We start from the raw sequence: 72,089 nt of genomic DNA on the forward strand, positions 1-72,089 counted from the left end.
ACCCCTAGAAACCATCGTGAAATGACCTATATAATCTTATAAAACAACTTTTGTTAATATGGGATATAAACTTGGATTTTCTCCTATATTCAATTAGGCTTTTCACTTCATTAACTATTGTAATTGATATAATACATAGAATGATTTTGTGTGGATTGTATGTGTTTTTATCGATTGAAGCTGATCTTTATTGTTCGAAATTGATTTTTATTGATTTGATATTTCCCATTGCCAGTGGGTTCCTGTTGCATGTCTCAAATCTGGATAAAGGACAAGGGTCATGAGCTAGTTTAAAAATTTGTCACATTCCATGAACAATGAGCCACATTGATTCAGAGTAGTCTTCGTGTTGGTTTATGTAGCCAACATCATTTGTGGGATTAAGACATTCATGGAGAAGAAGAGAGTGGTTACAACATGTAGGCTTCTATAAGTATTTGGTTGGTTTGGCGAAAATAAGGTAGTTATATATGATGAATTCTGGTTTATAGTGGTTATGCCACACATGCTTCTCTATGAGATCTGCAACGCTGCACACATCACTCAAGTAAATAACGTATAAATGTGATTTAATTTGCAAGTATGTATTAGTGTTAATATTTCAGAAGAGCGAAGGGCACATAAAAATGGATTAATTTGAGTTCAACTGAACCCACAGTTAGCCTAATTTAATTTGAGTCCACCTTAGTTAATTTTTATGATTGACATTTTGTTAATATTGAAGTAGCGGGTTTGCCTTTATTTACAATATTCACAGCAAACACAACTACTTCAAGTAGAGGTTCAAAGTCGCTACTTGAAGTATTGGTTTTATTGTGAACTGTGTAATAAAATCTGCACTTATATAGTTATCTACATCTTTGCGACTAGAGCAACAATTTTTGTCAATCATAAAGATTAAGTTGAATTTTCCAATTTAATTTGACACAATATAGGCAATCCTAACTTAATGAACAACACATTCTTTCTCATCGTAGAATGTTATATTCTCTCTTATCTTGCTTGTCATTATTAGTCATGGTGCCGTTGATTTATTGGGTTTTCTATGTTGTGTCCTTCTAAATCGAAACTTATACACGGTGTCCTTAAGTTTAATTAACTTTATTAGTTTTAACCCTAAGTTAACTTAACGTTAAACACTGTTAATTGATTGCTAACTCCAATAATCCTACATGGAAAAGATAACTGATTCAATTAATCAACTAGGAATATTACGTTCTCTGACCAATAAATATTGATAAGGATTTATATCTACTGGAAAATTGTAGGGTTTTATCATAAAGAGGGCTATGTACTAATTTCTAATTTTCTATGTTCTCTGCATCCAAAGTGAAATGTTTATTGGACAACACCTAGTTAGACCTTGTGTTCCTATATAATCCTTTGTTAGCATCTTCACTTGTTGATGAGTTGTTGATCTTTTACCCTCAGAAACACTACCCTCATTTAGAGACTAGTATATGATGTGTGCCTACAAACATCACAAGAAGTCAGGTGAAGAAAACCAGCTCAAATACTTAAGTATATATGTATTTTCTATGTATTTTGTCCCTTTTTTCCTCTGTTTTTTGTACAGCTTGTTCTTGCTGTCTTTTTGTTTTTTTTTGTTTTTTGTGCAGCCTAGTTGTTAGCTTTGTTAGTGGCTAGCTTGTTGTATATATTGTAACCTTTTAGGTTTGCTGATCCCTAAGGTGATTGAGCGCCGTTTTTACTGAAATATCAGAAAAACATTCTCCAAATATTCCTCGAGAGAAAGGCAAACTCAACCTAAAAATCGAAGCTTTACAAGAAAACTGAACAAAATATTCAGTTTTCCACATCGGGCAAGGCACAAAATACGAAAGTGTAATGTTCTTGGTACCACAAGTAATATGTAGTAATCACATTTACATTGGCAACATCACAAATTAAGTTGAGAGTAAACCTGACATGGGCGGATCTATCCACGGGCCATGCGGGTCACGTGACCCACATGAAAAAAATAAGTTTCATTATCTACTAGCGAATCCTATTGCGGCTGACAAATTGTTGTTGTTCATCTTCATCCTTTGCAACTTAATGCTACTAACGTTTGTTAGACTGGGATTGGTTTGTTTAAGGGCCTTTAATGGTTTCAAGTTGTAGGATTGTTCATTTGGTATTTTTGGTGTTAAAACTTGAGTTTATTTATTTGGTTTGAGACTTTAAAGTTGTCAGAGTCAAAATGGGTTTTCTAAAACCACATGTCTACAGGTTTACAGGTTAATAGGTTTTAAAAGAAAGTTTTCCTTAGCCCTTTTTACGGTGAAGGTAATAGCTTAGATATTCCTCACTCGTATTTTTTTTTAAAAGTAAAAAGACAGGTTTTATACGGAAGGGAAAATCTAGGGTGTTACAATAAAATAGGAAATTAGGAGAATTAAAATGAAATTTATTTAACATATTTAGAAAATCTAAAAATTAGGTTATTTAATAAAAATCTGATTTTATAATTTAGAAAATCCAAAAATTACCTCTAGTAATTTTGGTTTTTATATTTTAATTAAAATAACAATTATTCTAATCAAAATAAATAATTAAAATCTACTTTTGTTATTTAAGAGAAACCTAAAACATTTAATAAATAATTAAATTTTAAAATACCAAATTTACTTTAATTAAATAAATAAAATAATATACTTTATTAAATTTAATTAAGAAATCCGAAATTGTGTACAGTAGTACATAATTTCTGTTTTTGCAACATAATTAAATAGGTAAATCATTTCAACAAATTTTTAAAATAAATTTGCTGCCAAAATTCAAATATTCCATTGGCTCCAAAATTCAAATAATCATTTAAACTACCAAAATATTCTTTTTTATAAAATAATTAATAATTATTTAGTTAGAAAATACGAATAAAAATACGGGGTATTACAGTTTATCCCCCTTTAAAGAAGTTTCGACCGAAAAATCATTCAAAAATTAATTTCATATTTAGACTCATGTACATCCCAGACAGACTCTTAAAGGTCACAACTGACTCCAAAGAGACTCAAAAATACTAAAAAATGACTCAAAAAACAAACTCGCGAAACTCTATCGCACTCTACCCCTTTGGAAAGAGTTACGAGGACGTAACTCGACGCTACCCCTTCCCTTAGTCAGATGACTTAGAGCTTTAATAACATCATTAAGCATAATAAAAAGCAATTAAATCAAAATTAAGCAATTAATTAAAAAAAAAACTAAAAACTAAAAAAAAAATCCAGCCACCCTTGCTAGCCCCCCTGACAGGCTAAAGTCGTATCACCTAATCAATAGTAATTCCTAAATCCTTAAACTAATGTAAATAGAGAAGTAGGGTCAAATCCCCAAGGAAACAAGTCTTTTTATTCCTAATTAATCTAAGCAATTTAAATTATTAAGTAACAAATAAATAATATTATGGTGCTATTCAAAAAATAATAATAATAATAATAATATTATGGTGAAAGGAATCTAAACTACGGAAAGTAAAAGTAGGGAAGAATAAAAATAGAGAAAATCAATGAATAAAAGACCTAGGGCATAGGTTCACCAATGATCTAATACACATTTGATGAAAGTTGCATATTGCATCAATCAAATATTGACATGAAGTTTGTGTACATTGCAAATTGCAGGTTCAAGCAAAGATACAAATTCATCTATGAAGAAAAACTTCCCACTGAAAAGCAAGTATGTTTATTTAATTTGGTTATGGTGCTGTGTTGTGTATTCTTGTTTCAAACAATATTCCGCCTTTTGAGCCATTGTTATAATTTTTTACCTTCTCACAGGAGTTAAAGAAGTTGCTAGAGTCATCAAAAGACCCTGAAAAAATTACAGAATTACAAAATCGCGTTGCTTTGATTGTAAGTATATTTGCTCCAAAATTTTTGTTTTATGAGCAGCTTTTGTGATGTCTGTTTCATTATTCTTTTTTCTTGGAGCTAATACCTTTAGGATGCGTTTGGTTGGGGGTATTCAACAAAGGGAATGGGAATCAACTGCCCTGATTCCCTTTGTTGTTGTTTGTTTGGCACTTTCTTTCATTCCCTTTACCCTCTCCATTACCCCAAATCCCTCCAACTTCATTCCCCACCCCCCCCCCCAAGACTTTTTGTTAGGCAAGATAGACTAGTATCTTTTACCATATCTTTGTAATTTACTTTGATATATTTTCCTAGATATATTTCCTATCGTATCTTAGGAAATAATACTTAGTTTCCTAGTTTTGATAGAATTAGGAAAAGATATTCCTTGTGGCTCAAGGAGTACAGCAGCTTGTATAAATATGCAATATGGTGGAATAATAAAGGCGAGCAATTGAGTTATCATATTATCATGGTATCGGAGCTACGGTACTAACAAAATTAAATTATTTTTTTTTTTAAAACAACAACCACCATGGGTGATACACCACCGCCACCACCACCACCTCCTAAAATTGAGCCTAACTCTCCCTATTACCTTGGACCTCAAGATCGTCCGGGTGATTTTATAACTAATCAAAGACTTAAACTTGACAATTTCAATGAATGGTCTCACGCAATTTATATTGCATTGTCTTCGAGACGCAAATTTGGTTTTCTTGATGGCACAATCATGAGCTATGCTCCTCCTTGCACAAAAGATGATTGGGTTACGATACAATGTATGCTCGTATCGTGGCTTATGAACACCATTGACCCGGAAGTTCGTTCTATGCTCTCCAACTATGACAATGCAAAGAAACTTTGGGATGATTTACATGAAAGATTCGGCCTTGTTAACGGTCCTCGCATTCAACAAATAAAATCCGAAATTAATAGGTGTGAGCAAGCAAAGACAATGCCAGTTGCGGTTTATTTTAGCAAGCTATCGGTTCTATGGGATGAGCTTGACAAACACGAGCCCTTGATTAATTGCAAGTGCGGTAAGTGCACGTGTGATGTCGGCAAACAACATGTACTTAGGCGTGAAGGTGATCGACTCCAACAGTTTCTACTTGGCCTATATTCTGATCATTATGCCGCCTTGCGCTCCACTCTTCTCTCTCAAGACCCTCTTCCTACTTTGAATAGGGCCTTTCAAACCATTGCTCAAGAAGAAAGAGTTCGAGGCATTGCTCACATCAAAGAAGAACCCCCAGAAGTAGTTGGGTTTGCTGTACGGATGGAGAACAATTCTAAACCTCGCTTATCTCGTGCCGAGAGAGCTGCGTTAGTGTGTAGTTATTGTCACAAGAAAGGACATGATACTACTACCTGCTTTGACAAACATGGCGTTCCTGCTTGGTACATCGAAAAATACAGCTCAAAGGAGGACAATAAGGGGGCTGGTCGTGGGAAAAATACCCCTGTCAAGGCCAATGCCACCCCTGCAAATCAGCCCACTCCTTCAACCCCTGCTGCTGCAACCCATGCTCACCAACTTCCGCACCTTACTGCCGAGCAATGGCAAGCCGTAATGGCTGTGATGGGTAATGCTACGCCTCCTTCACACCGTGTCAATGGTAAGTGGATAATAGACACCGGTTGCTCGCATCACGTAACTGGCGATTTATCACACTTGTTAGAATTGCGTGATGTCCCTCCTTGCAATGTAGGCCTCCCGGATGGCCAAAATGTAGTCGCCATGAAAGAAGGGGTCGTTAAATTAACGGACAAAATTACTCTTTACAATGTTCTTTTTGTTCCAAAATTAAATTGTAACTTAATTTCGGTTTCGCAATTGTGTTCAACAAATAATTGTGAAGTCATAACTAACTCTACAATATGTACTATACAGGACCAACGCACGAGGGAGGTGATTGGCACGGGTGATCTCAAGGATGGACTATATTATCTCCGGGAAGAAGCTTCTCTTGCAACAATATCGGTTGAAGACACCTTGAGACTTTGGCATAGAAGATTGGGTCATCCATCCGAGAAAGTTGTAAAACTACTTCCTTTTCTTAATAATTCTAGTGGTCATTTAAAAAAAAGATTGTGAAGTGTGTCATCGTTCTAAACACACTAGAGACAAATTTCCTTTAAGTGAAAATAAAGCTTCCCGTATTTTTGAGATTGTGCATTGTGATTTGTGGGGTCCCTATGATAAACCATCATCTTGTGGTGCTCATTATTTTTTGACCTTGGTTGATGATTACTCCCGTGCAGTTTGGATATATTTATTACTTGATAAAACGGAAGTGTTTAAAATATTTATGTCCTTTATTGCCATGATTGATAGGCAATTTTCTCAGAAAATAAAAATTGTACGAAGTGATAATGGCACTGAATTTTTTTGTTTGAAGAATTATTTTCTTGCCCAAGGAATTTTGTTTCAAACCTCTTGTGTAGGAACCCCTCAACAAAATGGTAGGGTAGAGAGAAAACACCAACACATTCTTAATGTTGCTCGTGCCCTTCGATTTCAGGGGGGGTTACCAATTTATTTTTGGGGGGAATGTGCTTTAGCGGCAGCTCATATAATTAATCGTACCCCATCTGTTCTTTTGGGTAACAAAACTCCCTATGAGATGTTATTTGGCTCTCCTCCTTTATTTAGTGAATTACGTGTGTTTGGTTCCTTATGTTTTGCTCATAACCAAAAGGCCAAAGGTGATAAGTTTGCAAGTCGTAGTAGAAAATGTGTATTTGTTGGCTATCCTTTTGGGAAGAAAGGGTGGTATTTGTTTGATTTAGACAAAAAGGAATTTTTTGTGTCCCGTGATGTACGTTTTTTTGAGGATATATACCCATATTTAGATGTCGAAACCACCAACATTGACATTGATAATGATGATATACATGCCACAATTAATTTGGGGGACAATATGGATAATTATCCAATTTTTGAGGATCATGATGATGGGCAGTCTCCAACCCCGCCACCTGCTGCCACTAATCCCACAGCCACGGCAGCAGATCGGGAAGGAGAGGAGGGTGGGGTCACGGCACCTACTTTATTAGGGCGTGGTCACCGCACAAAAATACCTTCGACCAAATATAAAGATGACTATGTCACTCATACTCACGTTGCTCGTAATAGTCCATCCGAAGCATCACTCAATCCAATTTCTCCACCTCCCTCAGGTATGCCGTATCCTATAGCACATTATGTTAGTTGTGATAAATTTTCTGCGAAACATCGAAATTTTGTTGCAGCTATAACAGGAGGCAAGGAACCACGATCGTTCAAAGAGGCAATGCAAGATGATGGGTGGAAAATGGCTATGAAAGAAGAAATGCGTGCTCTAGAAAATAATGGCACATGGACAATGGAGAAACTCCCTCCCGGGAAAAAGGCCCTTGGAAGTCAGTGGTTGTACAAAATAAAATACAATGCTGATGGAAGTATTGAACGATTGAAGGCAAGATTAGTTGTCTTTGGTAATCACCAAACCGAAGGCATTGATTATGATGAGACATTTGCTCCAGTTGTCAAGATGACAACAGTTCGTGCTTTTCTTGCTATAGCCGCCTCAAAGAATTGGGAGCTACATCAAATGGATGTCCATAACGCGTTTCTTCATGGTGACTTAAATGAGGAGGTATACATGAAGCTACCCCCGGGCTTCACCACGGATGAACCAGATCTTGTTTGTCGCCTTCGAAAGTCATTATATGGCCTCAAACAAGCCCCTAGGTGTTGGTTTGCCAAACTTACAACGGCATTGAAACACTATGGTTTTGTTCAATCCTACTCGGATTACTCCCTTTTTACTTTTACAAAGGGGTCGGTTCAACTTAATGTTCTTGTTTATGTGGATGATTTAATTGTTGCAGGGAACAATTCGTCGGCTTTGAAATTGTTCAAAAATTATTTGAGCACTTGTTTTCATATGAAGGACTTGGGAGTACTAAAATACTTTCTTGGTATTGAGGTTGCAAGAAGTAGTACCGGTTTATTCCTATCTCAACGCAAATATGCGCTAGATATAATCTCAGAATCGGGCCTTTTGGGATCGAAACCGGCCTTGACTCCGATGGAACAAAACCACCGCTTGGCACGCAGCGATAGTCCCCTGCTGGCAGACCCGGAACAGTACCGCAGGCTGGTTGGCCGGCTGGTGTATTTGGCCGTCACTCGGCCTGATCTTACTTACTCGGTGCATGTACTTTCACAATTTATGAAAGCACCACAGCAAGCCCATTGGGAGGCAGCAACCCGAGTAGTACGCTACTTGAAGAGCACTCCGGGTCAGGGAATATTACTACGGTCTGACAGCGATCTAACTCTCAATGGATGGTGCGACTCCGATTGGGCAGCTTGCCCCCTTACGCGTCGCTCATTATCTGGGTGGTTGGTTTTTTTGGGCCACTCACCAATAGCTTGGAAGTCTAAGAAGCAACCCACGGTAGCAACTTCTTCCGGGGAAGCTGAGTATCGTTCAATGTCAGCTTTGACGATGGAAATGAAGTGGTTAAAGGGACTACTCTTGAGTTTGGGCGTGCAACATCCACGAGCCATTCCAATTTTCTGTGATAGTCAAGCCGCGATACACATAGCTCAAAATCCGGTTTTTCACGAGCGCACTAAACATATCGAGGTTGATTGTCATTTTGTAAGGGATGCCATTCAAGAAGGCCTAATTATTCCACATCATGTCCGTACAAATGAGCAGTTAGCTGATATTTTTACAAAGGCATTAGGAAAGCCACAGTTTGACTATCTTCTTAGCAAGTTGGGCATCTTTGATCCGAGTGCTCCAACTTGAGGGGGGGTGTTAGGCAAGATAGACTAGTATCTTTTACCATATCTTTGTAATTTACTTTGATATATTTTCCTAGATATATTTCCTATCGTATCTTAGGAAATAATACTTAGTTTCCTAGTTTTGATAGAATTAGGAAAAGATATTCCTTGTGGCTCAAGGAGTACAGCAGCTTGTATAAATATGCAATATGGTGGAATAATAAAGGCGAGCAATTGAGTTATCATATTATCACTTTTCCATTCCCTTTCCTTAGCCACCACAGCACCACCATATCCAAACCAACCACCACCATCCTACCCTATCCCACCACCAAGCCACCATCGCCGCACCTCCACCATCCCTCGCCGGATCTTCCCTGCCCATCGTCGGAGCTCCCCCGTGCCTCGCCGGAGCTCTCCTCCCCCGAAAAACTCCCCCACTCCCCGCGAAAACCCTAAAAACCACCGCCTAACCGTCAACACCACTACCATCAACCGACCCAACTTCACCAACATCACCGCCCACCCAAATCACCCTAAACCCACTCGAAAAAACCCACGCACCCTCCCTGAAAACCACCCACCAAAATCTCCCAAAACCACCTCCCCGAAAACACCAACCAAAATCTCCCAAATTTGACCTAAACCCACCTCACCCAATTCGTCACAAACACCACCCATATCTCCAAAACCTCCATATCCACCATGAAAACCAAGCAACTAGATCTAATAAAAAAAATTTAAAAAAAAAAAATTGAGAGTGAAGAGGGCATCAACGACGGTAGAAGAGCAGCGAAAAAGGTGGGAAACGGTGGTAGGTCATGAGGAGGGTGGTGGCTAATGTGGTGGTGGTGGTAAGTGAATGGCAGATTTAAGGGGTAGCGGTGGATTGGTGGTTGTAGAAGGAGGAGGGTAGTGGTGGTTGAAAATCTGATTCCCTTTGTTTATGTAAAACAAACAATAATACAAAAATGAGGGATTAGCTTTCCTTTCTCCTCATTTCCCTTTGTTGATTCCATTCCGTTTCCCTTGTGTGAACCAAACGGCCCCTTAATACTTATGGATTTTTGGTTGTCATTTCATTTACTTGCTGATATGTGGGTTTTCATAGGGCAAACAAATGAAGTCAGACTCTACAAAACTCAGGAGAGACCAAATTCTTTCTGAACACAAAAAGAAGGCAAGGAAGTCAGACTCTACAAAACTCAGGAGAGACCAAATTCTTTCTGAACACAAAAAGAAGGCAAGGGAGCAGTAAACCAAGGAAAGTGTCCATATTTTGTAAAGAAATGTAATCTTTTTAATCTCCTTTTCTATTTTCTCTTCTCAAATTTGGGCTTTCTTACAACAACAACAACAACAACAAAAAAAAAAAAAAAAAAAAAAAAAAAAAAAAAAAAAAAAAAAAAAAAAACTATTTTCTTTGTTCAATATGCATTACTCAACCTTTTAATCCGTTGTTACCATGAGCCAATTTGGAGAAATATGGATGCACATGCTCATTTGATTTTCTTGTTACAGCTGCAATCCAATATCAGATTCTCTTGGAGAAGTTCAAAGAGCTCAAGGTATGTTCTGAAGGGGTTTATAGGTACTACGCAGCGGGAAAACATGAATCATATTCATACAGTACCTAATCCCAAGATCTAATGCATAACACATAAAGAACATATAATCGTACCTTTGAAGCGTGATTCCACGTGCGATCGAGCAAGAACAATGGGAGATAAAGAACCCCAAGCGTGATTCCTCTACTTAGTCCATGAGCATGGATTAAACCTCCACTAATGCTAGTTAGTTGTGACTGAACACTTCAATCAACCTTCAACGGAGGTTTGAGCCACGAACACACCACAACACCACCCACGCGCCACCACACGCGCCACCTGGGGAGGAGGGCCGTACGGACAGGGAGGAGAGAGAGAGGGCCGAGTAGAGATAGAGAGAGTTAGGGTTTTTTTTGGAAAAACTGGTTGTTTGTGTGACAATTCACTGTATGTCAATTGTTGTGTCAAGCAACCCTAGGCATGGTTTATATTTGTAGATCATATCTAGAAATAAAATCATGTCAAGTCCAAAACCCATTAGACACTTCTAACTATCCAAGCCCAATTATCAACATGGTATGTCATGTACTCATGAGGCCCAATAATGGACCTCTAACTTGTTTAACCCAATACTCTTATGTGTGACCTTGTAGGATCCATTCTATAAGGATTTGGGCCATTAAGCTAGCCCAAAGATCAATTGTCATATCTAGCACCAAACATTGACGATCCTATAGAATGAACTTATTATCTCCATAATAGTGATCCTTGATATATCTAGTAATTGCACTTATCGAAGACATAACTCCTTCATGTTCTTACCTCTTTCTTGTGATCGATACATTGGTGGATGATTAATAAATTATGTGTATCTATTATTAATTGAGCAATTATCTATAATCAGGAAAATGGTAAGCTGGATTCTTTTATGGAAAAGTAAGAGGAGGAGAAACGCTGCAAAGGACCATAGGTTCATGCCTTACAGGAGGTCTAACAATAATGAGTAACAAAATAACAACACAGCTCTCTTCCGATCCTTGACGAGCAGCCTCTCCTTCATTAAATTTCCATCTAATGGGGTGCATATAAGTATATATAACCTAGTTCTATTTTATCCACTTACTTTGACTATGTCATACTTGTTACAAGTACCTGACACATACAAGGAAATCTAATGCTCAGTCATATTCTAACTTTCTAAGGATTACATCTGACTGAGGTGACTGGAGAGTTATTAATGACTTATCTGTAGTATTCTCAGCTCTATATTTTGGACTTTACTGTCAATCTAGCGGTACATGGATTGTGAGTTCATGCATGGTGCTAGCTTAGGTATACATTATTTTTATTTTTTATTTTTGAATAATTAGGTATACATTAATTAATTAGGGCATATTAATTGTTTTGTTATTTTATTAATATTGTCTTTTTGTTTGTGTGGATATTTTTGAGGAAAAATTCACAACAATAATCCTAACTATGACCCCTCTTTCCATATTAATCCCAACTATAATTTATTCAAGTATAATCCAAATTTTAGCAAGTATTTTCTCAAAATGATCTGATTACTGGTTAAAACCTCCTGATTAGTGCTTATTATTTATTTTTTAATTCATTGCTTCTCTGAGTTCTCTCTCTTCTTCACCTGCCAGCCATGCGCTCTCTTCTCGCCATCAATAATTTCAAACCATTACAGCACCACCATGGTTAATTCCCACCATCACCTCCTTTAGTCCTTTCCAACTTTGTCCAGGCTCTTAGCCTACTTTTCATCGTAACAATAACACATTCCCAATAATTTTCAAGTTTTCTTCAGAGTACTTTTCATATATTTTTGCAATTTCGGCTTTTTATTTTCCGCTTTAGGGTTCTTTTAATTCATTTACCCATTTAATTTCACAATTATTCTATTTAATTCCTTTATTTAATTTTGGATCAAATAAAATATATAAGCCATACAGTATGAGTGAGAATGTGATTGTTGAAAAAGAGTCCAATTAGTCGGAAATAGGGTGGGAATTTTGCAGAAGTTTGTGGAAGAAGTGCATGCCGGTGGTCAACATTGCTTCAGTATTTTTGATGACTTGATATGCTCTTGAGAAATTAAAGTTGAAATGTTGAAATTACAGAAGACATGGTGGATATGGTGATTTTGCTTGGTTGGGTACGTAGGGCTATTTTAGAAGGGTGATGGTGGGAAAGGTTATTAAACTTGTTATTGGTGGCTAGTACGGAGTAGGAATTAGGCAGAAAGTGAGAACGAAAAAAAAAAAAAAAAAACCAACTCAAAATAGAAATGTAACTAGCTTAACAAGTTGCAGGTCACCTGGATCAATTTGGGAAGATACATCATATAGTTTGTATTATACTAGAATAATACATAGTTGGGATTAATTTGGGAAGAGTGGCCATAATTGGGATTATTGTTGTGAATTTTTCCTATTTTTGAGGGAGTCCGCATTCATCTTCGTGATAAACAAAATTTGTTTATCTAATGGCATTTTCGTAAATATATCAACAATTCACTCCAGTCAGCATGACATTTTTGTAAATAGATTAACAACTTTTATTAATATGCGGGTCCCACAAATGTTAACTTATTTACGAGAATGCCATGCTGACTAGAATTTTTTGTTAATTTATTTACGAAAATGCCATTAGATAAACAAATTTTGTTTATCATCAAGATGAACTTATATTTTCTCATTTGTCAGCCATGTTGATGAACAATGTAGCAATTAGCAAATATTCTTTACTATTGTCCTGTTTAGAACTTTTAGTTGTCGTCTGGGCGGCTAAGACTCGAACATAAGAGACATCAAATGGAACTAACTCCCAAGTGTCATTAGCAATGAGTGCATACTGTGCAGTGCGCATAGAATGAGAAGGAACAACTTGGGAGGACAGGAGAATATAGAGGAAGTGTATTGATAGACAAGTGGACCGGTAATATGTGATGTTAATTGGGCGGTCAGCAAAAGAAGGGAATAGATGGGCTTCAAGACAACACATTTGTTGGCCAGGGCTTGCCTGAGCTTAGAGAAAAAGCCCACATGTGATGTTGCTGATTATTTGTGTGTTGGGCTCATTAGGAAATGGAGTTGGACTACAATAAATAGGGAAGAGATTAAGATTTTTTTTTTTTTGACGGGGAGATTAAGATATTGAGATAGTGTAAAGACTAAAGAGCAAAAACTAACTTTGGATTAGTTTGGTCTACGGTATGCTCGGGGTCTATAAAATATTTCACTGACTTAGGATCCAAATAACAATATCCCTTATAAAGAAGAGCGTAGCCAGAAAATTAGGAAAGCACTCACAACCAAGATAAACATAGCAAGATATTTCTATATGTTGGATTCAGCAGGAGATTTTGGAAGTTATTGGTGCTTTGGTTGTGTGTCATATTCAGAAGGTTCCAAGGTCTATGGTTGCTCAAGCTCACTGTTTGGCAGGGAAGGCGCGTCGGCGTGATTTACTTTGTTTTCGTTGTTGTTTGTTTGTAAGTTCTTTTGTCAAAAAAAAAAAAAAATGATCAATCTATTTACAATGTATGAGATATATACGGCATTCACCCAAAAATGGTGAGGTAGAAAAGATTGAATAAGTATGGTTCTATAGCTAGCTAGCTCGAGTAAGTGATCATGTTTTAAATTTATTGTTATCGAATTTTGTCTATCATCACTTTGAAAATATTTTATATTAGTATAATATAAAATAAATTTTCAACCATATTTTTAATAAATGATTAAATACCTCAGGTTTATTTTTTCATTGGATGAATCCAAGTAAATTAGAAATTATTTTCAATAAAACTCACATAATATATTTAAGATTAGATGGAAAGGGATATTGCCAAACACAAGAATGAATAAGATTGAAATGTTTATCAAAATTATGAATTACATCTTGAAATTAACAATAAAAGTTTAATCAAGGATTAAATTGTGAGCTATTTGAAATATTGTTGACATAAATGAGATATTATTATGAATTTAGGTTTTCAAATGTGTTTTAGTAGGGAAGAGGTCGTTAATCACATTTATGAACAACATTTATTTGTGTGTATGTTTGTCGGTACATTCTAAAAATCTTGCAAGCAGGAAAAAAAAGTTAGGTGACGACTCTTAAAAGTCTGGAGGCAATGGTTACAAACCCCTCTCTATTCGTGCTCTCTTCCCCTAATTATCATTCATACTCTACTTTTTTTTTTTAATGTTTGTGTTTAACTCTTGAAAATTGAAATGAATTATTATTGTGATTGAGTGCCACTAAATAATTTAAAACATAAGTTTTTAATAAATATAAAGGTGATATATGTAAACTTTCAATTATTGTATGAATTTATTTTTATGAGTGATATCGATAATGTGTTATGAAAGTATAACAAATCTCTTGCATTTATTCATCATTCTCTTAGGGTTTAGGGGAGGGAATAGAAAGAGGTGTGAAGTTTCATGGCTGTTTGAGAGCTTATTATCATCAAGGTTTAATCTATTCTCTATAGTGAATTGGTTAGTTTTCTCCCGATCGAGTTCCCGTGGTAATTTCCTTGTTTTGTTGCATGTTTTTTTTTTTCGTTCTTTGTTGTTCTTGATTGTTGTTTATTGCAAACTTGTTAGCACATACTCGCATATATTAAGGTCACGTTTTTTTTTTTTTTTTTTATTGTATTTTTCTGCTATGGTCACTTCTATTCTACTCTGATGATATCTGCTCTTTTTTGCACATCCCTGTACTAATAATATTTATAACATATACAACCTTTTTATTTAATTTTTATTATTTTCTCCGTTTGTGATCTTTACCATTTTCTTAAATAATTTACCACTCTTACATACAAACTTGCCCTTCCATCAAGCAAAGTACAAATTCTTTCCTCTAATCCATCTTGAATACCTAAATAATAGTGGTGTGAACTAATCTCCTTTTCATTGACAATTCTAGTTAAAACCCATATTAAACAACAAAAATTTAATAATAGGAATCTAGTGTAAAAAGATAGGTAGACCAATGAGTATAGTCACAAATTTAATGCATGGTTGTATGACTGTCCACAGCAGCTCTCTTTCTTTTTAGTAAAATAATTGGCATTTTCTTCAAATTTATTTTTAGTCCTCTAAAAAAAGATCCTAATTCTTTCTGTCCAAAATACTGGAATACTCTGTCTATTTTCCACTACCCTTTATATTCTCTGAATTCTCTCAACACTTAAAATTCATAACCATCTTTTCTTTCTCCACATCTTTCTCATAAAATCAGTAAAAATGATTAAATTTATGATTTTTCTGCTCTTTTTGGGAGTAATTAGAACAGGGGTTAACTCCCAGAATCTAATTAGTACCAACAAATTAAGGTTATTTGTTGATGAACTTCCTGATATGCCCAAGTTATTTGGGTATGAAGTTGTTCATGGTAAAGCTGTTCCTACTTCTTTGAAAATTGGCATGTTCCAGAAGAATTGGGTTAGTTCTTAATCTCCCTTGCTTTTATACTAATTATGGTTTTTAATCAAGTTTTTCTTTATTGTATCTGAAATTCTATTTTTGGACATTGATTATGGTGAAATGTAATGAGATTTATATTAGTTTAAGATAATTAGGTGTTTTCCTGTTGTTTTGCTATGCTCTGTTTCTAGTTTTTAGTGGTGTTTATTTTTAATGCAGTGAGCTAGAAATTAGATTAAGGTTAGTTGATAATTGATATGGATTAGGAGGGTCACATAATATATATGAGACTGCTGTAGTATTTTATTTTATTTAATTATTTATTATAATGTCTGAAATTAGATAAAGGATAAGTCACTAAAAATTTTAATTTCAAACTTCTGCTGAAGATTGGAAAAAATGTAAAATAAGATACAACATCTTAATTTTTGCATTATTGACCCATCTAACTTTAATCATTTTATTTTTTATTTTTTATTTTTTTATTGGTGTATAATATTCAGTGTAACTGGGTAAATATATACTAGTAAGTTATTTTCTAGTTCTCAAAAAAAAAAAATTATTTTCTTATTTAGTTCAAGGTATATTTTCAATATATCCCTTTTTTTTTTTAATTACTTTTGACTATTTATAGACATTGTATTGATGGCCATGATGGGTGTGCTAGTCAAACTGTTGTATTAAACTCCAAATAGACACATAATTGTTGTCAATCATTGCTTTCCAGTTAAATGATTTTTTTAGTTTAAATACTACCTCCGGTCCAAATTACTCGCAACTTTGGAATATTTTATATCTCACAAATAATACCCCAAAGTTGCGAGTAATTTGGACCGGAGGTAGTATAAATAATAAACTTACCTAACTAGCTAGAACTATGAACTCTATATTCTTAGATTAGAGGAGAAGGATTCGAAATGAAACAGAAGTTAAATTAGTATGTAGTTACAAGTTGAAATGTTATTGGTCCTTTGAGATATAATTCCTGTTTTTGCTGATAATCTTTAAGATAGATATAATTGAGTGTTCACGGGCTTTGGCCTTGATCAAGTAACGTCTTTATTTGAACCCTAGTAGTCAGTGATTTTGTTGTTTCTATCAATTTATGTCCGTTAGCTTACAACCTAAATTGTGATTGTACAAGTACTAGACAATATCACACAACCATATGATGCTAAAATTCTGTTTATATTGATTTGTCCGATATAACAATTTACCTTTGCCCTATATATTGGGTGTGTGTTATAATATTTAATCTTAGGAACATGTATAATTAAAAGGATTTCGACTTTGAAGTAACAATTTGTTGAAAAATTAAACGGAGAATAGCTTAGTATTATAATTAAGATACGAGTAAATTCTTGTATTCCATCCAATTAAAATTACTCCGTAAAATTTAGAGTACGTTTAACTACCTTAGTAAAAAAATTTGTGCCAAAGGTCAAAGCCACATAAATGTTAGCAAACTTATCTTACTTAAAATAAGCAATATGGTGAAAGTCGTGCAAGTAAATTATGAATTTAAAGTGCTTCGTTGTATGGACAAAGTATCAAGTTAATAACTACTCTACATCATTATGATTGTAAGCAAATTTATATAGCTAATTAAGCAGGTAAGCATTAAGCAGTAGATATAGATTTTTAAATGATACTTTAATTTGAGAGTTTTAAGTACAAAATCATCTCGAGGTGTTTTGTCTTTGAGATTAGAGGTGTCAATTCGAATATCTAGATTGACTTTGATCATGTTGAATCGGATTATAATTTTAAATTTGACTCCTGCTAACTTATTGTGTTCACATGAATCAAAATTTAAATCGGATATTTTTCAGATTAATTTTAAATCTAATCGAATTGGGTGTGATTTTGACACCTCTACTTGAGAGTGAGAAAGAAAAAGATATCATAGTTCATTTTATAGTAGTACAAACATATAAAACAAGATTGGGATCCACATGAAGCTGGACTTGATGATAATATCGTGGAAAATACAAGTCTAGTTTACAATAGTCCATGAGGGCCATGCAAAAGGCGACAATTTTACGCTATCCACATAAGATTAGAGTGTCGTACTACTTTCTACTATTTGTAACATGTTGCTAACTTTGCAAATTAATTAGTAACGAACTAAGATTGTTCGGTTTAACTTATTAATTAAATTTACATGTATGCGATGCATATTTCAAATTTCAAATAATATGTATGATTACCTTTTAAAAGAGCTTGTAAAAATTGGCTTATAGAAGAATAGTGATGAAACTGTGACATAGTTACATAATTATGCAGCGTTGCAAAAAAAAAAAAAAAAAAAAAAAAAAAAAAAAATTACAATATGTTATTGCTAATTGTAACATATAATTTCATGATTTTCAGAAATTTCATAGAGATCTTCCACCAACACCGGTTTTTGCCTATGGTACTTCCAAGAGAACGGCAACAATTCCGGGGCCAACAATTGAGGCCCTCCACGGCGTGGACACTTACATAACATGGGAAAATAATCTCCCTAAGAAGCACATCCTTCCATGGGACCCAACCATACCAACCGCGATGCCACAAGATCACCAAGGGGTTCCCACGGTGGTGCACCTCCATGGAGGGATCGACGAGCCAGAGAGTGATGGTCATGGACACGCGTGGTTTACCAAAGGGTTTAAAGACCGAGGACCTCGTTGGACTAAGAAAATGTACCATTATCATAACCAACAACAACCAGGAAATATGTGGTATCATGATCATGCAATGGGATTAACTAGGGCTAATCTTTTGGCTGGATTAATTGGGTCTTATATTATTCGACATCCACAAGTCGAGGATCCTCATAAATTGCCTTCTGGAAATGAATTTGATAGGGTTTTGGTTGTTTGTGATAGAGATTTCTATAGAAATGGATCCCTTTACATGAATACCACTGGTAAGTTGTTACATGCACCTTTATTTTCGTACGATTACTTCCTCCATCCATTTTAATTTTTAAATTGCAACCTGTGTTTTTTTTTTTATTGTCACATAATAAGTTTTTGCAAATTATAATTATTGCGAGTCATTTTTTGATTATTTGTGCTAATGCACGAGTTTTGAGTTATCCTCGAACATGGTTTGTCTATTTTATTATTTTCAAATTACCTTTATTTAGTTGTAACTTATTCCAAATGTCACATGAAAGAAAAAATGTTACAACGTTTTTTCTAGAAAAGTTTTCTTGCTCAAAATAAATAAATTTCTTAGGTCATGTTTACATACAAATAAAAGGTAAGAAAATGATTTACTAAACAATATAGAAGCAATTCATACATTATTCTCATTGATTTATTTATTTTTAAATAATAATGACTGTTACAGTACAATTTTCTCTCTCAATCAAAATGATCTTATGTATTTCAATAATTTAATTGTTCTATTTTAATTAATGCATTGTAATAAAATTGCAACTAAATTATTTGGATAGCACAACGTATTATTAATTTCACCAAGTTAAATAAATATCACTTACTATAACATACTACGTAATTATATATGGTACACAAAAAGTGGGATATAAGATTTATTTTCGATTATTCTAATGCTAAGCTTGGATGATTTGTTAAACAGGTAACAACCCAAACATACACCCACAATGGCAGCCAGAATATTTCGGAAACGTAATAGTAGTAAACGGAAAAGCATGGCCGTACATGGTGGTTCAACGTCGGAAATATCGATTTCGAATCATCAACACGAGCAACGCTCGTTTTTTCCGATTCTACCTAAGCAATGATCTTCCATTCATTCATATAGGATCTGATTCAGCTTATCTAGATCGACCCACTACGAGTAAGACTAAGCTTGTGGCTCCCTCAGAGATTTCTGATGTTGTTATCGACTTTTCGAAATCGAAATCAAGCGTTGCTGTGCTTGCTAATGATGCTGCTTATCCTTTTCCATCAGGTAATTATTGTGCATGTTTTTCTTTGGTGTTTTCCAGCATCTTCTTCATTAGTGTTCTTGAAAGTGGACATTGGATGTTCTACTACTAACATACTTTTGTTGAAAGTTTCATGTGGTTTCCATGGTAAAGTATTGATTAATTTTGTTAATGGGCGACTAAGTTAAGTGCTTAGTGGCCTAATTGGTTTTGTTAATCATGATTAACCTAACATTGGTTATGAAAAGACACAAGTGCTTAAGAATGATTATGGTATATATTACCATAAATTTTCTTAAGCACTTGGTACTTCTATCAATTATTTTATGTATGTCATGTTCAAATCTCATTCATCTCTCTTACGAAAATTATATGTTATATTAATATAACGTGATGTTTGACTTGTATGAAGTTACTTTGTATTTTTTGAATGATCGAGTTGATAATTTAGCGTGATGTCTAAGCATGTATGAAGTTTTCAAATCTCATTCACAGCTCTCATAAAAATTGAATGCTCTATTAATTTAACACAATTATAATAGAGAATTCTTGTAAAGTTATTTATTATTTGTTACAATATTAGATTGAATTGAAATAACATGACAACTAATTCTAAATAGAATAATATAAAAAGTGATAGTATAATTTGACAACTGGGATTAGTTTTTTCCACAACTTTAGTCTTTTACTAAGCAGCTTAGTCAGCTTCACAACTTTACATGATTACACCTTACAAAGTTACAATAATAACTATTTGACCAAACAAAAAAGCCATCACCCTGAAAATGGATTAATATTTGGTCATAGATATACTTAGTGCCTAGTGGCATGCACGCAACAAACAACAAGTAATGGGTCGATTAGCATGGCTTAATGGGGCCATTTTGGAATTAAGCTAACTGCTGGAAAACCATTAGATTTGAATGTATTTTGGTACATTAGTTGATAGACACGTCATATTTGTTTAGTGGGTACGACCTGAAATCATTTTATATTTTCTTGATGTTTTTAATATTTACTAAGTAGTTTAATTGGTTAAAATTGGTATTTAAGATTTGAAATTGAATTCTGTCTATATAATTGTCTTCACAGTTTTCTAATTTTTTCTAAGGTAAAAGAAGATGTTTTTTTTTTGGGAAATTCTCAATGGTAGCCTCCCACTATTGCTTATTCTCAATAGTAGCCAATTTTATTTTTTGGATTCTCAATGGTAGCACTCTACTTTTTAAAATTGCAACTGTAACCTTATTACCTCTAAACCGTTAAAATCCGTTAACTTTAACTATTATCAAACATTTTATCTCTCTTAACCCTTAACTATTTTCTCTCTCCTCCCTTTCATTCCATGGCAGCCATCTCAAACCCCAAACCCTCCACCACAATACCCTCCACAGTCCACATACACCCACCCCTTCTATGTCCTACTTCCACCGCAATGCCACCCCTTCAGGTCAACTAAACCAGCTACACATAAACAACCACCAAACAACCACCATGTACAACTACAGCAGCCTACAATAACCACCATTTGCCACCTCTCTTGACTCCAATCCACAACAACGGCCACACAAATTGCGGCTTTCACACCAACACCACTATCATAGCCCCAACGCCGCACCTCAACTGCTTGAAATTCAACAAAAATGGAGGTCGATAAATCCACAATTTCTTTCAATCACAATCATAAAAATTAACCCCAATTAAAACCCTAGAATTTGATGAAAATCATCTTCATTTTTTCTCGCACAGATTCAACGTTGGATTCAAATCAAGTTCCTGTATAATTCTCTCTCCAATCCCCTATTTCGGCCACATTGACGCATATAATTCAAATTTAACGGCGACGACAATTGAGATGAAGAGGAAGATAAAATTAAAGCATGCAAAGAGGGGATAGGGGAAAGAGGACGGCCGAGTGGGGTGTCGAACGACAGGGAGAAACACCGGTGGATTATTGGTGGAACCGTGGAGGGGGAATGAGAAAGTGGTTGGGAGGGAGGGGGAGGGTGGCTGGGCAGTGAAGGGGAAGGGGTGGGTATTAGTATTTATTTACTTACTTTTTATATATATAAAAAATAACTTTAGTTTAAATTAAGTTAGATTCTTAAAATAAAAAAATAAAAAATAAAAAATTAGATTTAACAGAAATTTAACGGAAAAATATCATTAAGGTTACGATTGCAACTTTTAAAAAGTAGAGTGCTACCATTGAGAATTCAAAAAAAAATTGGCTACCATTGAGAATAAGCAATAGTAGGAGGCTACCATTGAGAATTTCCCATTTTTTTTTACTATCTCACTATTTAGAGAAACTATACATTTTGCATAAACAGTTCAAAGCCGGTTGTACATTGGCATAGCAAAAGATTATGAGCAAAACATTAGATAAGCTAAGGGTAGACATATATATGGCTTGTTTTGTTTTGTATGTATAAGACTAGTTAAATTGGTCACATTGCCTCAATTTTATAAGGTAAAATTATCTTTGATTTACTAGAATTGTGTTTTCATTACATAGGGGATCCTGTAAACGATGTAAACAGCAAGGTGATGAAATTCATCATCAAAGATCACCATGTAAATGACCCGAGCCACGTACCGAAAAGGCTAGTCAAGTACTCGTCACCAAATCTATCCACTGCTTTGAAAACGCGCTACATTGCTATGTATGAGTACACAAGTCCATCCGATGAACCCACCCATCTCTTCATCAATGGTCTATCATTCGACGCTCCAGTGACTGAATTCCCTAAGGTCGGGTCTAGTGAGGTGTGGTACGTTATCAATCTAACAGAGGACAATCACCCGTTACACGTCCATTTCGGGTTATTTAAGGCATTGGAGCAAACAAAATTGTTGGATTTTGACAAGTTTCAAGATTGTATGGCAAAAAAGAACAATGCAGAGAAGTGTAACGTACACAAACATGCACGAGGTAAGAAAAAAGCTGTGCCAAGGCATGAAAGAGGTTGGAAGAATGTGTACAAAATGAAGCCAGGGTATATGACCAAGATATATGTGAGATTTTCTCACGTCCATTCTAACGTATCCTACCCCTTTGATGCTACCAAGGAGCCTGGTTACGTCTATCATTGTCATGTACGTATTCTTATCCCTATTCTCTTACATAATACTTAAAACATACAACGTAAATTTAATTAGCTTAGCTATGTTAGGCAAGTTAACATGTGTGATGTGTCTCTAGTTTACAGTTTGTGCTTCTAGCTCATGTTGACTTCGTAAAATTGCACGTATCTTTTCATTTATGCATAGAATCATGCTTACAAAGTTCTATCCACATTTCTAAATGGTTATTTGATTTTTACCAAAATAAATAAAGAATAATTATAAAAAAATAAAAAATAAAAAAAAAAAAACAAAATTGACTTTGATAACCTCCTCTTTATTTTCTTTTACTTTACCACCAAAAAAAAAAAAAAAAAAAAAAATCTAAAAATTGGTTTCCACCACCAGCTATCAAAAAAACCCGTTAAATGTAATGGTTAACTTTTTGTTATTCAATTGTCTCTAAAGGTTTTGGAGTCATTTTGCCTTATATGATCCGATTTGTGGTTGAAATTGACAAAAAAAGTAACAAAAATGCTTCGTTTTTCTTACTCAAAGAACCTCGTTTTGCGTGAAACACACAAAACGAGGCACTTTCGATAATTTTTTTGTTAATTTCAACCTTAAATTAGGTCTCTTAGGGTCTTAATGACCTCTAAAACATCAAGATACCATGTTTTTGGTACGATAATCAAAGATTTGTTTTTATTCCATTAGACTTAAGACGACAAGTGGTAAAAAAATAATTTTTGGTTTTTTTTGCGGTAGTAAAATAATAAAGAAAAAAAAATGTAGACGATAAAATTCAATATCGGGCTATTTTTTTGTGGTAAAAATCAAAATTTACTTTCAATATTACAACAAATTGATATTTACCGCACACTATTCATACATTAACTTGATTACAGCAACAAAGAAGTATTATTTGTGAGACATAAAATATTCCTTTGTTGCGAGTAATTTATAACGGAGGGAGTATATAAATCAAACTTATTGTGTAATACTCTGTTGTATTAGTTCAATTTAGAAGTTTCATTTTTATAGAGTATACTTTAATTTACGTATATCAATTATCGGTTTACAAATATAAAGTGCATATAATTGTCAAATGTGTCAATCAGCCTGATATTCAGGAACCGGGATAATATTTTGCATAACGAAATGCTCTTCATATGAAATTACAATTAACTCAAATTAAATGGCTTTACAACTTGCAGATACTAGATCACGAAGACAACGTCATGATGAGGCCGTTTAAGTTGGTAAATTAGAATTTGGAGGACGACCTGAGATCTCATTTTATTACAGATTAACAGAGGTACAAGCTAAAATTTTCAAAATTTTCAAACATTTTATTATTTGTTTTCTTTAATTTGTATTATGTTCAATGAATGCTGACCCTAAATATCTGGGATTTGCAGGAAAATTACTTGGTCATAAATCAAAATGGCCCCCAAATCATCAACTATGCATGTCTTCTTTGAACCAAGTCAAAGTTGTATGTACAAGTATGATGTGGAATGGCAAACTTCCATACAAGGGTTTGTGTACAATTGCAACATGCTAAGTTAAGTTAGTGTAAATCAAATAAAGAATGGTCAAATTCTTCAAGGGATGACTTTAATGTGAGTGAGACAAATAAAATACAAGTATAATGCAAAATATACTTAACTAGTTGTTAATTTGTTATACTAGCTAGATCTATTAGTGTGAAACAATAGTTCAAAGAGTTTTCTTATGCTTGTCATAGTGAGTAAACTATTTTTATTCTATTAGTGAGTAAACAATATGTTTATCTTCGTTGCTAATGAATGACCCTCTTTTACCATGACGATTTTCTCATTATTTTTTGGGGGTAATATTGTGAAAAATCCTAAACTTGATTGTTTATTACAATTGATTGTCTTCCTTATCAAGTCAAACAATCCCTTACACCTAAGCAAGTCAAATAATCCCCCACGTTAATTTAGGGTTTTAAATATTCAAAACGAAATTTTATGAATCACATTCACATGCACCTAATCAGGATCTCATAGATATAAAAATATCTTTGGAAAGCCTTAGAAGTCTACTTTGTAACTGTAGGGAATATTTCAATCATCCCATACTTGAGCTCCACTATGATCATACACTTAAGTATGGTGGCGTCCAAAGGGAAGGAAGCTAGAGCAAAAGAGTCACCAACAAGTTTTAGGAACTTGTAAACCGTTCACATGGTGAAGGTTATACCCCTCTACTTTATTCTTCTCGTATTTATGTGCGCTTTCTGACTAACATACAATCAATAGGTTAACCCTAAACCTGTTTAATCTATGTTGGTTGAATATTAATGCACAAATAAATCTATTATTTGGCGATTACTTGAATTATAATCATATTAGCCTAAATAAGATTATTAATTATCTTATTAAGCGTGATTACAAGTACAAATTCCCTTTAAAGATTCATAAAAGGCGTGATCAAGAAATAACAATAATAATATATGATATCAAGCAACATAACAATAAATCATCATCATAATCTCAATCTCAATAAAGCATAATATCATTAGCAAGATCCTTGGCATGATACTAACATGATTAATAACAAATCCTAGTATGTCACTAAACATTAAAGATCAAAGCTCTAGCCCTAACATGATACTAACATGATATTAGAAAAGAAATAGGAAGCATCATAATAATATCAGAAATATTAGTTAACCCTAAACATGATACTAGGAAGCAATAAAACATCCTAATATGATACTAGAAATTAATAAAATAATCTAAGCATGATTTTTATATCAAAATAATAACAATTAAATTACTTACTTGGATGCTACGTATCTCTTTCTAATAACAAAATACACACATTAGTAAGTTCAAGGAAAATAATAAATAAAAACAATTAAATAATTGAAATAAGATTTGAGACCAAAACCTCATAAATTATCAACCTTTGACGTCTAGGGCGAAAGCAACTTCAAACTTGGCTATGTGTGTCTTGAACTAATGAATGTGGAATTTTGAAAAGGAAAAATTTATGGGAATAATCCCACCTTTTGAGCATTGGAGATTAATAATCCCACCTTTGGGATATTTTTAAATAATCCCACCTTTGGGATATTTTTAAATAATCCCACCTTTGTACCTAATTCACTCCTAATAGTCCCAACCGGTCATGGAACTTGTTATAACAAGTTACCAGACACATGTTGGCTAATGATTGGTAAAAAAAAAAAAATTAAGTTTAATTTTTTTTAAGAAAAAATAAAAAAGGAAATTAATTGATTAATTAAAAAAATCACCCACCAGCCCCAACCACCTTCCCCGCCGCCTGTTCCGGCCGACCTCGCTGCCGGACTCCCCTGCCCCATAGCGCTGACCGCCTAGACCGCCTCCCAGCGTCGACGCCACCCTCCCCCTCCCCTGAACCAACAACCTCCCTCCACCATCACAAAAACCCTCAAAACTAACCATCCCGCAACCCTCAAAGACCCTTTATCCGCCTCGTTCCCCCGTTCCGATTCCGGCAGCCCTTCCCCCGTCCTGATTCCGCCTCCTTGCCCCCTTTAATTTCTCAATTTGATGGTTGATGGGATCTATGTTGCGGCCTCCCTCTCCTTTCCTCGATCTGATGGTTGCAGCCCCAGCCAGCCACGGTTGATCGCCGAATTGCAGCAACCAGATTGGAGCTCGCGCCGTCGTCGTCTGGACTGGGTAGGAGGAGTAGCGGCGACTGGCTGGTGTTCTAGGCTCGACGTCCCGGCGATGCGTCTCGGCTGATGGTCTGGGCTCGGCGACGTGTCTGGTTTGGTTTGATGGTGGCGGTGGGGAGGTGGCTGGGGATGGTGGTGGTTGTTTTAACATATTTAATTAAATTAATTAAAATTCAAATTAAAACTTATTTTTTGACCAATCACGTGGTGACACGTGTAAATTAAACTTAATTTAAAAAAAATTACCCACCCAACCGGCTCCAGGTCACTTGGGATCATTAGGAGTGGATTAGGTACAAAGGTGGGATTATTTAAAAATATCCCAAAGGTGGGATTATTAATGTCCGATGCTCAAAAGGTGGAATTATTCCCATCAATTTTTCCTTTTGAAAAAGGGGAGGTTTAGAAAGAGGGAGAAAGAATAAGCTTCTAGCTTTTAGAGAGAGAAAGAATAGAGATGATGGTTGTGAATAATGATTGTGAATGAATAAAAACGGGGAGATACGACCCCTATTTATAGCAAAATAGTTCGGAAACGATAGAAAAGAGTTTGAGTCCCATTCGGAATAAAAGACCTCCTGTCGCGAATGGCAGGAGTTAGCACCAGGCGACATGCCTGTCGTTTGGCGCTGGGATAGTTTTTTACGAATTTTGTTTTTATAATATCTTTTGATCCATAAGTCCAAATAAGTCATATAATATGTCGTTGGAAAGCTCTTGAAGTCTACTATTTAAACCAATTAAAATCAGATTAAAGTCTTTTGTATATAAAAATATATGACCGAAATAGTGGAATGGTGTCAGTTTTGGATAGAGTTTCGTATTTCTTTCATATCTTTTTTGTTATAGCTCGGAATTAATATTATAATGTATCATTGGAAATATAATTTCAAGGTATATCCAACCATATAAGATTTGGATAAAAATTATGAGGTACAAAAATAATATCTGACTGTCTTTGAACATCTTTAAATTCGAATAGAATTAGGACTTAAAAAGGAAAGTTTTTATTCAATTTCAAATTCTTTAATTTATCTTTTCAAAAAGGATAATTAAGATATTTTAGAAACTCATAGAAGCTTCTAATTAATCCCAATTAGTTTAGGAATGGGATTAAACCTTTGGACCCTCCACATGATCATTGGGTCGTAGGTTAAATCCGGTTTGGGTCCAGTTTAGTAATTTGGCCATAACTTCCTCATTATTCATCGGAATTGGGCTTCTAATATATCGTTGGAAAGGTCTGTTCAAGCCCCATCAAACTACACCATTATTGGACCCTTATCATGGACCAAAATAAATTGGACTGGCTATTTTCATAAATAGAGTATAAATAGAAATATTTTCAAAAACAGAAAGAGAGAGATTTTAATAAAAACAACCACATCACTAGACTTTTCACACCTTCACCTCGTTCGATAATCAAATGACGTGAAAGGTATTCATCACTGGGTTTGGTTTTGGGGAGACACATTTGGGTGTCTACAGTAACCCAATTGAAATCAGGTCAATATCTTTTCTAGATTAAAAGATACGGTCAAAATAGTGCAAGAGTGTCGTTTTGGACCGAGTTTGGTATTTTTTTTCCATTCATATCTTTTACGTTATAACTCAAAATTAGAATTTTGATATATAATTGTAAATTTTATTTCAAGGTCATCCAACCATGTAAGATTTGGATAATTATGAAGCACAAAAGTCATATTTGCTTGGTTTTGGAACTGTATTTATGAAAAGATGAAAATGGTAAGGTATGTGGATTTTGGACTAGAAAAAGTGCTTAGGACTATTAATATAACTAGAACGACTTATGAAATGATAGAATAATATGAAAATGGCATGGAGTTCTAAGCTAGACTAAAGTATTCTCTTTTTTTTTTCTATGTTCTACTCGAACTAAATGACGATGAAATGTTTTACTCATTATTGAGTTTCAATCGTGGAGACATGTTTAAATGTCTACAATTGAAAATCAATGGCTAAGATTAAGGTTCTCACCGTAACACAAGCTCTCACAATAAGCGTTGATTCATACAAAATCCAAATCTATATTGGAAATGAGTGACTTTGTTTTCAAGATTATTCTAACATAGATTTTCACACATTCAATGTCAAATTTGATGCAAAACATAGAACTTACAATATGGGAATATAAAATTTGGGTGATATCAAATGCAGGTAACAATTTGCCTAAATGCATAATAGCTTTAAATAACTCATAACTTATATTTCCAATTTTACCCAATTTTAATCCAAATCATTTTTTGTCCTGTTACTGTATAAGTTATGTAATCACCCTTAACGTTTAAAAAAGAAGAATATATATATATATATATATATATATATATATATATATATATATATATATATATATATATATATATATATATATATATATATATATATATATATATAAGGTCAAATGGAACAACTGTCGAATCTTATGGTCAAATGCTGGAGTAATTTACTGGAAATGAGGACTGCCGACTACATAGTGTCAAATTTATGTTTTTGGGGGATGAAGGGTACCTGAATATATTTCCAGGGTTGATTAGAGGTACCGGAATATATTTCCGGGGGTTGATTTGGGGTATCAGAATATATTTTCCGGGGGTTGATCAAGGGTACCAAAATATATTTTTGGGGGTGATAAAAGGTGCCAAAATAGATTTGCAGAGGTTGATTAGAGGTATTGGAATGAATTTGGGGGGTTGATAAATGGAATTGGAAATTAGAAATTCTCTCCGGAGGTAACGGGTGATGAATTTGTTTGGGCTGAAGAGTTGGATTAATGGGGAATAGGAGGTGCAGATGAAAAATGGCACCGTCAGCAAGTATATTTCTTTAATACAGTGATATACTGTGCATAGAAAATGGAGAAAATGGGCTTTATAAATTTAAAACGAAATTTGGGTGGGATACTAGGAATTATAAAAAGGGTACTATTGTGTTTTAAATATTTAAGTAAATTCTGCGTTTAGGTTATTTTGTACTGCATTTAGAACTTGTGTAAAATTTAGGATATTAAACTCTTGACTCACTTGTGGTTATGAGTTATGACTGGAGAATGTGTAATGTGTTAGTTTTGAAACTTTTGTCTTAGATTTATGTTTATCAATTTACAAAAACTTGATTTATATATCTAAGACAAGGTGTATTTGCTAATATATGTAATTGCAAAATTGTACAGAAGTATGTTATACTTAGAATTTATATAGTGAACTTCATTGCAAAATAATAGTATTAACCAATAAAGAGAAAATATTGTAAATGGCCTACTGTAGACACCCATTTGTGTCTCCCCAAAACCAAACCCAGTGATGAGTACCTTTCACGTCGAATCATAATCGAATGAAACAAAAGTGTGGAAAGGTCTAGTGTTGCGGATAGTTTTTATTTCTTTTTTCTTCTCCTTGTTTTTGAAAACTTATTTTAAGAAAACAGTCAATCCAGTTTGGTTGGTCCATGATATGGGTCCAATAGTAGTGTAGTTGGATGGGGCTTGCAAAGACCTTTCCAACGATATATTATAAGCCCAATTCCGATGAATATTGAGGAAATTATGGTCAATTTACTAAACTGGGCCCGGTTTGAGCTTTCTGTACGGCCCAATGATCTAGGGGAGGGCCTAATATGATTTATCATTCCTAATGCAATTAGGAATGGTTTTAGTCTTCTAGAATCTTCTAGAAGGTTCTTTTCATTCCTAATTCAATTAGCATTGATAAATTGACTTTTGTTGACTTTTCAGAGTTTTAATCAAAATCAAATAGCATTTTCGAGGAAATTATATTATTTTATCCTCCAGTACGGTAAACTTATCGGATTTTCGAAAACGCGTTGGAATCAGGCTTGGCGCCTAACCCCAGGCCTTGGCCCCTGGAACCAGGCCTGGCGCCAGCTAGCCAGGGTTGGCGCCAGCCCTGTTTTCTGAGCGTCAGACTCTGTTTTGTTTAATTTATCTTTTTGGCTGATTTTCTCTATAAATATCGTATTAAAAACTCCGTTTTCATTCACCAATTCTCCTCATTCGCAAGTTTTCATCAACAATCATTAATTCTTTAGCATTCTCTAAATCATTCATCTATCTTAAACATTCAATTCTTTCTTACTTTGCTTTTTACATACAAAATTCCGCATTCGCAAGATCTAGTAACACCTAGCCATATTCGAAGTTGCCTTCGCCCTAGACGTGAAAGGTTTTAATTTCTGAGGGTTTGGTCCCAAATCTCTCTTTCAATTATTTAATTTAATTGTTTTGATTTATTATTTTCCTTGAAGTTACTAACGTGTGTATTTTGTTATTAGAAAGAGGTACGAGGCATCAAAGTAAGTGCTTTAATGGTTTTAATTGATATTATGATGTAGAAATCATGTTTATATTGTTATTATGATATTCCTAGTATCATGTCTAGGGTAATTTTAATATTAAATATGATTGTTGTGATGCTTCCTATGTTCTTCCTAATATTTATGATTGTTAGTATCATGTTAGGGTTAAAGATTTGATTTTTATTGCTTAGTGACATGCTAGGATTTGTTATTAATCTTGTTAGTATCATGCCTAGGATCTTGCTATTTTTATTATGCTTTAATATTAACATGAACATGATTATGATTATAATTGTTAATTTATGATGATATTATTATTATTATTATGATTATTGATTGTTATTATCATGATATTGATTATTATTATGTTGCTTGATATATTTTATTTTTATTGCTTTATCACACCTTTTATTGCATGTTTAAAGGGAATTTGGTACTTGTAATCATGCTTAATAAGATATTAATAATCTTGTTAGGGTTAATGTGATTATAATTCAACTGATTGCCAATAATAGATTTATTTGTGCATTAAATTCAACCACCATAGATTAAACAGGTTTAGGGTTAAACCTATTGATTGCATGTTAATCAGAAAGCGCACATGAATACGAGCAGAATAAAGTGGAGGCCTATTATTAGGGCAGGTTCAATCTCTTTTAGGTTGTATTTGTACCTTCATCCCCGAACCCTTATTTGGTTCATGAACTTATGGAGTTGATGATCTCTTGGATCGTTAAGGGGTGTAACCTTCACCTCGTGAACGGTTTACAAGTTCCTAAAAAACTTGTTGGCGACTCCTTTGTTCTATCTTCTTCCCTTTTGGACGCCACCGTACTTTAGTGTATGATCACAGTGGGGTTCAAGCTAGTGGGATTAAAGGCTTGAAATTATTCCCTACAGTTTTTGGCGACTCCACTGGGGAGGATTTCTATTTTAATTCCTGAATTTGTTTCGGCAATGATTTAGAATGAGTGGATGAGACTCGAAACGTTTTAAGTATTTCATGTGCGTAATTTTGATTAACATTATTGTCATATGCATAATAAAGATCTCATTGGAAAGACCATCCGTAATGAGTTAAAAGCATAGGATTTTACACGTAGGAAATTTGGGAAATATCTTTCACAACTAGGACCGAAATAACACCATGCGAAACTGGAAAATTTTATCGAGTACAGAAAGCTGCTGACGCATGTGGGAAGTAGCGTCAGGGGCCAGAGCTTGGCGCCAGACTTTTAGCCGTAGCGCCAGATGCCAGCATTGGCGCCAGGCGCTACAGTTAAAAGCTGGCGCCAGTCTCTGTTTGCTGGCGCCAATTTTCCCCAATACCGAGCCAGAAATATGCGTTCTAATTTCGACCGGTTTTTCGTATTGTTTGCTCGATCCTACTTCCTGATTGAATTTTTTCTCACTTTTCTGAAACCCATATGTGTTCTACATATGGACATAACCCTCTGGGAATTCATGCTCCATCTACCCGATTGAACGCTCCGTGCAACAAAGGGTACATCCGAGATGTTGAATTCACCAAACCATGGAAGCGAGTTTGTTCTAAAACTCGCGGTGTCCCATCCACTCGCGCCAACCCTTCACGGTTAGGCTTCCGCGCGATGCATTCGGACAATTAACCATGGAACCTCTTTGACTAAACCATATCCTGAAATTTAGAGAACTAGAGCCATGGTTAGGTTGCGAACGCATTGCATCATATTGTGCCTACTTGACTAATTGTGCATCATTTGTTGTGCATATATATGTTTCTCTTAACCGTTTGTTGACTTGTGTTGAGACTAAATAAATTAATGACTTAAAGAACTTTGCCTAATTAATTAATTAATTATTTAATTTGAGTCAATAAAGTCTAATATTTTAATCGGAATTGACCTAGTTCGACTTTAGGCATACCCCAGTTGATTAATAACACCGAAAACAGTCCCAGACCGAAGCTCCAATATTGGCGCCAAGGTCTGAGCTGTAGCGCCACACGATGGAGTGTAGCGCCTGACGACAGCTATGTTGTCTGGCGCCAAGCTCTACAGTGTGACGCCAGTCCTGTCGCTTGGCCGACAGTTCGGATTATTGGTCGAGTCATCACCTAGGGTCTAATTAATCAGTTTTCTGTTTAATTCGGTTAATTTTGCTGTCAATAATATTTAATTGAATCAATGATCGAGTTTAGGCACTAAGTCCCATGGTCTTACACAAGAGTCCAAGCATGTCACTTACACTCAACGCACACACCAATACACATACTTTGACCATGATTAAGAGAGTCTTGTGTGCGCGTTTTTCCGTCATTTTTTTAGGGGGGTAAGTCAGATATTAATCCTCCAATAAAAATAATAATACTTAATTCCCTTAAAATGAACCCTTTTCTTTTTCTTTTTTCCCTTAAAATAAACCATAAAGTCAAGATGATTCGAGTCAAGTAATTAAAACGCAAAATGGTTTAATTTACAGCGCGTGGTCAAGAAAGAAAGGACGATTAATCAAAGATAACCTCTTCGTACAAGTCCAACTTTTCGACAAACCTATAGCTCGCAAGAGAAAAGCTAGAGTTATAATGGCAACTCAAGAAGAAGTCAATGATCTTAAGAACCAACTGGCTACTGTGACTGAGACACTGAAGCTTCTCGCACTTAGGATCGACGATCCCGTGAAGCAACAACAAATGGACCTCATGCAAGAGAGCCTAAGCAAGTTGTCCAGCGACTACAAGTTTCAAGAGCTTACATCACAAGGGGTATCGGTGGACAAAGATCTTCTTCCGTAGAAGTTCAACGCCAACGACATCCCAAAATTCAGAGCAATTGACAACCCTTACTTCCATTTAAGAGCATTCGAAACAATAATGAGTATCAAGGGTATCGATAAGAAGGTCTTCCCTTCTCTTTTCTCACTATCTCTCGAGACCGTTTGCCAACAATGGTTCTTTTCTCTCGAGAAAGAAAAGACCTCTACCTGGGAGTCTATAGCAAACGCTTTCGTTGATAGGTACAAGTGCAACATTCAAGTCGAGACTGACCATAGAGAACTTGAAATCCTCAAACAGAAAGAGAATGAAGGCTTCACCTCTTTCTTTAGCAAGTGGAGAGAAACCTCAGCTAAGATGATTGAGGTGCCAAGTGAAAAAGAGTCTGTGAGACTGTTTATAAAAAATCTCCAAGAAAAATATTCCAAGCATCTTAAATATCAAAATAATCTTCATACCTTCAAGGCCGTTTATGACATTGGGATCAATATTGAAGATGACTTGGCTAAGTCAAAAGCTGCCAACAATAACTAGCTGCCAACAATAACAGTGGCTGGAAAGGAAAGAAGAACGACAATCCTTATTCTTCCAAAACCGCCCACTCAAATAATGTTAGCACCTTTAATTTAGGAGAAGTTCTTGCCATGAACAACCAAGGACAGAAGAAACCCTTTAGGAGGAACTTCACTCCTATTGGCATGAGTTATGACACCGCATTTGATCGATTAAATGCAAAAGGTCTTATAACTCCCATTGGACCATTTGGGGACCCACCAGTTGAGAAGAGGTCGGTTAACTGGAACCAAAATGCACACTGCAAGTATCACCAAGGTAGGGGCCATTCCACTGAAAGCTGTTGGAAGCTTAAGGAAGCTATCCAAGACCTAATCGAAAATAACAAACTGCCGTTGCCCCCTGCCAGTAAGAAGCCAAGTATCGACAATGCACCTCTAGCTCATACTCTAGCTATCTCCGATGAGGAAAACGAGGTTGACCTCTCCTCTCTCATTAAACCTGTCAAAGAAATCTTTGCCATAGAAAAAGAAGAGGAGATCTTTTTCGATGTCAAGGATAGTCTTCCAGAACCGGCAAATAAGGAAGATATACAATTGCTCACACTGTCTATGAAGGAGGCATCGCAATTACTACGTGAAGCTCTCAAAGTTATGAACGAACTCCACAGGAAATATGATGAGCTTCCACTTCCAAAAGAAGAACCTAAAAGAGAATTCACACCAGTAAGGACGACTTATGAGGCAAAAAACTTTCCCTTACAAGTCACTAAAAAACCCAAGAAGAGCAATAGAATCTACACTCCAATTGGGATCCCATATGCGCGAATTTTCGAAATACTCTCCGAGAGTGGCGAGGTCAAACCTCTCGAACCGAGACCATTCGAGTCATTAAAAAGGACAGATAAATATTACTGTCAGTATCATCAATCAGGGGGGCACACTATAGAAAACTGTTTCAAGTTCAAGGATTTGGTACAGAAAATGATTGATGAAAAGAAACTAGTCCAAGTTCAATAAGAAGAGGATATAACCATTAATGGAGTTTGGGACAGTGATGAAGAAGATGTCTATCTAAAGGACATAGTAGGACCTTCACCTTCTGTATCATACACCACAGATGACATTTGGGCTGAAGAAGATTCATCAATAGATGTCCTCACAAGATCCGGGAGAATGCAACCTCCCGTTTCAACGCAACCTATGCCCACCATACATCAAGTTCCCATACCTATCATCGAAGACAATGACATTGTTAAACAGTTTAAGAAGACAAAAGTTGAGATGAATGTGTGGAAACTTCTGGCAACATCTCGAGAACATAGGTTGGCTATAATGAATACCTTGGATAAAATCGAGATAGATTCTGACACTACTCCTGAGGGACTAGCCAACTTCCTCACAAGTGACCTTCCTAGTCCGATTAATTTGATCACCTTTTCTGACAAAGATTTACCCCCAGAAGGTGACAAACATTACAAGGCATTAAACCTCACGGTAGTCTGCAAAAGGATGAATGTTCCTATGACCCTTGTAGACAATGGATCGGCTATCAATGTCTATCCACACAAGGGATGAAGACCTAACTCCGTCTACACAAGGAATAAGAGCGTACGATAATACTCGTCGTCAAGCTCTTGGCAAGATTACCCTAAATGTAACGGCAAGAGCAATAGAACATGCTACTACTTTCCAAGTAGTAGACATCAAAGCTTTATTCAACTTATTGTTGGGACGCCCTTGGCTTCATGATCTAAAGGTCGTCCTTTCATCTCTCCACCAACAAGTGAAAGCTATAGTGGGAGGAACTCCAATCACCATCGATGCTTTGCATATGAGAATCAAATCCATAGAGAATCCAATCATTAATGTGGAGCACGACGAGGATGATGAAGACCTATGGGGCTTTAACGAAGAAGTCTCCTTAATCCAGGAGGATGAAAGGACATCTCTTTGCCATGACCCCCATTCCAACATGACCGTCAACGCCATGCTGAAGAAACAAGGACACTTTCCTGGAATGACTTTAGGAAAGAAGAAAGGAATAGCAAAACCGCTGGAGTCACCTGGCCTCCCTAAGTTAGATACTTTCGGACTTGGTTTTGAACCGACTCGGAAAGATCTCAAGCGAGCCCAGGAAAAGTTGAAGGCGCGTAGGGACGCTCACATTCAAAAGAAAGCAATTCCAATGGATCAGTACCCTCTTACGCTTAATGGTCAGTTCATAAAAGAAGGAGAGGACTATCCATGCCATGAATTTCCCGAGCCATTTTTTGTAAACGGCATAAGACAACCGGGATTCGAGATTTTCTTGGATTGCTACTTCACTGATGAAATCCCAACTCCCGTCCATAAGGAGAAAGCACCCCCATGCTTTGACTTTAACGTCATGGGATTACTGTTTGGGCGAGAAAAGAATGAGCCAACTTATGAAGAAGATAACTCCTCACTCATTCAAACGGTCCTACAAAGTGAAAGCTTCGACCCCTCGAAGCTAATCACTCCAGCTGAAGGATCACTATATGGATGGCGCAAGACTATCAAAGTGACTACTCCAAGCGGAAGGAAGATATCAATCACGACAGGACAAGGACTGATGTTTGAAGAGTCTTCTGAGTCAGAGTCTGAGTTAGAGTCTTTCCCTTTAGAGTCTTCTAAGTCTTTAGTAGTAACACCTCCCTCTCCTATTTCTTCTCCTAGGATAGTTAGTGATCTAGTCCCTGAGGACATATCACTCTTTGATGTAATAATCTCAGAGTATAATAATATTTCTCATTCTCCTTACTTCTTGTGTTCTTCCCTAACCCAAGATGACGAGCATTGCTTAGCTAACGATGAAAAAGACAAAGAAATTATTAAAGCAATGGAAACACTCAAAAAGAAAACACCGGTAATTGAAGAAACTGAAACGGTTGATATCTCGAATGATTCAACCCATAAAAGAGAAGTTAAAATCGGATTAACATTGAATAAACAAGAAAGAACCGATTTAATTAACTTACTTAAAGAATTTATCGATGTATTTGCTTGGTCATATGAAGATATGCCAGGCATTAATAGAGAAATAGCTCAACACACTATACCACTAATTCCAGGAATGAAACCTGTAAAACAAAAGTTGCGTCGAATGAAACCCGACGTAGCACTTAAAATAAAAGAAGAAGTTCAAAAACAAATAACTGCAGGTTTCATCAAGGTATCCAAATACCCCGAATGGGTCGCCAACGTCGTCCCAGTTCCAAAGAAAGACGGAAGGGTAAGGATGTGTGTCGGCTATCGAGATCTAAATAAGGCAAGTCCAAAGGACGACTTTCCTTTGCCACACATCGATATTCTGGTAGATAACACGACAAATCATGCGCTTCTCTCGTTCATGGATGGGTACGCAGGTTACAACCAGATTCTCATGGCAGAAGAAGACATGGAGAAAACAACCTTTATAACACCATGGGGCACTTACTGCTACACGGTAATGCCATTCGGGTTGAAAAACGCGGGTGCTACTTACCAACGTGCAGCAACTGCCTTACTCCATGACATGATGCACAAAGAAGTCGAAGTATATGTCGACAACATGATTGTAAAATTAAAAGACCGTCCAGGCCATCAAGTAGCCTTAAGGAAATTTTTCGAAAGGCTAAGAAAGTATAACATGAGGTTGAACCCATCAAAATGTGCTTTTGGAGTCACCTCAGGCAAGCTCTTGGGATACGTCATAAGCTCTAGAGGAATAGAGGTAGATCCAACCAAGATTAAAGCAATCATGTCAATGCCACCGCCCAAGACTGAGAAACAGATTCGAGGATTTATTGGCCGGTTGCAATACATAAGTAGGTTCATATCAAAACTGACGACGATATGTGAACCAATCTTCAAGAAGCTCAAGAAGAATGTACCAGTAATATGGGATGACGAGTGCCAAAAAGCCTTTGAAAAGATCAAAGCCTATCTCGCAAATCCTCCCGTATTAGCACCAGCACTTCCCGAAATACCTCTTAGGTTACCAAAGAGACAATGGGAGCCATGCTAGCACAAGAAGTAGAAGGCAAAGAGAACGCAATCTATTACCTAATTAAAAAGATGCTCGAATATGAAACACGCTATACACCGCTCGAGAAATTGTGCCTCGCCTTGGTGTGGGCCACAACTAAGTTAAGACATTACATGTTGGTGCATACCGTTTTCGTAGTCTCCCGATTAGATCCACTCAAATATCTATTCGAGAAATCTACACTCAATGGACGCATATCAAGATGGATAGTCAATCTAGCCCAGTTCGATGTAAGGTTTATGCCACAAAAAGCTATTAAAGGATCCGTGGTGTCAGACTTTCTAGCAGATTTTCCAATAGAAGACTCGACGCCAATACAAGACAATGACTTTCCAGATGAAGACCTAATGGTCACTGAAGATGATACTTGGACCTTGTATTTTGACGGAGCCTCAAACCAAAAGGGATGTGGCGTCGGAGTGCTACTAGTATCACCTAAAGAAGAGCACGTTCCAATCTCAATAAAGCTTGATTTCGACGTTACCAACAACGCTGCTGAATATGAAGCATGCGTGGTAGGCCTTGAAACAGCTTTGGCATTGGGAGTAAAGAAGTTAAGGATATTCGGAGACTCTTCTTTGATCATAAATCAGATATCTAAAAGATGGAAAGTAAGGAGCGAAAGCCTAGCCCCTTACCAAACCTATCTGGAAACTCTTACCGATCAGTTAGAGAAGGTAGAATATACATATCTACCTAGAGAAGAAAACCAATTTGCTGATGCCTTGGCAAGATTAGCCTCAATGGTTAGGATTCCCACGGAAATCGAGCAAATGCCTCTAACTATCGAAAAAAAGGCACAAACCAGCATACATCCAAGCTATAGAAGACGACGACTTAGTCCAAGAAGAAGAAGAAGAAGAATCGTGGTACACGGACATACTCAATTATGTCACCAATGGAGAATACCCTCCTCATGCTGACAAAAGAGCAAAGCGAGCGTTGAGACTTTTGGCTTCTCAATATGTACTCATAGACAACGAGCTACATAAAAGGGTACCTAAAGGTCGAGCTCTCTTATGTGTAGGAAAGATGGATGCACAAAGAGTAATGAGAATAGTTCACGAAGGAATCTGTGGCACTCATGTAAATGGCAAAATGTTAGTCCAGAAAATAATGCGAGAAGGATATTATTAGACTACAATGAATAGGGATTGCCATCAATACGTAAAAAGATGCCCTAAGTGCCAAATTTACGCCAACTTACAACATGTTACTCCATCTTTGCTCTACACCTACACATCGCCATGGCCATTCTCTACATGGGGAATTGACATAATTGGCAAAATCACTCCCCCAGGAACGGGAGGCCACGAATTTATTCTAGTAGCAATCGATTACTTTACAAAGTGGGTCGAAGCGCAATCATATGCTAAACTCACTGCAAAACATGTAGCACTCTTTATCGAAAGAAATATTATCTGTGTTTTTCGGAAAATTTCCGACTTCCGTACTCGAAGAATTTCTGGAAAATTAATTTTTCGATTTTCATTGCTTTAATAAAATAAATTTAAAGTAAATAATTTAATTGAAAGCTAAAATTCCATTAATAAAATAAAATTACATTATTGATGGAATTTAAATAAAAGCTGATATAAATTAACTTTAAATAAAAATAACAATCTAAGTCTAATAAATCTAAAGCTAAGCAATGCTCTTAATCTTTCTTTTCCTTTCTAGCTCTTTTCCAATTCTTGTCTGCTTCCTCCTCTTCATCCATGACTTTAGCTAGTAGGCATTCTTTAGAGGACCTACATTCAATTTTGGAGTAGATGGTCTCCTCTTCAGCTAACACTCCATGCTTCTTTTCCACCCAAGCTTTTTTGTCTGTGGTGTTAGCTTTCCTTTTTCCTTTGTCTTTGGTAGTATTTTTCTTCCTAGGCATTGCAGGTGTTTTGAATTCAATTCTTGCACCTAAGAGTTCCTTGGCAGGAGTCACTCTGTCACCTAGACGATCCTTCACATCGGTTCTACCCTGATCAATCGAAGATTTCTTCAGCAACCACTTCTTTACATCATTGGGCAAAGAAGGAGGAACCTTTTGGGTAATCACTTCCCATAAAGGTCTAGCGCCCCAGTTTGCATCAAATCTGTCTACTTCTTGAGAAATAGGGTACTCAAAGGGAGGACGAAGATCTCCGGAAGGAATATTCTGAAGCAAGCTGTATTGTCTTTTTACGCTGCAGGGATAATAATAAGTTACACGAGACAAGCTTGGAAGACGGCAGAAGGGTTGCTTGTTAACACCAACCATCCTTTCTATTTTCCACCATGGGATGACCCACTTGATAGTAAAATCACGTGATTCAAAGACTTTTCTCCACCCATGGCGCCTAATTTTAGGGATGCGCTTCTTCCTTCTCACGAAGCAATTGGGAGTAATTTTTCAATGTCGTCCGGAGGGCTAATTAATCCTAGCCTCTCCATTAGCCACATCTGTAAAAAATTGCAATGCAAATAAATTATTATTACAATACAAAAATATATTTTTTGATTTCTGTAATTAAAAATATTATTTTTCTACCTGTAATAAAATTGGAGAGCCGCGAAGAGGCGCTTTTGGGTCCCTTTTCAATTCGTCTAGACTAATCATAGTCTCTCCAACTATTAATGGCATTGGGTTTCTCCCTGATTCAATTTGTTCTAGTACAGTGGTTATAATTGATTGACCCTCATTATTTTTACCACTACTAAGAAAAAATTGGTTAAGCATGCAAAATAGGAACGCCCTTCTTCTATATATATGAAAAGATTCAGAAAGAGGTTTATCAAAATAATAGCGTGCAAATTCTTTCAAATTCACTATATTGCCATCTACTATTTTTGATAAATCCCTTTCCTTTAAATTAAAGAAGCGCTCAAAATCCTTATAATAGTATGCATCTATTCTAGGGGTTGCTATAAGGTCTATCGCAGGGAAGCCTAAGATAGCACCAAATTCCTCCGGCAAAGGGCTAATCTCATCATACCCTATTCTGAAACAATGAGTATCAACATTCCAAAATTCTAAAACGGTATGTATGAAGTCTAGGTCAAGATCTACCCCTTTGATGCCATAAATTCCCCCAGGTGAAATAAGTCTAATTCTTTTTTCTCCCTCGCATTAAGAGATCGGCACCATTCATGAGTGTATTGAGTAAAGGTCTTGATGACTAAAGACATAATTATTGTTTTTATACAGAAGAGAATTATTTATTCGCTGGAATTATGAGAAAAATCGACTGGGCAGGGGGCTATTTATACACAAATTGCGAAGAATTTTAATCAGAACGAAACACGGAGTCAGCGTCAATTGGCGTCAAAACCCCGTGATTGGCGCCAACCGCCAGCGCTTGGCGCCAAGTTGCCAGACCAACCGCGCGTGCTCAACCTGTGTTTTTAATATTAGACTCGAGTCGGTTAATGACTTTATGGCTCCGTTTAATTTTCCTTAACATCTTTTCTATCCTTTTTTCTTAATTAATTAAATATAGCTATTATTTTTAATTTATATTATTCCTTTTGGACTTTATTTTAAATTCCAAACACCCGACATTTTATTCGATTTTTTTTCTTTTTTATTTTTCTTTTGGGGGAGAGAGTCGGATACCCTCAATCAATAATAAAAATGACGGAATTTTTGCGCAAAATTGTTCTCACATTTGTTCTTGCACACACTAACACACACATAACAGTAAATAAATTTATGATAGCATAAATATACAAAATGTGTCTATGAATAATGAGTCTAAGGCAAAGTTCTATAAAGAAGTCAAAATAAAATATACACAGGAACAAACTACGGCGCCGGAGGACGTAGGCCCATCATGTCATAAAATTGCGCCGTACGAGGAGTCACCTCTCCACCAGCTCCAGCTCCAATCTCCGTAGGAGGAGGAAGACTCAATATAGAACTATTCCAGCCAGGATCAACCTGAGGCTGAGGCCGCGGAGGCTGCTGCGATGACGAGCCAACCTCGTACATCCCACCACCTCTGAAAGCCGAGGTAGCCTCTCCTACCGGTGCAGCGTGAGCACCCTCAGAGGAAGATCCCGAGCCCTCTGCAACATCAGCTTGAGCAGCCTCAGAGCGACCGCCTCTACCCCCTAACGAAGTGCGACGACGTCTCGAGCTAGACCTCGCTGGATCCCTCCGCCTCTCAGGTCTCGTGCGGGTGTGAGAAGCGATAGGCTGGCCCTGCAAAAAAGAGTTAAATCAGAAACAAAGTAAAATTGAAGCAGCAATGCAAAAATAATGAGCAAAGAAAGGCTACCTCTCGGATGAGGTCATCTCGACGGCAAGTGGCCGCGTTCCTCATCCGGACGAGCTGGCTCCGGAAAGCATCTATGCATCGTGCCATTGCCGAAACCACCTCGCGTGAAAACTGTCAGAAAAATAAGTCAGTAAATATACATGATATATGAACACAAGATTCTGAAAAAAACTATGCTTACTCTAGTCTGGTGGCGAGGAATCGACCGCTCTACGAAGCGCTCGCCCTCGGGAGCCGGAGAAATCATCTCCTCGATCGGCCCGTACATCCCCTGGTAGTGGATGGACATACGGGGTGACACGAACTCAGCAGCACCATCCTGATAAAACGGAAAAAATCAGTAAAGTATTACTTGGGGGCTACTTAGTGAAAAATAAAAGCTAAGAATCTTACCCTCACATCCTCAGCCGGTACGGGGGCTGGAGCTAACAAAGGTAGTAGCTCCTCAGCATAACACCGCCCGAGGATCACATGGGACCACCAAGGGGTACCAGCTCCCTCAGACATGCTCGACAACCGCGCCTCGTCGAACATATGACGTGGTGGAGCAGTAGGAACGACGAAGACATCAGAAGAGTGCTGTCTAGCAACCCTCTCTCCTAAGTACGCGACCGCTCCATAAGTCCCCAGAAAATAGCGACGCTCAGCAGAGTACTGTGCGGCTAATCCAGGGACTGTCCAACCGCCCCACGGCCGGTATACCACCTCAGGTCCCTATAAAAAAGCATCAATCAAGCAAGGATATATTTAAAGCACCGCAGAAAAGCAAGATGAACAATAAAAGTCGTACCGAGATGATCCGGCTCCGGACATGTGTAGTGGACATGTCCACATGGTGGCCGCCCCAAGAGGCGCTCACTGGAAATCCTCGCGGCGATGGTCTCGCCGGCGCAGCAGAAGGAAAGTACTCGTAGAACCAAATCTACAAGGAGTTAGAAGTGTGACTAGATGCTAACTAATATGCAGAGCTAAACCTTATAAGGAATAGATGTTTACCTCTACGACCTTCCAAAAGGCAGACAAAGCAACGTTCGTCCCAAAGGACCGTTGTCGACACGAGTCCCTCAGCGCACGAACGAAGTCAGCATAGGCCAAGCTAGCCCAGTCATAAGTCCCGATCCGGTGAAGATCACGGACAGCAGGAAGGTAGTAAAGCAATGCCCTACTACCCTTATCAGGGGAGAATGTCCCTGACAACAACATCAGCACAAAGATGCGCACCCGCTGCTCTCGGGTGGTCGCATCGTCATCAAGAGCCGCTGCCAGCGTCAAGCGGCGAATTCCTCTAGCACTGAACAGAGTCGTCTCGACCTCAGCTCGGGCCCGAATAGCGATCGGCCCCAACAGCTCCTCGACCTCCGAAGAAAAGACATCGATTCCACTATCAAACGGCAGTGACACAGAAGTGAACTCCAGTCCTGTGATGAGACTGAAGTCCGTAGGGGTGACCATCATCTCGCCCAGGGGAAATGGAAGGTGTTGGTGGTGTCCCAGAAGAACTCCACCAAAGCGCGCACTACGTGGTTACCCCTGCTGGAGGCAACCATAGCCTCGAAGGTCTCAAACATAGTAGCTAGTCCGCAAGACTCCCATAGGAGTCTCGTCTCAAGATCCCTGGCGATGTACATCCTGTACAAATCGCCTAAGCCATCACAGCCAGAGCCATGATGCCGTGTCCTCCCGGGCGCGATGCCCTGTCTCACCCTCTCAGAAATGTGGTGGACAGGGGCGAAAAACAAGGCCCGCTCATCCCACTCCGGAAGCCGACCAAGTGAAGTGGAAGGCGTGGCGTCGTCCTCTACGGGCTCATGCTCCCGTCTAGTGTTTCGGGACCGTGAACCCGAGCCTCGCTGTCTAGCCATGCTACATTGTGCAAAATTATCATGAATTAAGGTTCTATAGTATCTAAGGTAACCCTAGCCGCATGATACTATGTTCGCAAAAACAGAGTACGTAGTACTAAAACAGAGCACAAATTCAAATTGAACATGACAACATTTTTTCAAGCAATTAAACAATTTATTGCAACACTATAGTGATTATTGTGACAAATTGAACAAGAATTGCTAGCAAAAACATCAAGAACAAGCCACATTGTTCTTCACGACCTTAAGAGGTCCAACAATGGCAAATTGCTCATTTCTTCACCAAATTGAGTCAAACAAGTCTCAAATTACTCCCAAGGCAATATATAAACATAATCAAGCAATTTCATGGCATAAAACTTGACAAACAAAGCAAATTGAGCATTATAAGTTTTGAATTTTCATGAAATTCGTGAATAAACATGTCAAGAATTCATAAAAAATGATGTGATTTTGAAGAAAACTTACATAGATCAGGAAAATAGATGAAAAGAGCTTTGATTTGCAACAAATTTGAGCGAATTCGGTTGAGAAACGAGCAAGCAATGAGCAATTGAAGTTTCGGACTTCTTTCGAGCAGTTTCGCGACGAGCAGCCAGCAAAATGAAGAAGGAAGGGGGTATTTAAGGAAATCCCCGTGTTGGCGCCAAGCCCTATGCATTAGTGTCACAAAATTTGCTTGGCGCATGGCGCCAATATCAGCGCCTGACGCTAAGGCCAGCTGTGTGGCGCTGATGGTTTTTCAGCGACACCAAAGCACCCAGCCACCTGATGAGGTTGAGCTAGCCTTCTGCAACATATTTTTGGGTTCCTTGGTACGCCAGTTAGCCCCTCTAAGCAATTTGACATGATTTAGTAATCGGCTTGATTACATAAAGTGATCGACCTGATAAGAGATCGTCTCACTTAGCTTAAAGCGCCTAAGCATTGGCTCATTAGCAAAAAAAGAGCATCGACATACAGGTTCAAAGCAACGGAAGCGCCGACGTACAGGCTTAGCGGAAGCAAAGTTCAGGCGAACTTTTAAAGATTGACAGGCGTGGATCTTCGGTAGTTTCCTTTGGAAAATTATCGCATCAAATGAAGATGACTTCAAGAGAAGATATCTTCGACAACGTTCTCTAGCTTGCGGAGAGTTGTCACAAACAACTGGAGGTAATTTCGAGCGAAGTTGTCTCCGATCATATTCCCTTAAGCATAGAAGATGATCATAATGCGGATGGAGATTTTTTCAAGAGAAATAATCTTCAATGGTATTCCCTAGGATGTGGAATATTATCAATGCGGATGGAGATTGTTTCAAGAGAAATAATCTTCGATGGTATTCCCTTGGATGTGGAATATTATCAATGCGGATGAGGATTATTTCAAGAGAAATAATCTTCGATGGTGTTCCCTAGGATGTGGAATATTATCATAGTGGAGGAGGATCGTTTCAGGCGAAGCAATCTTCCAAATTGGAAGCAGTTACATGCGTAGCGGTTTTCAATCAGGATGACATTCTCTAGCTTGTAGAAGGTCATCAAAACAATATGGAAGCGACAACAATCGGTTACTTTCAGAGACGTGTGCTCGACAGTGCAAGATACGCGTTTCTTAACTCTTTTATCTGTTTAAATAATGCTAGTTTTGCAGGTATCGGCGTTGCAAGATTGATTTAGGATCGCAGAACGTTCTGAATCATTCTCCGTCCCTATCGATACTTTGACTTTTGTTTTCGAAACTTGCATTTCTCCAAACTCAGTCAAAGTGGGGGCTTCTGTAGACACCCATTTGTGTCTCCCCAAAACCAAACCCAGTGATGAGCACCTTTCACGTCGAATCATAATCGAATGAAACGAAAGTGTGGAAAGGTATAGTGTTGCGGATAGTTTTTATTTCTTTTCTCTTCTCTCTGTTTTTGAAAACTTATTTTAAGAAAACAGCCAATCCAGTTTGGTTGGTCCATGATATGGGTCCAATAGTAGTGTAGTTGGATGGGGCTTGCAAAGACCTTTCCAACGATATATTATAAGCCCAATTCCGATGAATATTGAGGAAATTATGGCCAATTTACTATACTGGACCCGGTTTGAGCTTTATGTACGGCCCAATGATCTAGGGGAGGGCCTAATATGATTTATCATTCCTAATGCAATTAGGAATGGTTTTAGTCTTCTAGAATCTTCTAGAAGGTTCTTTTCATTCCTAATTCAATTAGCATTGATAAATTGACTTTTGTTGACTTTTCAGAGTTTTAATCAAAATCAAATAGCATTTTCGAGGAAATTATATTATTTTATCCTCCAGTACGGTAAACTTATCGGATTTTCGAAAACGCGTTGGAATCAGGCTTGGCGCCTAACCCCAGGCCTTGGCGCCTGGAACCAGGCCTGGCGCTAGTGTTGGTGCCTGGCGCCAGCTAGCCAGGGTTGGCGCCAGCCCTGTTTTCTGAGCGTCAGACTCTGTTTTGTTAAATTTATCTTTTTGGCTGATTTTCTCTATAAATATCGTATTAAAAACTCCGTTTTCATTCACCAATTCTCCTCATTCGCAAGTTTTCATCAACAATCATTAATTCTTTAGCATTCTCTAAATCATTCATCTCTCTTAAACATTCAATTCTTTCTTACTTTGCTTTTTTACATACAAAATTCCGCATTTGCAAGATCTAGTAACACCTAGCCATATTCGAAGTTGTCTTCGCCCTAGACGTGAAAGGTTTTAATTTCTGAGGGTTTGGTCCCAAATCTCTCTTTCAATTATTTAATTTAATTGTTTTGATTTATTATTTTTCTTGAAGTTACTAACGTGTGTATTTTGTTATTAGAAAGAGGTACGAGGCATCAAAGTAAGTGCTTTAATGGTTTTAATTGATATTATGATGTAGAAATCATGTTTATATCGTTATTATGATATTCCTAGTATCATGTCTAGGGTAATTTTAATATTAAATATGATTGTTGTGATGCTTCCTATGTTCTTCCTAATATTTATGATTGTTAGTATCATGTTAGGGTTAAAGATTTGATTTTTATTGCTTAGTGACATGCTAGGATTTGTTATTAATCTTGTTAGTATCATGCCTAGGATCTTGCTATTTTTATTATGCTTTAATATTAACATGAACATGATTATGATTATAATTGTTAATTTATGATGATATTATTATTATTATTATGATTATTGATTGTTATTATCATGATATTGATTATTATTATGTTGCTTGATATATTTTATTTTTATTGCTTTATCACACCTTTTATTGCATGTTTAAAGGGAATTTGGTACTTGTAATCATGCTTAATAAGATATTAATAATCTTGTTAGGGTTAATGTGATTATAATTCAACTGATCGCCAATAATAGATTTATTTGTGCATTAAATTCAACCAACATAGATTAAACAGGTTTAGGGTTAAACCTATTGATTGCATGTTAATCAGAAAGCGCACATGAATACGAGCAGAATAAAGTGGAGGCCTATTATTAGGGCAGGTTCAATCTCTTTTAGGTTGTATTTGTACCTTCATCCCCGAACCCTTATTTGGTTCATGAACTTATGGAGTTGATGATCTCTTGGATCGTTAAGGGGTGTAACCTTCACCTCGTGAACGGTTTACAAGTTCCTAAAAAACTTGTTGGCGACTCTTTTGCTCTATCTTCTTCCCTTTTGGACGCCACCGTACTTTAGTGTATGATCACAGTGGGGTTCAAGCTAGTAGGATTAAAGGCTTGAAATTATTCCCTACACCTACCAACTTTATTTTAGTCCACGCATAGAATTGTACATGATTAAGAGTTACAAGTATACTTGGCTTGCTCATTCTCATGTTCATCGATCCTACCTCTAAATGGGAATTTAGCTAGATTGGAAATTGGACATTCCTCCTAAAATTCAGATATTTCTTTGGCAAATTTTCCATAACAGTCTGAAAGGAATGGTGTCCTTCGAACAAGTGTATTATTCCGATAGAGGGTTCGGAATTATTAGATAGCTAATTATTTAGTTAGGTCAAGTGATCGGAATGCCTAGCTAGAGGCCGCTTCCAATGAGTAATATTAATGCATAATTAAGATAACAACTTAATCTTGACTGAACCCTTCAGGACACCAATTGAGTAACTGATCCGAGAAACTGAGATGACGAATTAATCCGAAGGATGAAATAAGTGTGTAGACACCCATTTATGTCTCCCCAAAACCAAACCCAGTGATGAGTACCTTTCGTGGCGAATCATAATCGAATTAAGCGAAAGTGTGGAAAAGTCTAGTGTTGCGGATAGTTTTAATTTCTTTTCTCTTCTCTCTGTTTTTGAAAACTTATTTTAAGAAAACAGACAATCCAGTTTGGTTGGTCCATGATATGGGTCCAATAGTAGTGTAGTTGGATGGGGCTTGACAAGAGCTTTCTAACGATATATTATAAGCCCAATTACGATGAATATTGAGGAAGTTATGGCCAATTTACCAAACTGGGCCCGTTTTGAGCCTTATGTGCGGCCCAATGATCTAGGGGAGGGCCTAATATGATGTATCATTCCTAATGCAATTAGGAATGGTTTTTAGTCTTCTAGATTCTTCTAGAAGGTTCTTTTCATTCCTAATTCAATTAGCATTGATAAATTGACTTTTGTTGACTTTTCAGAGTTTTAGTTAAAATCAAAAAGCATTTTCGAGGAAAAGATACGATTTTATCCTCCAGTACGGCAAACTTATCTGATTTTCGAAAACGCGTCAAAAACAGGCCTGGCGCCTGACTCCAGGCATTGGCGCCTGGAACCAGGCCTGGCGCCTGGCGCCTGGTGCTAGCCATTGGCGCCAATAAGCTGGTGCTGGCGCTAGCTCTGTTTTGCGTGCGCCAACCTCGTTTTGCGTGCGCCAAGTGCTCTGTTTTGATATTTTATCTTTGTGGCTGATTTCTCTATAAATAACGTATTAAAACTCCGTTTTAATTCATCAACAACCAGTTTTCAATTATATTCACCAATTCTCACGAATTCTCATCTACATTCAGTTTTCATTCGCAATCGTTAATTCTCTAATTCTCTAATTCATTCATCTCTCTCTTTCTCTTTTCTAAACTTTGCTTTTACATACAAAATTCCGCATTCGCAAGATCTAGAAACACCTGGCCATATTCGAAGTTGCCTTCGCCCTAGACGTGAAAGGTTTAATTTCTGAGGGTTTGGTCCCAAATCTCTATTTAAATTATTTAATTTAATTGTTTTGTTTATTATTTTCCTTGAAGTTACTAACGTGTGTATTTTGTTATTAGAAAGAGGTACGAGGCATCAAAGTAAGTACTTTAATTGTTTTTAATTGATATTATGATGTAGAAGTCATGTTTATATTGTTATTATGATATTCCTAGTATCATGTCTAGGGTAATTTTAATATTAAATATGATTGTTGCGATGCTTCCTATGTTCTTCTTAATATTTATGATTGTTAGTATCATGTTAGGGTTAAAGATTTGATTTTTATTGCTTAGTGACATGCTAGGGTTTGTTATTAATCTTGTTAGTATCATGCCTAGGATCTTGCTATTATTATGCTTTAATATTAACATGAACATGATTATGATTATAATTGTTATAATTCATGATGATTATGAATATTATTATTATTATTATTATTATTATTTTGATGATGATTATTTTATTAATGATGATATTATTATTTTTATGATTATAATTATTATTCATGATTATTTATATTATATTGCTTGATATTTATTTATTGCTTGATCACGCCTTTATGCATGTTTAAAGGGAATTTGTACTTGTAATCACGTTTAATAAGATAATTAATAATCTTGTTAGGGTTAATTTGATTATAATTCAAGTGATCTCCAATAATAGTTTATTTGTGCATTAATATTCAACCAACATAGATAAACAGGTTTAGGGTTAATCCTATTGGTTGCATGTTAATTGAAAAGCGCACATGAATACGATCAGAATAAAGTAGAGGCCTATTATTAGGGCAGGTTCAATCTCTTTTAGGTTGGATTTGTACCTTCATCCCCGAACCCTTATTTGGTTCTAGACCTTATGGAGTTGACGATCTCTTGGATCGTTAAGGGGTGTAACCTTCACCCTGTGAATGGTTTACAAGTTCCTAAAACTTGTTGGCGACTCTTTTGCTCTATCTTCTTCCCTTTTGGACGCCACCGTACTTTAGTGTATGATCACAGTGGGGTTCAAGCTAGGGATTAACGCTTGAAATTATTCCCTACAGTTTTTGGCGACTCAACTGGGGAGGATTTCTATTTTAATTCCTGAATTTGTTTCGGCAATGATTTAGAATGAGTGGATGAGACTCGAAACGTTTTAAGTATTTCATGTGCGTAATTTTGATTAACATTATTGTCATATGCATAAAAAAGATCTCATTGGAAAGACCATCCGTAATGAGTTAAAAACATAGGATTTTACACGTAGGAAATTTGAGAAACATCTTTCACAACTAGGACCGAAATAACACCGCGCGAAACTGGAAAATTTTATCGAGCACAGAAAGCTGCCGAGGCATGTGGGAAGTAGCGTTAGGGGCCAAAGCATTGGCGCTAGTATTTTAACCAAAGCGCCAGACGCCATCATTGGCGCCAGGCGCTACAGCTAAAAGCTGGCGCCAGTCTCTGTTTGCTGGCGCCAATTTCCCCCAATACCGAGCCAGAAATATGCGTTCTAATTTCGACCAGTTTTTTGTATTGTTTGCTCGATCCTACTTCCTGATTGAATTTTTTCTCACTTTTCTGAAACCCATATGTGTTCTACATATGGACATAACCCTCTGGGAATTCATGCTTCATCTACCCGATTGAACGCTCCGTGCAACAAAGGGTACATCCGAGAATGTTGAATTCACCAAACCATGGAAGCGAGTTTTTTCTAAAACTCGCGGTGTCCCATCCACTCGCGCCAACCCTTAACGGTTAGGCTTCCGCGCGGTGCATCTGGACAATTAACCATGGACCCTCTATTGACTAAACCATATCCCGAACTTTAGAGAACTAGAGCCATGGTTAGGTTGCAAACTCATTGCATCATATTGTGCCTACTTGACTAATTGTGCATTATTTGTTGTGCATACTCTATGTGATTTTTTCCTAACCGTTTGCTTGACTTGTGTTAAGACTAATTAAACTGATTAATGACTAAGGGACTTTGTTTAATTAATTAATTAATTAATTTGAGCTAATAAATAAACATAAAATCGAGTCATATTTCCTTTAAGTCAACCCGGATTTTTATTCCCGTATACTGCACAAACGTCAACTTGTTTTGGTCATAGCCGGATTTCTAGGAAGAACTACGAGTCGTACAACCTATGTATCTGTAGCCCCGAGTTATATCTTTAATTTGGCGTTGGTTTCATCCAAATCAGAGTCACAGATAAAAAGTTATGACTAAAATACCACAGCTTATTCAGTTTAATGCATATACGTGAGGTCTTAACTTAGTCTTTGCTTGAGTCTAGTCACATAGTCTAGCCACATGGTCATGACACGAGTCTTAACATGTCACCTACACTCACTAGTCTTAACACACACCTTGTACATACTCTTTTCACACCATGACCATGTCTTAGGTTCATGCATGAGTCGGTTCTTTTTCCGTCATTTGAGTTGGGGGGTACATTCTATTCCTAATTCTTCATATCCCTCCACCTCCATCATGTTTTTCTTTTTTCACCTTCTATTCCAATCTTTCTTCACTTCCTCCATCCATTGCATGTTGAATAAAGTTTGAGTCAAATAATTAACAATGAATATCCCCAAATTCCTTTTCCACAGTACTTGGTCAAGGAGAGAAGGGCGATTAATTAAGGACAACCTCTTTATTCAATTCTCTCTTTTTGATAAACTGATTCGTCAATAGAGGAAGGCTAAAAAGATAATGGCAAGTCAAGAAGAATTCAATGAGCTTAGGAACCAATTGGTTACCGTGACTGAGACACTGAAGCTACTCACACTCAAGATCAATGATCCCGTGAAGCAACAACAGATGGACCTCATGCAAGAGAGTCTAAGCAAGCTATCTAGTGACTATAAATTTCAGGGCATGAGTTCACAAGGGGTCTTGCTGGACAAGGAACTTCTTCCGCATAAGTTCAACGCCACTGACATCCCAAAATTCAAGGAAACAGATAACCCTTACTTCCATCTAAGAGCTTTTGAAACTATAATGAGCATTAAGGGTATCGATAAGAAGGTTTTCCTCTCTCTGTTCCCACTATCTCTTGAAACCGTTTGTCAACAATGGTTCTTTTCCCTCGAGAAAGAGAAGACTTCTTCTTGGGAGTCGATAACAAACTCTTTCATAGATAGATATAAGTGCAACATCCAAGACGAAACAGACCACAGACAACTTGAGATGTTAAAACAAAAAGAAAACGAAGGGTTCGCGTCTTTCTTCAATAAATGGAGGGAAACTTCTGCTAATATGGTCAAGGCTCCTACCGAAAAAGAATCTGTGAGGATGTTTATCAAGAATCTCCAAGGGAAGTATTCAAGGAACTTAAAGTACCAACACAACTTGAATACTTTCAAGGCTGTCTATAATATAGGCATTGACATTGAAGATGACCTTCTGAAAGATAATAGTGCAAGAGGAAAAAAGAACGACCATCCTTCTTCTTCCTCTCCCATTAATGAAGTACATGCCGCGAACGCCTCTAAACCACGAATCCAAAGATCAAAGAGGGTATTCACTCCACTTGGTATGAGTTATGAAACAGCTTTCGAGAAGCTACATCACAAAGGACTAGTCATGCCCATAGGGCCCATCAAAGATCTAGTTCTAGAAGCCAGGCCACCCAAGTGGGACCCTAATAAGCACTGTAAATATCACCAAGGAAAGGGTTACGACACTGAGGAGTGTTGGAAACTCAAAGAAGCTATTCAAGATCTGATTGATGACAATAAAACTTCCGAGGTTCTAGCCATCGCAGAGAATCAAACATCCTTCGATCCTTCACTCCTTATCACGCCTGTAGGTGAGCCCATGATTGAGACAGCTTATATAACCTCTCTTGATGAAGTGGCCATGATTGAGGAGGAGGAAAGTCTTTTCTTAGATAATACCAGGGAAGACTCGTCAAGTCTAAAAGAGGACGTTCGAAAATTGCAAGATGTCGTTGCCATGCTCTTGAATGTGGTAGAAGGATTAGCAAATCAGGTAATGGCCATCGAACAAAATTCTCGCCAAGAGTTTAATGAAGAACTCAGTGCTCCTAAGCCACAGGAAAAATGAACCATTGAAGGATACACACCAATAGGAACGACTTACAATGAAGCCTTTGATTGTCTACATGATCAAGGTCTTATCCACCCCATTGGTCCCAGTCAAGACCCTCCGCCTGAAAAACGTTTTCCCAATTGGGATCCAAATTCCTATTGTCGATACCATAGAGGTCTCGGTCACACTATTGAAAAGTGCCTCGCCCTCAAGGATCGTGTTCAAGACTTCATTGATTCAAATCTCCTTCATGCTCCTCCGCGCGACAAGAAGGCCAAGATTAGTAACAATAGTAACAGTGGCTGTAAAGGGAAGAAAAATGACTATCCTTCTTCTTCCGGAAACACCTACTCTAGTAATAGTGTTGGTACTTTCGACCTTAGTGAGATCCTAGCCATGGGTAATCGAAAGCAACCGAAAAGGGAACTTACCCCTATTGGAATTAGCTACAATGATGCTTTCGATCGACTCCATGCCAAGGGAATCATTACTCCCATTGGACCTATTCAAGATCCCCCACTTAAGAAAAGATTGCCTAGTTGGAATCCAAACGAACACTGCAGGTACCATCAAGGTAGGGGTCATGCTACCGAGAGCTGTTGGAAGCTAAAGGAGGATATCCAACATTTGATTGATAATAACAAGCTTCCCATACCTCCAGTTTACAAGAAAAGCGAGTGATGATAAAGCAAACAGTACAAGACAAGAGGCGAGCTTCAACGACAAGATTTCGTGACCTCTTTTTCTTTTTTATTTACTCTTTCCCCAATAATTCTAGCATAGGCACCTTTTCTTTTCCCTTAGATTGATTTTGTAGATTCTTTCTTTTCTTTTATTTTTTTATTAAAATGAGCATTTATTTCCTTATATATGATCATTTCATTATATTGCATTAAATAAAAATAAAATAAAATAAATAAGTAAATAAAAATCCATGTCGAATTAAGCACAAGGTATACCAATGATTTAAGGCACCCCTTGTAGCCACATCATATTACCTTTCACCTCTCAAATATGCAATCCTTTCTTCATAAACCACTTTGAGCCTCGTCTAACGATAGACTTTTCTTTTTGCAACCTACATCTACCTAACCTTGGGATGGGATGGTGTGTAACTTATGCAATTCTAAAAAAGAGCTTGAGTAATTCAAAAGATCAAAATAAAAAGAAGCAAAAATAAAATAAATAAAAGTGTAAAAAAGGAAAAGTGTTCCAATGTCTTTGATATGAAAATATCTTCGATAAGAACACGTCTCAGATTGCGTCTCTTATCGAGTGCTCGGTACCGTGCCTGAGAAACATGAATGCCAAGTGAGTGATAGACCGCATGATCGGGATTGCCCACACTTGCAAAAATAAAATAAATGCTAAAGCAAAAAAGAGCTAAAAAAGAATAGAAATTCAAGCATAAAAATATAAAGATTCAAAAGCGAGGTTGCACACCTTGGGGGCTTATCTAGGGTCTTGAGCCTTTATCCCCTTTCTTCTATAACCTTTAGCCTAACCATGTTATAACCCTTAAAAAGACCTTTTTTAGGTATACACACTTGTGCGAGGTTCGGCTAGAGCTACGTTCGGCCTGATTCCTAACGGATACGTAGGCAACCTCACACCGAGGTGCGGCCGTAATAAACATGCATTCATATTCACATTCACACACTTACACCATGATCATATCAAGGGATCTCCTATGCTCATCCCTTTTCACGTAGAGCTAGACTTGGGGGCTTGATCCCTACATCATTAGCTTACCTAGCCTAAGAGTCACCACCATTTGACTCTTTTAAATAATATTTTCTCCACACACTTAGCTCTTGCGGCCTAGCTTTAGTGTCAATTTCACATACCTCCCCACCCACACATTGTCTTGTGGTCTCCACCCCTATTCGGTTTTTTTAAACTTAATTTTGATGGTTCTGCCAATGAGAAGTCTGCTACTGCAAGCGTTCATGGTCATCCAAGACCAGCTGGGTAATCATGTGGCCAGTGGTACTTATAATTTAGGCTCTTGTTCGGTCTACTTCGCAAAAGCTATTGCCCTTTGCAATGGCCTCCTTCTTGATAAGGAATTTAATATTTATGATATTTTCATTGAAGGCGATAATCTTACTATTATTAATATTTTGCTAGGTCATTTCAGTTGTCTGTCGAAACTTCAGCTTCTTATGGTGGATGTCAAGGCTATTTTGGATACTTTTTCTAGCTTTCAGGAAAGACACATCTATTGGGAAGGAAATCGGGCAGCAGACTATGTTGCCTCTCTCGAATATTCTACTTTAACTCATTAAGATATAGATCCATTTTTATATAGTAAATTTTCTTTTGTTTTTTTTACTCCTTGATAGTTTAGGTCACGATCTTGTGAGAAGACGTACCTAATCTCCTCCATGTATCTTGCTTTTTAAAAAAAGGATTTTTGTAAGCTATGCCCCTCAAGTAGTTAAGTTTCTAAGGTAAGTCCATGTCTTTTCAATTTTCTAACCTATGCCCCTCAAATCACTATCATTAATGAATTGTTCCCTCTTTAGACGCTATAAGTGACATGATAAAGTTGTATCTCCTAATCAAAACAATTACTTAATTCCTCTAACTAAATTAGATAGGGAAGTAGGATCGAAGCATAGGGAAACAAGTCAATTTATTCCTAATTAATTAAAATAATCTAAATCATTTAGTAACCGATTATTGTTATAACACCCCCGATTTACTAACTAATAATAAACAAGAATTAAAGGAAAAATAAACAACCTTTAAATAAAATTGCGGAAGCATACACCTAAATCGGAGGTATTACTGCCACACTCGACAACTTGTCAAGTGTTAAGGCTTACAAATCCCAATAATTACAACTCAATAAACTAGGTGAGCTATTTACACAACTTTACGAACTCGTGACAGCATACTAATCGAAACACTTGAGCACCTTTAGCTACGATCACTTGCTAAACCTGCCTAGAAAATCTTGACTGCTCACCATTAAGGACAAATTTCAAAATAGATCGTCGCAGGGCCACCATAAAAAATTAAAAAAAAAAAAGACATGGCCGTTGTAGACACCCATTTGTGTCTCCCCAAAACCAAACCCGGTGATGAGTACCTTTCACGTCGAATCGTAATTGAATGAAGTGAAAGTGTGGAAAGTTTAGTGTTGCGGATAGTTTTAATTTCTTGTCTCTTCTCTCTGTTTTTGAAAACCTATTTTAAGAAAACTGCCAATCCAGTTTGGTTGGTCCATGATATAGGTCCAATATTAGTGTAGTTGGATGGGGCTTGAAAAGAGCTTTCCAACGATATATTATAAGCCCAATTCCGATGAATATTAAGGAAGTCATGGCCAAATTACTAAACTGGGCCCGGTTTGAGCCTTATATGCGGCCCAATGATCTAGGGGAGGGCCTGATATGGATTTATCATTCCTAATGCAATTAGGAATGGTTTTAGTCTTCTAGATTCTTATAGAAGGTTCTTTTCATTCCTAATTCAATTAGCATCGATAAATTAACTTTTGTTGACTTTTTAGAATTTTAATCAGAATAAAAGAGTGTTTTTGAGGAAAATACGATTTTATCCTCCTGTACGACAATTTCTATCTGATTTTAAGAAAACGCGTCAATAATTAAGTTAGCGCCAAACGCCAGCATTAGCGTTTGACGCTAAGCGTGGCGTCTGGCACTAATGTCAGCGTCTGGCGCCAACCTCGTTTTCACTCCTCAGAATTCTGTTTCGATTTTCTATCTTTTTGACTGATTTTCTCTATAAATAGTCTCCTAAAAACTCCGTTTTCATTCATCAACTCTCATCAAGAAATTCTTGATTACTCTCTCTCTCTCATTTCTAAACTAGACTTTTCTCAAATACAAAATTCCGCACTCACAAGACTTAGATACACCTAGCCATATTCGAAGTTGTCTTCGCCCTAGACGTGAAAGGTTTTAATTTCTGAGGGTTTGGTCCCAAATCTCTATTTCAATTATTTAATTTATTTTTTTCCTTGATGTTACTAACGTGTGTATTTTGTTATTAGAAAGAGATACGAGGCATCCAAGTAAGTCTTTAATTGTTTGCATTGTTATTATGATATAGAAATCATGTCTAGGTTGTTATTATAATTCCTAATGTCATGTTAGGGTGTTTTGATCTTCCTAGTATCATGTTTAGGGAAAAAATTATAATATCAAATATGCTTATTATGATTCCTGCGATGCTTCCTACTTTCTTTCCTAATATTCATGTTAGTATCATGTTAGTTCTATATATTTGATTTTTATTGTTTAGTGACATGTTAGGGTTTGTTAATAATCTTGTTAGTATCATGCCTAGAATCTTGCTATTGTTATGCTTTAACATGATTATTATTATTATGATTTATTTTTATAATTATTATTTATGATTTATTATGTTGCTTGATATTTTATTGTTATTGCTTGATCACACCTTTTATGCATGTTTAATTTAAAGGGAATTTGTACTTGTAATCACGCTTAATAAGATAATTAATAATCTTGTTTAGGGTTAATTTGATTATAATTCAAGTGATCGCCAATAATAGTTTTGTTTGTGCATTAATATTCAACCAACATAGATAAACAGGTTTAGGGTTGATTCTATTGATTGCATGTTAGTTAGAAAAGCGCACATGAATACGATCAGAATAAAGTAGAGGCCTATTATTAGGGCAGGTTCAATCTCTTTTAGGTTGGATTTGTACCTTCATCCCCGAACTACCAGTCATGGTTCCAGACCTATTGGAGTTGACGATCTCCTGGATCGTTAAGGGGTGTAACCTTCACCTCGTGAACGGTTTACAAGTTCCTAAAACTTGTTGGCGACTCTTTTGCTCTATCTTCTTTCCCTTTGGACGCCACTATACTTTAGTGTACGATCACAGTGGGGTTTGAGTTAGGGGTAATGCTTGAAATATTCCCTACAGCCGCAAACACAAATAGCACAACAAAACAACATATACACGTCAGCAAAAAGCTGAGTAATCATCACATATCATAATACAGAGAATAATAGAATAATTAAAACTACTAGCCCAATTAAACAATGCAGTTCAAATCTCTATCCCATAAGTGTGCCATGCTCTCTGTTCCATACCTAGCCTTGGACATGGGTAAATTGAATAACAAACCAACAAGTATAAAAACTTGAATGCTCTCAATAACCAGAAAACACCTTTAACCAGACCACATACGGGCCAATTCCCACTATAGAGGACCATAGAAAAATAAATAATAAAGATTGTACCTCATTCTTAACTCATGATTATCATCTCCTTACCAACATGCCAAGGACTAAGGTCTATAACGCCGAGCCTCCAACCAAGAATAAAATAATAATTCTCAACCTTTTGATCTCATACGTCGATCAAATAATCATTAACAAACTAATTGATTATATCTCCATAATGGCACATGTTCCCAAATTAAATAACATAATAATTCAATTTATAAATATCTCAACTCTTAGGGAAATTATACTAATAACCAAATATAATCAAATCTCAACCCAAAAATAATACTCTACAATAATAACCCTAATGCCTTAATAATAATACTTACTAGAGCGACAACATTAAAAACCCTAACATTAATAATACAATTAATCATATACAACAATAGTAACAAGATATTAAATTTGATCAAAACATATAATTATATACATGAATCATAAATATGAATAGCAAATCATACAATAATTATATAAAACAATTATACCATTAAACAACTCCAAAAATCGTGTGATTACCTTCGACAATGTACAATGGAATGAAAATATTTAAGCCAAAAAATATATCAGGTGACATTGCAATTCGCGCAGCTTCTCACCATGTAATGATGTAAATCATCATCATCATATTAAATATTAGATATGATGAGAAAAACAAAAGAAAAAAAAAACAAATCTTGGTTTGGTTCGTTTCACGCACAACCAAAGGAATACAACGACTCTTTTTTTTTTATATATATAAAATATATTTTAGGGTTTTAGAATATTAATAGGGTTTAAACTAGTTAATGATTGTAGAGTCCTATATAAACAAAGTAGAGTTTTAAATCTTTTCGAGCTCTAAAATAAACAAATGAGATTAGGAAAGTTATTTAAATAATAAAAAAAACTATATATATATATATATATATATATATATATATATATATATATATATATATATATTTAAATAAATATATTGTATACAATTATAAAATATTCGGGTATTACAATTATTGTAAAAAGAATTAAACTAAGAGTCAAGTAGAGTCCACACACTTTCTTTATTTTTTCGACTCAAGTAGTGCACAATGTCATTTATGATCGTATACTAGGTTCATGCACAGATGCACCCCCTTTTCCGTTAACAAAAAAAATGAGGGGAATTTTTTCTCACCTATTTTAAAATGTCTTTTTTTTCCCTTCCCTTCCTTTCCTATCTCGAGCAATGAGTCAAACAATTAAGTAAATTGTTTTATTTCACAGTACTTGGTCAAGGAGCAGGGGTAGATTAATACGGTTCGAGTCACTACCACAACAAGCGCTTAAACCTCAGAGGCGTACAAGGAAACCATCGCAATCATCCCCACATAATCCATCTTCGTCTCCAATTAATTTTGAATTCATTCCAATGGCTTCTAGGAAAGAAGTTGAAAACATCAACAAGTCCATCGCGTCAGTTACGACCATGACACAAACGCTCACTACCAAAGTCACCACAATGGCACAAAATAATGTCATTGTGGCTGCAATGGACAATATCAAGGAAAAATTGAGCAAAATATCTGAAGACTTCACCTATGTGGAGCAACCTCCCACTCCTTTGGATATGAAGGACAGACTCCCTGGAAAGTTCTCCACTGCTGATATTCCAAAGTTCAAGCCTACTAACAATCCAATATTCCATTTGAAGGCGTTCTCTACAACCATGGCTCTCAAGAGATTGGACTTAACACTCTTCCCTACAATGTTCCCCCTCTCCTTAGAGCATTCTTGCCAACAATGGTTTTATTCTCTAGATGCCAAGCACATTGCAACTTGGCAAGATGTCACAGACAGTTTCATGAATCGTTACAAGTGTAACATTCAAACCACAACTTTTGAACGTAAACTCTCCATTCTCAAACAAAAAGAGAATGAAGGGTTCACCACTTATCTGAATATGTGGAGGGAAACAGCTGCACTCTTGGTAGATCCCCTCAAAGAAAGAGAGATGGTTCGCCTCTTCATCCAGAACCTAACTTACAAGTACAAGCAACACCTTAGGTTTCTGCCTTTGAACACTTTCAAAGCTGTATACAACATTGGCATCAATATCGAGGACGAGCTAATAAAGACTGCTGGCAGTAACAATAACAACACTTGGAAAAACAAGAAGAACGACCTTCCTTCTTTGTTTTCTAAGAAAGAAAATGCTACCAACAATATAAGCCAAGTTGATCTTAATGAAGTGTTACCTCTTGATGCTCCATTGCCCAAAAAAGGAGAACTTACACTTCTTTAGAAATGACTTATGATGCGGCCTTTGATCGCCTTTACGGTCAAGGTTTGATCACACATATTGGGCCATTTCCAGAGCCAAAACTTAAAATAAAGGAGCGCCAAGTGGAATCCCAATGCCCACTGCAAGTTCCATCAAGGAAGGGGCCATACTACCGAGCAACGTTAGAATTTGAAGGGCGTTGTTTAAGATCTTGTTGATGCCAACAAACTTCCTGCCCCTCCAGGCGGCAATAAATGATAAGAAGCAATGAAGATAGTGCATGGCGAGCCCTTTGTGTAGGATTTCATGATCTTTTTTCATTTCCTTTTCCCCCTTTCAAGTCTAGCATAGATTTCCCTTTCTAAATTTTGTGTTTTGTTCACCTTTATTCAATTAATAAAATGAGCATTTTTCCTTTACATCTCGATCATGTCTTTCTTATGAATTTTAAAAAAAAAATTGCCGAACCAAACACAAGGTACACGAATGATTTGAGACACTTTTGCAACCCATTAACCATTCAATCACATATCCATTTCTTCATCAACCACTTTAAGCCTCGTCTAACGATTGGCCTTATTATTCAACCCATATTCACCTAACCCTGGGATGGGAAGGTGTGCAATTTGTGTAACATTCAAAAACCAAGTTTAAATAAAAAATAATAAGAAAAAGAAATAATAAATAAAGGCAAGTGTTCCAATGTCTTTGATACGAACACGTCTTAAATTGCATCTCTCATCGAGTGCTTGGTACCGTGCCTGAGAAACATGAATACTAAGTGAGTGATGGATCGCATGATCCGAGATTGCCTACATTGATTTTTAAAAAAAGAAAAAATTTGAAAAATTAACTTAAATTCAAATTTTCAAATACACAATTACACAACTTAGGGGCTTCTCTCGGGTCTTGAGCTTTTTATCTATTTTTCTTTAAACCATAAACTTAACCACATTACAACCCTCAAAAAACTTCTTTGAGGTGTACATACACTTGTGCAAAGTTCAGTAGAGCTACGTTCGGCTTGAGTCCTAACAGATACGTAGAAAACCTCACATCAAGGTGCAGCCACATTCATATTCATATCCATGCATGATCGAGTCAAAGAATATCCAATCCTTATCCCTATCCATATAGAACTAGACTTGGAGTCAAAGAATAGCCTACCTATCCTAAAGAGTTATCATCTTTGACTCTGCTCACATCTATTTCCATCGCCATAGCCTTTGCAACCAACCTTAATATCCTTTTCACACACTTCACTCACACATACATAGCCATATCACCCTTCCCTTTAGGGACCCTTTATAATGAAATCTTATTTCAACATTGTGCATGTTTCATCATCTTTTAAGACAACATCTAAAGAAACGTTGTGTACTTTCTTAGCTTCTAGACGTAAGCAATATTCATTGTTTCATGCATCACATATCGTGCTTAGCTCCTTGACCTAAGCAACATTTATCATGAAATAATCAGCAATCACTTCGTTTATATACAAGCTTAGCTTCCAGACCTAAGTGATGTTCAAGATTGTTTCCTAACACCATATATGATGCTTAGCTCCGTGACCTAAGTTCATTCATCTATCTTGTCACACGATGTATTTGTCCTTAGCCTCCTGGCCTAAAAACATACATCATGCATACATTATTTTCAAGACAAGCAAATCAATCCATATGATTCATTTCGTCTTGCTCAACGAGAAAATTCAAAACTTCTTCCCTTTTTCATGTCTTTTCTTTTGGGGAAATTCAAAAACTTTTGCAAAAATTTTCTCATCGAAGGAAGGTTGAAAACAAAACTTTTTTTCACGTCTTTCTTTTTCGAGAGAAAATAAGTACCCTCCACTCATGACAAAAATGACGGAAATTTTTTGCTTTTGCATCTTCATTTGCTTGTGTTAGCACACACACACTCAAATCATACACATACACACACAATTAAAAGTCATACACATGTTATGTCATGTCAAGTCAAGTTTGGTCAAGTTAGTTAGTCAAGTCAATTGCAGTCTATACGGGTCCTTTGGCAAATTATATTTTGCAGGTCTCACCTACAGCCCATGTTTGAGGATAATCGAACCATCTACAACCCACGTTCGGGGACAAGCAAACCATTTACAGCCCACTTTTAGGGACAAATAAACCATTTACAACTCACGTTCGGGGATAAGCGAACCATCTACAGCCCACGTTCGGGGATAAACGAACCATCTACGGCCCACGTTCGAGGACAAGAGAGCCATTTACATCCCACATTCGGGGACAAGCGAACCATTTACAGCCCACGTTCGGTGATAAACGAACCATCTACAACCCACGTTCGAGGATAAACAAACTATCTACGGCCCATGTTCGGGGACAATTAAACCATTATCGTTTTTCAAATATTTAGTGATCATCTCCTAGGCGAAGACGATTCATGGCGCAAGGTTCTCGATACACAGAGACTTGAAATCTCATCATGAGACAAGCTTTTCCTCAGGCATGGAAAATTGTCGGTCGTTGCCACCTCTCAAGGCGAAGAAGTCAACGATTATATCATCTATCAACATTCAAGCATAGAAAATATCACAACAATCTTCATCCAATAGATTTCTTCGAGCATAGAAAACTACCAAATTTATTTTCCACCGATACACTGGTGTCAGATACTGTCGAACATAATCGTCACCTATACACTAGTGTCAGATTCGCATTCTATCTCTTTACTCTTTTATCTGTGGAACTAACATTTTTTTGCAGGTATCGGCGTATAATGAGTAATTTAGGATTTCATAACGTCTTTCCTTATTAACTACTGACAGGGTAAAGTCGTATCCCCTAATCAAAAGTAAATACCTAAGTCCTCCAACTAAAGTAGATAGGGAAGTAGGGTCGAACTACACAGGGAAACAAGTCTTTTTACTCCTAATTATTTATTATAATCCAAATTATCTAAGTAACCAATATTTTTGGGAATAAATTCTATACTACGAAGAATAAGTTTAGGGAGAAAAGAAACAATAATAAGGAAGCCTAAGGTCACAGGTTCACCAATAATTAATATTCCGGGATAAAACGAAGTAATTAATAATTAACATTGCACGAATAACATGATTAACAGGCTCTCGCAATTTATTAATCAACATAGATCTAACAGGCTCTCGCAATTTACTAGATCTAAGTTCCTATTGAAAATAGCCTTTAATATTAAATTAACATCTGCTCGATTCATCAATTCAATATTGCTAAACATTCACAATCAAATTACATCTGCTCGATTCATAATCTAATTGCAAAGAATTAAAACAATTCAATAAGAAATTATCATGCAATACCAATAATCAATAATAACAAATTATCCCTTCATATTAATTATGGATCCCCATAAACCCTAGAATGAAACTACTCACACATAATCATAGCTAAACTAATCAAATAAATAAAACAAAGCATAATCAAAGAAGTAAGTAAAATACCTGAAATTAAAAGAGAAGAGATTGTTACCAAAAGGAAACTAGATTAATGGAAGTAATTAAGAACAAAAGTTGAGAGAGAATTTAAGAGAGAGAAAATATTCTAAGTAGAGAGAGAAAGTCTAAGAAAGAAGGTAATCAAAAATTACGTACAAATCTCGTACTTAAACATTCCCTAAAACAAAAATTAAAACTAACTAATCAGGTCTTGAGAAAACACGCGCCCGATCGGGCGAAGGGCCGCCCGATCGGGCCCGCCTTTTCCCTTGCGCTCCTTCTCAGTAGCGTCGCCCGATCGTGCTAGACGCTCGCACGATCGGGCGCGCTATAGGCCACGCACCAGCACCAAGCATGCCGCGCCCGATCGTGCTAATTCTTGCCTGATCGGTCCCTTGCTTCACTTTGAGGCTCGGACTTCGATTGGGCTTGATTTCTCGGCCCAATCCGCATTTCCTCTTCGGCTCTTGAATACTCGGTCCAAATACCTCGGAATCACGATTACCGAGCCCTTAATCACCGGCTCGATGACTCTAACCGACCTTGGGCTTCAAAGATGGTCGTGCTCTTCTAATTCCCGTAGTCGCTCCATGAAAAACCCGAGAAAATGCTCCAAAGGCGCAATTTCCTACAAAACTCAACAAAGACTACGAAAACACTAGAAAACACAAATTAGTAATAAAAGTGGCTCGAAAGAGCCAAAAACACTACTAATTATGACCAAGGGATGGGGGTAAATTACTATATAAAATGGACATATCAACTACTTTGACTATTATTTTCAAAACTAACGTTTTAACAAACTCAGTGAAAGTGGGGGCTTCTATAAACACCTAAAAATGTATTCCCAAAACTAAACCCGATGATGAACAACTTTTCACCGCCATTATTGGTCGGGTTGAGTATTTAATATTGAATTTCTTAAATCCATATTTAACCCCATACATTTCATAAACCATCCCAATTCCTAGCCTATTTGCTAAACCATAACTTACTTTCCATTTTTCGTGTCCACATCACAAAACCGAGAGAAACTGATTTTTTTGGCCCTATAATTTTGATCCAATTATTATTTGGTTGTATAGGCCTTTTAATAAGTTTTCCTAAGATATATCATAAGCCTAATTCCGATTTAACACGAAGAATATAGAGCAAAACACTAAACTCAGCCCAAAACCGACACCCTTTCACTAAAACGGTCATATCTTAAAAAAGACAAAAGATTATTACCTGGTTTTAATTGGGTTGGAAAGTATACTTGAAAATATTTCCAACTATATATTATATGACTTATTCCGAGTTACAGATCAAAAGTTATTATAATTTTAAAAACGCAAAAAAAATTAGAATTACCGCGCAACAGCTAAAACACCGCGTCACGATGTATGCCAACGTGAAACGGTGCATTGTACCGTGTCACGGTGCTTTCATGTGTCTTTTCCGCGTTTTTTTCTCACACGCTAAATGAATTTGGACGCATTTGTGGACAAACTGTATATCACGACACGGTGTATTGTACTGTGCCACGGTGGACAATACCGTGTCACGGTGCCCAGTACTGTGTCACGGTACACACACCGTGACACGGTGTTTTAATATGATTTTTCTTTGCGGTGCTTCACTTCTAGGGTTCCGTGCTTCACCCTACGCATTTTCTCTATAAATACGAACCTGATGTCTTCAGTTCGGGGCACCAAATCATTCTCTCATCCTCTCTTATACATCAAAACCTTCTCTCTTATCTCTCTATTGCTTAAACCTAATTACTAGACTCCCCTATTCTCTGATTCTCACCATACATCCCTTAAGCACTCCAAGGAGTCCATACTTGACCCGAGTTTCCATCCTTAAACCTAATCAACTCTACATTTAATTTAATTTAATTTCAATTTGATATATATTTTTATTGAAGTTACTAACGGTTTATTCATTATGTAGCAATTTAAAGGAGCGTGCGAAATGTAAGTAATTAATTAATTTAATTACTTTTTTTATTTTAATGTTGTTAGTATCATGATTAAGTTTATTATTATTTGATTTGACTAACGATATTATGGTTAAATTGCTTCCAATATTAATGTTTATTATATTGTTATTATGATCACCATATTGCATGTTAAAGGGAATATGTAACCGAAAATCACGCCTAATAAGATAATTTGGACGACCGGTTTAGGTTCCTTCTTAATCATGTTGTTAATTTAAGTGATCACAATATTTTAAAATTATATGTTGCTTTAATATTCAACCAATTTAACATAATAATAGTTTGGAGCGAATTGAATCATTTTTTATATGTCTTTGAGATCGCATGAATCACATTTCACTTCAAGAATCGAGTAGTGGCCAATACGAGTAAATGTGACTCCTTGACTCACTTCGTACCATCATCCCCAATCCTCCTTTCGTGGTTCCGAACCATATGAGTTAGTAATCTCATGGATTATGAATGAGGTGTAACCTTCACGGGTCAATCGTTGTTGCCTTTCGTTGTCCCTTTAATCGTGGTTGCCTTGAATGATCCATGAACGGTTTACAAGTTCCTTAAAAACTTGTTAGCGACTCCCTACTTTCCTTGTCCCTAATCGTATATGTCAATTTCCACTTCCTATGAGTGCCAAGCATATTAACACATGCTTAACTTAGGTGCAATTTGAACGACGCCTACACCTATGTACTCATTGTTATACCCCATTTGATTTTGCACTGTCTCCAAAACACGTATTAAAACGTTAATATCTATATCTCCGTACATGTAAAATATATAAAAGCTATAAAGAGTTGACGTTAATAAAATGTATAACTAGAAGTAGTAAACAAAATCACCAATGACTATATTAATCTTTTGTAGATTAATGAGAAAATATGGTCAAAGTTTTCAAAATTTGACCCAACTTGTGGTAATCCATAATACTAAAACAGACACCAAGAATGACATGTGTCATTTCTTGGTTATTTTTTCCCCCTCCAAAACTTATATTCCCTTTTTTTTTTTACAAACATCGGTTATTTACTATAAACACTAGTAGAAAAATACAAAAAGGCAACCCCCAAATGGCACCGGTTCAGGCCAAACCGGTGCCAAAAATAGGCTAAAAAATGCACAGCTTAATGACCCAAGACATATGTCACCGGTTCACTTCAAACCGGTGCAAAAAACATAAAGGCCACCGGTTTGAACCGGTGCCTTTTTGAACCGGAGCCATAAAAAAATTTTAAAAAAAAAAACCGTTCCATTTAAATCCACCCTAACCCTAAAACTACTCCTCTCAGACTCTCAGTACCTTTCTCTCTCCTCTCAGACTCTCAGTACCTTTCTCTCTCCTCTCATCCTCTTTCTCTCTCCTCTCCTCTCCTCCTCTTTCTCCATTCTCGATCTCCTTCTCCTCCTTCTATTTCTATTTATCTTTCTCGATCTCCTTCTTCTCCTTCTAATTCTCTTTAATTTTTCGATCTCCTTCTCCCTCACAACCACGAAGAACACATGCAACCCTCTCCTCTCGATTTTCAGGATTTTTGAAGACCACATGCAACACCACTCCTCTCGATTTTCTGGGTTTTTGAAGACCACATGCAACACCGATTTCAATCGAATTTATGGGTTTTGTTTTAATTTTCTGGGTTTTTGTTTTAATTGATTTTTAATCGATTTTTTTAAAATTTTAATCGATTTTAATTTGAATCGAATTTTTAATCTATTTTTTTTATTTTAATCAAATTTTTAATCAATTTCGATTTTGATTTCAGATTTTAATCGAATTTTTTTTCGATTTCAATTTTTTTTTGTTTTCTGGGTTTTTTCGAACACTGGGTTTTTTCGATTTCAATTTTTTTTCGATTTCTAATTTTTTTTTCTGGGTTTTTTCTATTTAAATTTTTTTCAATTTTTGGGTTTTTTCGATTTAAATTTTTTTCAATTTCTGGGTTTATTCGAATACTGGATTTAAATGGATTTCAATTTTTTTTTTTTGGGTTTTTTCGATTTCAATTTTTTTTCGTTTTCTGGGTTTTTTCGATTTTAATTTTTTTTCAATTTCAAGTTTTTTTCTGGATTTTTTCGATTTCAAGTTTTTTTTCTGGGTTTTTTCGATTTCAATTTTTTTTGGGTTTGAATTTTTTTTCAATTTTTGGGATTTAATTTCTGGGCTTTTTTTTTCGAAGTTTAATTATAATAATCGATTTTTTTTTGTTTTAATTGGTGCATGTATGTTATTTAGTTCTGAAATCGAAGAAGCAAGATACAAGAATGAATGGGTTTTTTTTTTTATTTATATTGTAATTTTTATTTAAAATTTATATTGTAATTTTTTTTTTATTTATATGCTGTAATCAATGTTTTTTATGTTGTAATTTTTTTTATCATATATTGCAAATTTTCGATGATGATTGATATTCGCTTTATGTTTTGATGTTGTTATTTATTTGTAGTCTATTTAATTTTTAGGTGGAAAACCAAAAAAAAAAAAAAAAAAAAAAATTATATTTTTGGGCATTTTTGGCACCAGTTAACTGGTGCCAAAAACAACAAAATAATTTTTGTTGGCCATTTTTGGCACCGGTTAACCGGTGCCATTTCCAAGTTTTGGCACCGGTTTGAACCGGTGCCTTATTAAACCACTTTTGGCACCCCCCACATTGATATCGGTTCAAACCGGTGCCTTAGGCCGGGTTTGAACCGGTGCCAATTTCATATTTTCACATAGTGAAAATATGTATAAATACTCACTAAATTATATAATTGTGATTCACTTCCCAAAAAATATATATATACCCAAAATCTTATAATTGTGATTCATTTCCTAAAAAAAAAAAATCACTGATTTTCTTTTACTGTATATAATATTTTTATATATCTTTTACTTTGTATTAGTATCATATGGAATACATATTATTTCATTTATTTTAATATGAGGTAATGGAAAAAACATAAAATTATTTATTAAAATGAGAATGTAGAAATATGTTTTGTAAAGAAAACTATGAATATTTTTAACAATAATTATTGACAAATTTTAATAATAATTAATCAGTATCAGTAAATATGAATGACATATGTGAAATGAGATGTTTTGGTCAAAATATATTAATTTACATAAAGTTCCTTAGGTAAAAACTATCAAGATCACAAGAGACATACAATGCATTTAATTGGCAATTAATATTCCTGCCCTTAGTGCTTAATATATATTTCTCAAATGCTTAATTATATATTTAGTTAATAAGAAGAAAAAACAATACCATATTATTTTTATAACACTAACTCTTTCATTATAGTTCAAGTTTCATTTCATTGTATACCTTTATAAGAAGAAAAAATATATATTATGGTTATACTTTATTTACAATTTTTTTTTATATAAAATATCTTTATTTTTATTTATTTACAAATACAATGCACTATATAGAATAATAGTGAAATTATCGTGCATGACACGTGACCTAATCTAGTGGGGCAATAAAATAGTGACAGAGAAAGGAGTTAAGGGTAAGAATAGTCCCTAATGTTTAGCCCAAGTTTGGTTTTAGTCCCTCACGTTTGACTTGTTTGGTTTTAGTCCTTCAACCACCACTTTGGGTGGTTATTTTTATGACTGGACCAAACATTAGGGACCTTAGCTGATGATTGTACTTATCATTAGGGACCTTTTGATTATTTTTTTGGAATTTCTTGCTTAGTAGACCAAACATTAGGGACTTTGGGTGATTACTGGACCAAACTTTAAGGACTTTGCGTTTTTTTTATTTAATTGCTACTAAAATTGTTAATTAACCATATATACCCTTAATAAATCTAATACTATTATTTTATTACTCATTCTAATCTTGAATTTATTTAATTACCGATATTAATTTTAGGAAATTTTGAATTTTAAGACTAGGCCACAAAATAACTCGAAAATGGATTTTAACATTACAAAAAAAAAAGAAAGTTTATTTTAACACCTGAAAAAAATCAAAAGTTTAGGTATTATTACTACTTAATTAATTCCTTCCAAGAATTCGTTTTGTGAGGTCTCTAATGACACATGTCATCATCTTAATGGTTGAAATTTTTTTAAAAAATAACCTAAAACTAACCGTAGCCACCCCAGCTCCACCACCGGCGTCTCCTTCTCCACCGTTACGCAGCGCAGCCTAAAACTGCTCCACCCCTAAACCACCGCCTGAACTTGCTTCAGTTTTAGACCACCGAACTTCGCCCTTGCATGAACCTGCTCCACATCCAGACCACCGGCATTTGCCTTCTCCCTTTCGCCCATCCTTTTCGCCTAGCATAAATGGCCACAAAGTCAGCGAATAATGGCCAAAATTGGCCCGTTTAGGCCACTCAGCCCCAAAATCGGCCGATTTTGGCCATTTGTGGCCGATTTCGTGGCCATTTATTGGAGAAGGAGGGACATTTACAGGAGGAGGGGTGAAAATTAGGGATGCAAAAAAAATGGAGGGGTGGAATTCGGTTAGGCAGGGGGATGGGGTGCAACGTAAGGTGGGGCGATGGTGGCGGTTATGCTAGGTAATGGTGGAGAAGGCGGCGCCGGTGGTGGGGCTGGGTGGCTAGGTTTAGTTTTAGGGTTTTTCTTTTTGGATTTTTCTTTTTTTTTTTAAATTTTTTTCAACAATATTGAGATAACGACACGTGTCATTCTAGACCCCACGTAATGGATTCTTGAACGGAAATAAGTTAAGTGGTGGTAAAATTCAATTTTGTAAATTTTTAGTAGTAATTAAAAAGAAAAATAGATTAAGTTTAAAATATTTATGTGGTAATTAACATCATCTATTTTAGTAGCAATTGAAAAAAAAAATAGTCCCTAAAGTTGTAACATCTTCGTATTTTGTTATATATGGTGATGATATCGTTAGAAGTCCCTAATGTTTGGTCTACTCAGCAAGAAAATCCAAAAAAATAGTCAAGGTCCCTAATGTTTGGTACACTTAGCAACAGAGGTCCCTAATGTTAGGTACAATCATTAGCTAAGGTCCCTAATATTTGGTCCAATCATCAAAATGACCACCCAAAGTGGTGGTTGAGGGTCAGGGTTAAAACCAAACAAGTTAAATGTTAGGGACTAAAACCAAACTTGGGCTAAACATTAGGGGCTATTCTTAACCTTAACTCACAGAGGAAGTATATTAGTAATAGCTTCATAGTTGTAGGATAAGATGAAGACCAATAGTAACACAAGTAGGAGGGATTTAGTGGATCTCGAAGTTTTCATTCATTTGGATACCAAATTTTGCGAAGTTTTAATGAGCCACTACATCTTTTGGCATTGCGGATAATTATGATCCAATTCTCCTTGAGAAGCTTGACAATATCCGGAATTATCATATCAAGTTCATGATTAAGATGTCCTTCAACATTTTAAATCATCTTCTTTAAGGTCTCAACATCTATATCTAATTCAAGATGATGCATGGTTTTTTTTTTTTTTTTTTTTGGCAATTATAAACTCTTCCTTGATGGTAATCAGCTCTGTAGCTGTAGGAGAGACTGAGTGAAACTTCAAGAAGTAACTAACTAGCCAAAAGCTATCATCATTTCGAATTACTCCTCCTCCCTTATTGGTGTTTAAATTTGTACATCAAATTCGAATAGGAAAAATACACTGTAATAATTCATACTTTGGCCAATTCATTTAAAATAATGAAGAAATAGAAAGATAATTGCTTGATTTCTCTTTAATCATCTTGGGAAATTTATAGAGATACAATTCCAAGTCTTAGTATCATTAGATATCTTAGGATCTTTGGAAAAATAGAAAAGATAAATATATGGAAAATATTATAAATATTCTATCAAATCACAAAGATATGATATGATCTCAATACCCCCCTCAAGTTGGAGCGCTCGGATC

The 72,089-nt window shown here is 36.2% G+C and overlaps 1 protein-coding gene and 1 pseudogene across 1 annotated transcript; both read left to right on the plus strand.

The window, feature by feature from the left end:
• Positions 1-3,597: 3,597 nt before the first annotated feature.
• On the plus strand, positions 3,598-11,200 carry LOC145633138 (uncharacterized; annotated as a pseudogene).
• Positions 11,201-15,214: 4,014 nt separating this feature from the next.
• Positions 15,215-24,438, plus strand: LOC145556463 (multicopper oxidase LPR1-like). Its single transcript, XM_081618117.1, has 6 exons — positions 15,215-15,658; positions 18,014-18,554; positions 19,232-19,567; positions 22,063-22,643; positions 23,828-23,928; positions 24,032-24,438. The coding sequence occupies exons 1-5, from the start codon at positions 15,461-15,463 to the stop codon at positions 23,879-23,881; spliced, it is 1,710 nt and encodes a 569-aa protein (XP_081474243.1). The 5' UTR covers positions 15,215-15,460; the 3' UTR covers positions 23,882-23,928; positions 24,032-24,438.
• Positions 24,439-72,089: the final 47,651 nt, after the last annotated feature.

The sequence above is a fragment of the Chenopodium album genome, chromosome 1 (genome assembly GCF_948465745.1).
Source record: "Chenopodium album chromosome 1, dcCheAlbu1.1, whole genome shotgun sequence".
NCBI lineage: Eukaryota > Viridiplantae > Streptophyta > Magnoliopsida > Caryophyllales > Amaranthaceae > Chenopodium > Chenopodium album.

Coding starts and splice junctions, on each gene's coding strand:
- LOC145556463 (XM_081618117.1), top strand. CDS start 15,461: ATGATTAAATTTATGATTTTTCTGCTCTTTTTGGGAGTAATTAGAACA. Junction 15,659..18,013: donor GCATGTTCCAGAAGAATTGG/GTTAGTTCTTAA, acceptor CATGATTTTCAG/AAATTTCATAGAGATCTTCC. Junction 19,568..22,062: donor TGCTTATCCTTTTCCATCAG/GTAATTATTGTG, acceptor TTCATTACATAG/GGGATCCTGTAAACGATGTA.